General features: G+C 43.1%; 1 protein-coding gene, 1 long non-coding RNA gene and 6 other non-coding genes across 8 annotated transcripts; 7 read left to right on the plus strand and 1 right to left on the minus strand.

Annotated features, from left to right (window-relative positions):
• The first annotated feature begins 3,641 nt into the window (after positions 1 to 3,641).
• On the plus strand, positions 3,642 to 17,222 carry LOC144033605 (uncharacterized). Its single transcript, XM_077541803.1, has 4 exons — positions 3,642 to 3,899; positions 4,637 to 4,765; positions 4,937 to 5,185; positions 16,799 to 17,222. The coding sequence occupies exons 1-4, from the start codon at positions 3,725 to 3,727 to the stop codon at positions 17,113 to 17,115; spliced, it is 870 nt and encodes a 289-aa protein (XP_077397929.1). The 5' UTR covers positions 3,642 to 3,724; the 3' UTR covers positions 17,116 to 17,222.
• Positions 11,144 to 14,462, minus strand: LOC144033478 (uncharacterized). Its single transcript, XR_013287991.1, has 3 exons — positions 13,473 to 14,462; positions 12,720 to 12,921; positions 11,144 to 11,787 (listed from the first exon to the last, which is right to left on the minus strand). It is a non-coding gene; the product is annotated as an uncharacterized LOC144033478 (long non-coding RNA).
• A 20,034-nt stretch (positions 17,223 to 37,256) lies between the features above and the next one.
• Positions 37,257 to 37,328, plus strand: trnae-cuc (transfer RNA glutamic acid (anticodon CUC)). Its single transcript has one exon. It is a non-coding gene; the product is annotated as a tRNA-Glu (tRNA).
• Positions 37,329 to 38,286: 958 nt separating this feature from the next.
• Positions 38,287 to 38,358, plus strand: trnae-cuc (transfer RNA glutamic acid (anticodon CUC)). The gene has a single exon. It is a non-coding gene; the product is annotated as a tRNA-Glu (tRNA).
• Positions 38,359 to 38,547: 189 nt separating this feature from the next.
• trnae-cuc (transfer RNA glutamic acid (anticodon CUC)) lies at positions 38,548 to 38,619 on the plus strand. The gene has a single exon. It is a non-coding gene; the product is annotated as a tRNA-Glu (tRNA).
• A 200-nt stretch (positions 38,620 to 38,819) lies between these two features.
• Positions 38,820 to 38,891, plus strand: trnae-cuc (transfer RNA glutamic acid (anticodon CUC)). The gene has a single exon. It is a non-coding gene; the product is annotated as a tRNA-Glu (tRNA).
• A 612-nt stretch (positions 38,892 to 39,503) lies between these two features.
• On the plus strand, positions 39,504 to 39,575 carry trnae-uuc (transfer RNA glutamic acid (anticodon UUC)). The gene has a single exon. It is a non-coding gene; the product is annotated as a tRNA-Glu (tRNA).
• Positions 39,576 to 41,146: 1,571 nt separating this feature from the next.
• Positions 41,147 to 41,218, plus strand: trnae-uuc (transfer RNA glutamic acid (anticodon UUC)). The gene has a single exon. It is a non-coding gene; the product is annotated as a tRNA-Glu (tRNA).
• The last annotated feature ends 30,871 nt before the right edge of the window (positions 41,219 to 72,089 follow it).

Here is a 72,089-nt window from a genome sequence, read left to right on the forward strand (position 1 = left end):
CACTTGCTGACGTGGGTTGCACGTATAACTCTGTGTAGAAGTCTTTAAATACTTTCTCAATTTTTTCAGGTTGATGAATTATTTCACCTGTAGAAGGATCTTTAATTGCATGTATTGTGTTCTCTGATAACTGTTTTCTTATCCTTCTTGCTAGCAATTTTTGTAGATTTTGATCCCACCTCATAGTATGTTTAAAATATAACTTTTTTTTCGTTTCATCAGCTAGCATGTTATTGATATTGTTTTTAGTCTCTTGAATCTGTAGTTGAGTTTGTTTTGGTAACACTTTATAATAACTACCCGTTATAACTAGTTAATAGACCTTTAGTAAACTGTTAATTAATTAGTTGTTAATGACTTATTAATTAGTTGTTAATGACTTATTAAATGTTTGTTAACTGTTTGTTTAGGTTTTATAATGATGTCTATAAATAGTAAAAATGTCATTATTAAACTGTTAGTTATTGAGCTCTAAATGACTTGTTAACTGTATATTAATCATTCATAACTATATTTAATAAATTAGTCATACATCGTTAACAAGCTATTAGCAAATTACTTACTAATGACTTGTTAAGTATTACTTCATATTTTGTAAAGGTTAATGGGACGTTATTATAAAGTTGCCACTATTCCTCATTTATTACATGTTAGTAAATGTGGAGTAGTTGCAACTTTAGAATAACGTCCCAATAACATAAATAGAGTAATAACTAATATTTAAGTAGTAGATTAACTCACTTCTTTACAGCAGTTGTTAATAGTTTATTAACCATCTACTAATACTATACCAGTGAACCTTTATAGAAGAGCAAATGAGTGGAAAAAGTTCAATGGTATGGAAAATTGATATTTAAAATATCAAATGTTTGTACCTCATTTTTGGTTCACCCACAGGCTTTTTGTGTACTGTATTTGAACAAAGAAACATCACAGATGAAATGTTGAATGTCGTGTTTAATGTATAGTAACACAAGTTCTCGGCGATCACACAGCGTAACAAGAGTGTAAAACAGTAAACCCATGAGGTTTGAACACTTTGTGTACAAAACCAGGTGCCACCAACTCTGGTCCTCAAGGGCACCTGTCCAGCATGTCTTGGATGTTTCCTTCCTCTTAATCCACCTGGTTCAAATGATCAGGATCGTTAACAGGCCTCTGTAGAGCTAGCTGATGAGCTGATCATATGAATCAGCTGTGTTGGAGGAAGGTAACATCCAAAGCATGCTGGATATATTAGCCCTCGAGGACCGGAGTTGGTGACCCCTGTGATAACCCTTGATAATAGAATTTCAGAGGGACATTTAATGTCCATACATCATAGCAATGTCATGGATTATCCGTCCTAACGGCCCTTTGTGATGCTTACGTGCAAGCCACTCATGCCATTCAATAACTCTGAGATGGTCTACCAGTAACTCCTCTGTACGATTCCCCCTGAGTCTCCACACATTTTCCTTAACCGTTCTCCATGCCCTCTCTATGTGCTGAGTATGTGCGCCTGTTTGAGCATTGACATATGATACACTGTGATTAACAGTGAAATGGGTGTAACCTAGCTGAGGTAATGCATTGCGATAAGCACGCCACTCATCACTTATTATTGTAGATCCCACTTTAACATGATGAGCTATCAGTGGCACCAGATCTCTTCTTCTTCTTCTCTCAACTAAGCGAAGAACAGGCTTAGCATGTCTTCTCCCTCTCCGGTTCACACCTAGCATCCCGAACACCCACTTCTTCCTCTTCCAGCCACCAGCCATCCGTCCCCGTCCGTACTGTTGAAAACATAAAATATTAGTGTACTGTATTCTTCTTTAAACAAAATGAGTAATCTGTCATTCAATGGTAGTTTGCACTGCAGTGCTTGCTTACCTTTCTTTTATGTCTGAAATGGCTCTCATCAACGGTGACAAACTGATGCCGACCCCCAATGTACTGGCCACTTGCTTGCTGATGTCTGTCCATCGCAGTAGTGCACACATCTCGCAGCTTTTGAGCCATCTTGGACAGGGTTGTTGAGCTTCTAGAAATGTCGTCGTTGATCATGTCCACTTGACATAGATGTAGGCCTTGTGCAAATCTGATAGAATAGGGCAAATATTATAATGCATTTAAAAAACATATAGAGATTTTGGATTTGATATACTAAGCTCGCATTTACTGCACCGTAAGCTATGAAAATTGTCCACTACTGTTTAGACAAAAACATCTTGTGGAATTTTTTTGTTTTTTTAGAGAGCTCAAGCAACACATTTAGGACTATTATACTTTAGGATATCTGTAAAATTCTATTTCTAATAATAATTGACAGATCCTCTAACTTGAGAGAGCCAATTGCCATTGAGCTTCACAAGGTAGGGTCAGACCCTCATGTTTTTCCACCAGATCTAATGGTGACCAACTCAGCATTAAACATTCAAGAATGCAAGCTGTAAATTACACCTTCTAGCAATATATATCACAAAAGTGAAGTAACTCCAAGCACCTGTTATCATCATGAGTCGACAGATGTGCCATAACATAATCATCACAAGCTTTACAGGATAGGCTCTAATTGCTATTATAACAGCCCAGTTATACAGTGTTTCTATTGAAATGAGCACTTTTCACCACAGACTAAAATCATATACTTATGCCATAGCATACCTGTACACAAAGCGCATCCAGTTGAAGAGTGAGACCTTTGAATTTCTGAATATAGATCTGTGTCTAATTGACCTCTTCAGTTTCCTCCCTCTGTGTTTCTGGCTTTTGCAAACCCTGAAAATACATACAAATAAAGATATGAACGTGACATACGTGGGGAGCATCTAGAGCAGTGATTTTCAAAAACTTTCGTGCCAAGGACCTCGAAATAATGTGTCCCATCTGAAAATATTTCTTGCCAGGAACTGACATAAAATGTGCTAACGTGTTTAATATGTTCCTTAGTGTTGATTTTTTTTTCAGTATACTGTATATTTTTTTCTGAAAATAGCAGATCTATAAACTCTACACAAAATGAAGTGTTCTTGTGATTATATTCTTGTAGATTACTGTAGTAATAGTCGTAACAGTTGTAGTAGTACTAGGAGTGCAATTGTGTATTTGTAGACTAGCGCTAAGGTAAATCAATATATATTGCTCACTCTTATTAGCTCACAATTAATTTTCACTAGAATAATGAACCAAAATATCCATGTATGTTGTCATTTCATGCAATACAAATGTACATACCATGCATAGTTGTCCACACAAACCGATTCCTTGAATTTCATCCTGAGTTTGCATTTTTGGCATTTCATCTGTCTTCTTAGAAGCCTTTTCTTCTGCATCCATTTGATTAATTCTCTGTGTCTTCTTTTAGATTTAGTTCTGCCTTCAATAAGCTCTCTTAGCTCAGTGGCTAAACCTGGCATGGCTACCTGCAATATGACTTTAGCGCCTACGTATGTTCAAATCCTCTGTTCTTTCCGCATACAAGTGTCCAAAATCCGCGTTACCATAGCTCCCGCCAGATCGTTCTTTTCCCTCCAACGAAATACAATCGTGCTATTGGTCGAAACAAGCCAATCATAATTGTAACAGGCTCCTACTTCATGTTGGTTGGTTGTCAATCACCTCGCACCACTGGTGAGTGACAGTCGAGGTAGACACGCCCATCCTTCGTGGCTTCTGGCTTCACTCAACGCAGCAAGTTCATTTTGGCGGCTGCAGCTAGCATTAGCATCGATTTCCAACAATGAACACACGGTCCGGTAAAATGTTTGATAGCTGTGTTCCAAACAATGATACACAAAATACTGAGATACATCCAGGTACTGCCGGGAGAAAGAGAAAGAAGTCAACAGCTGGCACTTCCAGTAAAAAGACAACTTCAGCCGTGGGATACGTACACATGGACAACAGCAATGACGGTAAACATACTATCTGCGAGTTATATTTTCGTTAAAGATGTTTGATCAGATAGCATAAATTTGTGCTATATAATACAACCAGATTAGTGAACTGTCCAATGTTTAATTTGTTGTTTATGTTTGAGTGCGCACGAACGAATTGTGTGTCTAAAAAGAAGGTACAATTAGTCTCCCTATGAGTTGTAAAACTTGCTGTAGGCGTACAGTTTGTCGAATGGTTTATTTTTGAAAAGTAACACAGGCTGCATACAACCTATAGACCATTCCAGACCCTTCCTTTGTCATGTTTTTTTGTTTTGTTTATTTTTTGTTTGTTTTTTTACCCAAACTGGTCTAGCTGAAAAATGCCCAGAATAACTGAATTGGCTGTAAAACAGTCAAACAAGAACTATCATACTGCTGTGATTGTATGCATCAAAAGTTTGATTCAAGTGTTAGGCAAAACTTAACATAAAAATATCAAGATATTCCAAAAGGCCATATTGCCGAGCTCTATGTATATATACACAGCATGTATATATAATAATAGTCTATAATAATAACAATAGTCTTCTTCTTAATATTAATAGTTTATTCAAATACACTGTACATACATATCTATTCATGTATTGGTGATGGGTGATGATGATGTTCAGTTATTCAAAGATCGAGTGCAGATATCTATTGCCAGATTGTGTTTTACATTCACCTGGCTTTTATGATTAGAGATGTTTTCATTTAATATCCTATCATTCCAGATTCGGAGGCAACGACTCCAACATTATTTTTAGTTAAGGAGAACCAGCGGAAGCTCTGTGAGGCCAAGAAGCAGCACACAGTCACAGAAAAAATCTGTGAAGACTCCCTCCGCCAAAATGCTGGTCAAAGTAAGTAGTCCTAACACTTTCTTGGGAAAACATGTTTGTTCATCTGAAAATGATACTTGGAAACTAAAAACCTAATATATAATGTTGATAAGAATATACACAATACGTAGGTTGAATTGTGTCATTATACGAAGTAGTGCATTTAGTATTGTATTTTCTATTATGTTGTAGATGCAGATGATGGTGGGACAATTGACACATCTTCCTCAGCCAGCTCTTCTCCTGCTTCCTTCTCTATGTCCTCCACTCCATCCAACTCCTCTTTATCCAGCTCCTCATCTTCATCATCTGATTCTTCCGATTCAGACAACAAATTGAAGAAAAGACGTAAGAAGAAAAAGAAGCACCACCACCAGAGACGTAAGAAAAAGGACAAGAGGAAGAAAAAAAAGAAGAAAAAAAGACATGGCAAGCAGAGAGGTAGGCCTAAATGTAAAGAGAGGAAAGCAAAACGCCTGCTACCCTCATGTGTGTCAGGCAGGCCTGTACAAAAGTCAAAATTGAATTGAGAATGACGCCTAGTTTTGAATTCAGTCCTTGAATTTAAATTGAGGTGGCAAACAGAAAACAGAATTGTGATTCAAATTCAAATTGCAGGAAGTAGAACTGAAATTCCATGAAATTCAAAGAAAGTCATGGTATTTAGCAATGACGCTTTATATAGTATATAAGACAAATATTATTGTAAGGACTTTATCTACACAAGACTTAATTATAGTGAATAATAAAGTGTAGTAACTGTTTTCATTAACATTAAATGTGGACTCGGATAAAACGGATCATCAAAATTGTAAAAACCTTGACATAGTTTATGATGGTAGTACATCACTTCATTTCCCAAAATACCTTACTTTATCTAAGCCTTTAAAGCAGGGGTGTCAAACTCATGTTAGCTCAGGGGGCATATGGAGGCAAATATATTATCAAGTGGGCCGCATCGAGAAAATAACTTAAAACAATTGCCGTCATTTATACGCAGATTTTCGTGGACCAGCCCTAAATTACGGAGCTCAACTGTAATCATATTGTTCCGAAAAATAACATGAATGCAAATGGAACGCGAACACTTACTAACACAATACGTTCCAGACGTGTGAAATAGACCTGTTTTGCATGTATATTGTTCCCAGAATGCATTGCATGGCGTAGTTAATGATGTTATAAGAATGTTAATCGTTGTCATATATATTTGTGTTCCCAGTAATTGAATTTGTGTCGTATTTAACACATTTATCTTGGTGTATGATTACAAAAATAATAATAACTAGAGCTGCGAGCAGCTATAAAGGGCCCTCGCAACCCGGGCCACGTTGGGGTACTTGCACGTCGGGGTACTGGCACGTTGGGGTACTGTCAAATAGGACAAGACCATCTAAAATGTTTTTGACAAGCCTTGTGTGTGCAAAGTTTAATCAAAACGCAAAATATGGTGTGCAATTCCCAAAATAAATTCAAAATGGTGGACTTCCTTTTAGGTTTAGCATACGGCTACAGAATACCTTTTGTAGGTCTTAAGCTAATAGGTATGCCTCCCAGTTTTCATAAATCTTGGTCAAGTCATCTTTAGTTGCGTATCGCTTGAATCATACAATTGGAAATGCTCCATAAAAATGCATAGAGGGCGCTATTGAGCACAACGTTGGGTTACTTGCACGTCAGGGTACTGGCACGTTGGGGTACTGTTACATGGAACAAGGACCATTTAAAATGTTAGTTTTTTCCATGGCTTGTCTGTGCAAAGTTTAATGAGAAAGGCCAAAAATGATGTATAATTCCCAAAATAAAATCAAAATAGCGGACTTCCTCTTTGGTTTGGCAAATGGCTACATAATACTTTTTTGTAGGTCTAGCATAATCATACAATCGGAAATGCTTCATAAAAATGTCTAGAGGGCGCTATTTATTGCAAATTGCACAATAAATCTCTAAAAATTCATGTTCATGACAAGTCTGATGTGTTTGCAAAGTTTCATGAGTTTTCATGTGTATAAAAAAAAAAAAAAAAGCAGCACTTGACAACTGTTACATGGAACAAGGACCATTTAAAATGTTAGTTTTTTCCATGCCTTGTCTGTGCAAAGTTTAATGAAAAAGGCCAAAAATGATGTATAATTCCCAAAATAAAATCAAAATAGCGGACTTCCTCTTTGGTTTGGCAAATGGCTACATAATACTTTTTTGTAGGTCTAGCATAATAATACAATCGGAAAGGCTTCATAAAAATGTCTAGAGGGCGCTATTTATTGCAAATTGCACAATAAATCTCTGAAAATTCATGTTCATGACGAGTCTGATGTGTTTGCAAAGTTTCATGAGTTTTCATGTGTATAAAAAAAAAAAAGCAGCACTTGACAAACAATGCATTGCTATGGCAACAGCGTGTTACAAAATAAAAAACTTTCGATTACTTTGCATCTTAAACATCTTAAGATGAAACACACCAAGTTTGAACAGTCGGATAAATTTTGTAGGAGGGGTTCGTTAAAATATGACCCCTGAAAAAGGCCACAAAAAATGGCAACAAATCCCATCATAAATCAAAATGGCGGACTTCCTGTTTGGTTTAGCACATGGTTCCAAGAGACTTTTTTGTACATCGTGGGCTCTTATGTATGCCTGGAAATTATCATAGCGCTAGGTGAAACGTACAACCGGGAATGCTTCGTAAAAGAGGAGTTTTTTAGCTCAAAATGTGATGCCCGGCCCCTGGGGGACTTCCTGTTAGGTTAAGCACATGGCACCAAGAGACTTTTTTGTACATCCTGGACTGTTACATATGTCTACAATTTTTCGTCGCTCTAGCTGCTTCGTACAACTGGGAATGCTTCATTAATAAGATTTTTTTTCCTTTGCAAAAAGTGCATGCCACGACAACAGCGTGTGACGAAATAAAAAACTTTCAATCACTTTTCATTTTCAACATCTTAAGATGAATCACACCAAGTTTGAAGATGATCGGATAAACTCTGTAGGAGGAGTTTGTTAAAATATGACCCCTATGAAATGGCCAAAAAAAATGGCAACACATTCCAAAGTAAATCAAAATGGCGGACGTCCTGTTAGGTTTAGCATATGGTTCAAAAAGAGTTTTTTGTACCTCGAGGGCTGTTATATACCTCTACAAATTTTGGTAACTCTAGGTGAAACGTACAGCCGGGTATGCTTTGTTAAAGAGGAGTTTTTTAGCTCAAAATGTGATGCCCGGCCCCTGGGGGACTTCCTGTTGGGTTTAGCACAGGGCACCAATAGACTTTTTTGTACATCTTGGGCTGTTACATATGTCTACAAATTTTCGTAGCTCTAGCTGCTTCGTACAAATGGGAATGCTTCTTTAAGGATATTTTTTTTTCCTTTAAAAACAGTGCATGCCATGACAACAGTGTGCGACGAAATACAAAGCTTTCAATAACTTTTCATCTTCAACATCTTAAGATGAATCACACCAAGTTTGAAGATGATCGGATAAACACTGTAGGAGGAGTTCGTTAAAATAAGGCCCCAATGAAATGGCCAAAAAAATGGCAACACGTTCCAAAATAAATCAAAATGGTGGACTTCCTGTTAGGTTTAGCATATGGTTCAAAAAGAGTTTTTTGTAGGTCATAGCCTGTTACATATGTGTACCAATTTTCGTAGCTCTAGATTAAACGTACAACCGGCAATGCTTCGTGAAGTAAGAATTTTTAAACTCTAAATTTGATGCGCCGCCACCGTCATATAGTATATCAAAAACTTTTCATTTTTCACAATGATGTTGTCCCAGGTGTTGAGATGGTACATCCCAAGTTTGAAGTCAATCGGGTTAACCGTGTAGGAGAAGCGGGCAAAAGTATGACCCCTGTAAATGTGCAAAAATTGGCAAAAATTGGACATTTAAATACTCATACCTCACTTTCTGTCTATTTTAGGGTACACACTTCAAAGAGGTTTTTGTTCATTGGGATGTGCTACAGGTGCCACACAATTTTCATAGCCGTCGGACAATCGTAGCGGGACAGGGATCCGTTTAACCTATGTAGGGGGCGCTAAGGAGCCATTTTTCTGTTATCATGTATGGCGACTTTAAAATATCAAATTTTTCGCCAGGCCTGATGTGCGTGTAAAGTTTGGTGAGTTTTCGGTCACGTTTAGTGTCTCAAAAATGCGATTGTTTGCGGAGAAGAAAAAGAAGAATAACTAGAGCTGCGAGCAGCTATAAAGGGCCCTCGCAACCCGGGCCACGTTGGGGTATTTGCACGTCGGGGTACTGGCATGCTGGGGTACTGTCAAATAGGAAACCATCTAAATTTTAAACGTTTTTGCCATGCTTTGTGTTTGTAAAGTTTCATGGAAAGGCCAAAAATGATGCACAATTAACAAAATAAAATCAAAATGGATTGGCACATGGCTATATAGAATACTTTTTGAATATATTAGGCATGCCTGCCAATATTCACACATCTAGCTGAATCATATAATCGGAAAGACTTCATAAAAATGTCTAGAGGGCGCTATTGAAGCATTTATTGCAAATTTAATAAGAAATCTCTAAAATATTCATGCTTATGACAAGCCTGATGTGTGTGTAAAGTTTCATGAGTTTTTGCACATGTTTAGACCCAAAAAAAAAGCAGCATTTTACTTGGCAAACAATGCATCGCCATGAAACGGTGTGGGACAAAATAAATAACTTTCGATAACTTTGTATCTTAAACATCTTAAGATGAAGCACACCAAGTTTGAAGACAGTCGGATAAATTTTGTAGGAGGAATTCGTTAAAATATGACCCCTAAAAAAGGCCACAAAAAATGGCTACAAATCCCAACGTAAATCAAAATGGCGGACTTCCTGTTTGTTTTGGAAGATGGTTCCAAGAGACTATTTTGTACATCGTGGGCTCTTATGTATGCCTCTAAATTATCATAGCGCTAGGTGAAACGTACAACCGGGAATGCTTCGTTAAAGAGGAGTTTTTTACCTCAAAATGTGATGACCGGCCCTTACGGGACTTCCTGTTGGGTTTAGCACATGGCACCAAGAGACTTTTTTGTACATTGTGGGCTGTTAAATTTGTCTCCAAATTTTCGTAGCTCGAGCTGCTTCGTACAACTGTGAATGCTTCATTAAGAGGGAATTTTTTCCTTTGCAAACTGTGCATGCCACGGCAATAGCGTGCGACGAAATAAAAAGCTTTCAATAACTTTTCATCTTCAACATTTTAAGATGAATCACACCAAGTTTGGAGATGATCGGATAAACTCTGTAGGAGGAGTTCGTTAAAATAAGACCCCTATGAAATGGCCCAAAAAATGGCAACACGTTCCAAAGTAAATCAAAATGGCGGACTTCCTGTTCGGTTTAGCATATGGTTCAAAAAGAGTTTTTTGTACCTTGAGGGCTGTTACATATGTCTTCAAATGTTGGTAACTCTAGGTGAAATGTACAGCCGGGAATGCTTCATTAAATAAGAATTTTGAAACACAAAATTTGATGCCTCGCCTCTGGCGGACTTCCTGTTAGGTTTAGCATATGGTTCAAAAAGAGTTTTTTGTAGATCATAGTCTGTTACATATGTGTACCAATTTTCGTGGCTCTCAATTAAACGTACCACGGCAATGCTTTGTTAAGTAAGAATTTTGAAACTGTAAATTTGATGCCCCGCCACCGTCATATAGTATGTCAAAAACTTTAGATTTTTTACCATGATGTTGTCCCAGGTGTTGAGATGGTACAGCCCAAGTTTGAAGTCAATCGGGTTAACCGTGTAGGAGAAGCGGGCAAAAGTATGACCCCTGTAAATGTGCAAAAATGGGCCAAAATTGGACATTCAAATACTCATACCTCACTTCCTGTCTATTTTAGGGTACACATATCAAAGAGGTTTTTGTTCATCTGGATGTGCTACAGGTGCCACACAATTTTCGTAGCCATAGGACAATCGTAGCGGGACAGGGATCCGTTAAACCTATGTAGGTGGCGCTACAGAGCCATTTTTCATGTATCATGTATGGCGACTTTAAAATATCAAATTTTTCGCCAGGCCCGATCTCCGTGTAAAGTTTGGTGAGTTTTCGTTCATGTTTAGTGCCTCAAAAATGTGGTTGTTTGCGGAAAAGAATAATAACAAAGAAAAAGAAGAAGAAGAATAATAACTAGAGCTGCGAGCAGCTATAAAGGGCCCTCGCAACCCGGGCCACGTTGGGGTATATGCAAGTCGGGGGACTTGCACGTTGGGGTACTGTTAAATAGACAAGGACCATGGAAAATAGAAATGCATTTGCCGTGCCTTGTGTGTAAAAAGGTGCAGTAAAAGGCCAAAAATGATGCACAATTCCCAAAATAAATTCAAAAGTGTGGACTTTCTGATGTGTGTGCAAAGTTTCATGAAAAGTCGCTCGTTTGATATTCAAAACCAGCATCTGTTTATTTGAAAACATTACATGGCACAGAGATGGTGTGTGATCAAATAAAAAGCTTTTTGATGACTCTTAATGTGGTGTCGCTGTGCAACACATATGTATTCATGACATAGTGAAGTATTGTGACAGTTTTGTAGGGTCCAGCAAACAGTAAATGTGTGACAGTTATTCAAGAAAAAATGTAGCTTTGAAGCAGGCTAACCAATGACATCATCTAAAGGGGAAAAAAGCACATGAGCAAGCATAGGTATAAGTAGAGGAGAAAAAGAGATGAAAGAAGTGCAAGAGATGGAACAGGAGAGGAATGCAGCTGTTTATGTATAGCTGTTGTAACAGGACAGATTAAATAACACTTTAACCTGGGGTTAACAGCGCCCTAGGACAGATAAACTCTTTAGTGTAAAAGTTTTCTGGGACAGATGAATCCCTTGGGGTCAAAGAGTTTGGGTTAGCACATAGTCTGTCTTAGGATAATGTAACCTCCATGGATGAATTAGTCCTAGGACGCTTTGACCTGCGGGCTAAAACTTCAGGGGGGTTAACCTGTCCTGTTATATTGTGATCATCGTCTTCGTGCATGTCCTCAGTGGCTTCTTCTGTCTGTGTGGCAGCATTTGATACATCTGTAGAACAAAAAAGAATGAAGAATCATGTTAGATCTGTGAAGTTTGGTTGTCTTAGGTGTAGTTTACAGAACAGTCGTGTGCATATTTTTAGCATGGTAGTGTCTTAATACAAATGCATATTATGTAATGCACTGTATATGGATATTACAGACGTAATATTTGACGGTGATCTTATATTCATAGTTTTTGCCCGTTAATAAATAATATAGCTAGTAAGTAATAAGACACGCAAAAATGGTATAGTTGAATCCTCTGGGTCAAAAAGCAATGTTTTAGGATTGTGTGATGAAATGATGAATAAAAGTAAGGATACGACAGGTACATAAATGGTTATGTAAGTGTAAAATTTGTCATGGTGTGTCCAGATACATGCAGGATAAGTATAAAATATTATGGTGTGTGATTGATTTTTTCTTAGTAAAAATTAATATTGTAAAGGTCAAGTCACAGTATGTCCAAAAATATTTTTAAAAAAAATCTATGGTATAGAAACATCATAATCAGGGGCAAAGACATAAACATAATAATAGTAATTAATAATGATAGAATTTAAATACAATCTTTTCCATGAATATGTCAGTTATTTTGAGAAGATACAGAAAAAAAAGAACTTTGAAGTGTCTATCAGTGGATGAAAGAGGGCAAGATCACAGCATAGCTACATGATATCAGTCACATTTGAAAGTAATCAAGTGTAGTATGTATTCACATTATATACATTGAGAAATTGCGGCTCAATAATCAGTCAGTGTTTTAGTTAACAGTCCAATGTTACCTTCAAGATATTCCTAACAGAAAAAAAGGAACGTGCATTAACAAAAAAATGTAAAAATGTCCATTGTCAAACATGTCATTCATTATACACAATGTGTAGGATGGGGATGCTTGCTGTGTTAGTGTTTGTGTGTCTTCCATGTCATATAGCTTACCATCACGGACAAATGCATCACATGCATCCTTTATATCCAATGCAGTCTGGAGTTCTTTCACAAGCTTGGTTTTGAAGTCTATCTGTTTTTCAAGTGCTCGATTGACTCGAGTCACATGGACTAGTTGGTTCATTTGGGAATGAAGATCAAGGCTGCGCTGGTATAAGTCGTTGCGACTGAAAGCATGATCAATGCATGCATACTGTAATGACAAAGCATTCAATGAAAATCAGTCATGTTAGATTCCATGATTCTAAATAGCAGATCTAACGTGTTGGTGCAAAACGTTGTGGTCGTGTTGCATGTTACTCAATGGCTGTGTGTGTCAAAACGAGTTTATTTGAAAGAATATACAAATATATACACACGGACATATATATTTATACAGTATAACAGTACCGCATGTATTGGTTTTAAGGAAAGAGTTGAAAAGCAGTGTTCAGAAAAAAGCATAAGACGCACAAAGTACCATTTCACTACATGTAATAAGTTGTCAAGTAGACATGTGAATTAAGTGGTTAAGATAGTGGCTACTGTGCAAGTAAGCTTCAATTGTCTCTAAAAGGTTAGCATATGTGTTCTACATGATATCAATGGCTAGACGTGCTCGTGGAGAAACATTACAAACAGAAAAACACACTAAAGGTGCCTTTAACAAACCTGTTAATAAATGAGAACTTAATACATATATGTATGGCATACTGTATATGATTGAGAAAGTTGTCCTGTTTAGTTTATGTATTGTATACTTACGGAAAAAAGTTGGCAATCTTTGCGTATGGAGATGATTAGAGGGTCTTTATCAAAAGAGAATTTGCTTGGTGATTTGTTCATGTTCTGTAGAAAAGCAAAGGAGTAGAAATAAATACAGTATCATACTTCATAAACATACAAGACATTTGTAGCTGTATTAACCATTGTTGGTATTTGAAGTGATAATTTAGGAATAGAAGTGTAGTGATTGCAGAATTTATAGAGTGCTTACCTTGTATGACTTTGTAGATGGAAATGTCTTTTGTTGAAAGAGCTCTTTGTTGTCTACTATATATGCAAGGACAAGCATAAGTAGGTGTGGTTATGAAGTACTTGACCATTGAAATAAAGCAGTGGTATCAAATGTATGGACCGTGGTTTGGCTCAGGCCTGCAAAGGGGTTTAATGTGGCACAAGAGATAATCTTGTAAGGTACAAAAAATAATAATAATATAATAGGTATGCCTCTGAGTTTTCACAAATCTAGGTCAAGTCAAGTCAAGTCATCTTTAGTTATTTCGCGCTTGAATCATCCAATCGGAAATGCTCCATAAAAAATGTATAGAGGGTGCGATTTATTGCAAATTGCACAAGAAATCTCTAAAAATTCATGTTAATGACAAGTCTGATGTGTGTGCAAAGTTTCACGAGTTTTCACACATGTATAGATAAAAAAAAAAAAAGCAGCACTTTACTTGGCAACCAATGCATCGCTATAGCAGCAGCGTGCGACAAAATAAAAAACTTTTGATAAATTTGCATCTTCCTGTTGGGTTTAGCACATGGCACCAAGAGACTTTTTTGTACATCGTGGGCTGTTACATTTGTCTCCAAATTTTCGTAGCTCTAGCTGCTTCGTACAACTGGGAATGCTTCATTAAGAAGTAATTTTTTCCTTTGCAAACTGTGCATGCCACGGCAACAGCGTGCGACAAAATAAAAAGCTTTCAATAACTTTTCATCTTCAACATCTTAAGATGAATCACACCAAGTTTGGAGATGATCGGATAAACTCTGTAGGAGGAGTTCGTTAAAATAAGACCCCTATGAAATGGCCCAAAAAATGGCAACACGTTCCAAAGTAAATCAAAATGGCGGACTTCCTGTTCGGTTTAGCATATGGTTCAAAAAGAGTTTTTTGTACCTTGAGGGCTGTTACATATGTCTTCAAATATTGGTAACTCTAGGTGAAATGTACAGCCGGGAATGCTTCATTAAGTTAGAATTTTGAAACACAAAATTTGATGCCTTGCCTCTGGCGGACTTCCTGTTAGGTTTAGCATATGGCACCAACAGGCTTTTTTGTAGATCATAGTCTGTTACATATGTGTACCAATTTTCGTAGCTCTAGATTAAACGTACCACCGGCAATGCTTCGTTAAGTAAGAATTTTGAAACTGTAAATTTGATGCCCCGCCACCGTCATATAGTATGTCAAAAACTTTAGATTTTTTACCATGATGTTGTCCCAGGTGTTGAGATGGTACAGCCCAAGTTTGAAGTCAATCGGGTTAACCGTGTAGGAGAAGCGGGCAAAAGTATGACCCCTGTAAATGTGCAAAAATGGGCCAAAATTGGACATTCAAATACTCATACCTCACTTCCTGTCTATTTTAGGGTACACATATCAAAGAGGTTTTTGTTCATCTGGATGTGCTACAGGTGCCACACAATTTTCGTAGCCATAGGACAATCGTAGCGGGACAGGGATCCGTTAAACCCATGTAGGTGGCGCTACAGAGCCATTTTTCTGTTATCATGTATGGCGACTTTAAAATATCAAATTTTTCGCCAGACCCGATCTGCGTGTAAAGTTTGGTGAGTTTTCGTTCATGTTTAGTGCCTCAAAAATGTGGTTGTTTGCGGAAAAGAATAATAACAAAGAAAAAGAAGAAGAAGAAGAATAATAATAAGAATTCCTTCAGGAACAATAGGGACCTCGCAGCGGTCGCTGCTCGGGCCCTAATAAGAATTCCTTCAGGAACAATAGGGACCTCGCAGCGGTCGCTGCTCGGGCCCTAATAAGAAGAATTCCTACAAAAACAATAGGGCCTCGCAGCGGCACCGCCGCCGCCGCTGCTCGGGCCCTAATAAGAAGAATTCCTACAAAAACAATAGGGCCTCGCAGCGGCACCGCCGCCGCCGCTGCTCGGGCCCTAATTAAACAAACTGTAGTTTAAGTTGTGTGTAAAATAATTACATCAAGGACGATTCCCATAACAAGTTGCATTGCTCATCTGAGGACTGCTTGTGAAATTACAAATCTATATGTTTTGATTGTGGCCGGCTGATAAATTAACCCGACATTACAATTATTTTTTTTTTCTTCTAACTTTACAAAATTATCTTGCGGGCCAGATTAAACCCATTTGCGGGCCTGATCCGGATCGCGGGCCGTATGTTTGACACCAGTGCTTTAAAGGGATACTTTACACATTTTCCAATTTTCATCAGTAAAAAGTTATTTTGTTTATAATAGATTTGATAACTTAATTACATGAAAAAATCATGTACAATTTACAGCTTTAAAAGGGCATTTTGGCACCTGCTGTCAACTGAAAATGACATCGCATGTGTTGAGGGACTTACCTAATGTTTACCAGTTGAGCAGTGATTGGTTGTTACCTGGGCCCTCAGCACGTGTGATGTCATTTTCAGCCGACAGCAGGTGGCAAAATGCCCTTTTAAAGGTGTTAATTGAACATGGAAAAATAATTAAGTTTTTACTTTTTACCTGATGAAAATTGGAAAATGTGTAAAGTATCCCTTTCAATGACGGCTCAAACATTTTGGACATTTTGTTTGGAACACACTAGTGGAATATACTCATTCTCACTGATATGTGATGAGAATTGGTTTCTCTGAATTGCATTAAATGAAGTTACACTTCCTGTAATTCAAATTCAGTCGAACATCATCTGGGGTGGATTTAAATTCACATTGTAATTCATTTATTGAATGTAACTGAAATCTGCCAGGCATGTAGACATCACCTAGTCTATCTGTATTCCAAGTGCTTTGTTGGCGTAAGCATTAAAATACAGTGTTGACTAAGCAAATAACAGCAATACAGACGATAAATAAAAACAAACCAAAAAATAACATCACATTATCTCTCTGTCTGTCTGTATCTGTCTGTCTCTGTGTGTAAACTTTATTTTCCAAAATGTATTTTCTGATGGGTTCACTCTCTTGGACCCTGCAATTACTCGGTGCTCATGTAATCTTCATTACTTTTTCAACCACTTTGCTTCTGTATGTGATTCCCTGTGTTTATTCACTACTTGTATGTTTTTTATACTTAACTAAATTTCTGTTATTTTCAGCACGTCATCCTGAAGAGGTCGTCAGGAGATACAAGAAAGTCCTTAAGGCTTACAAGAAAGATAGAAAGCTGAGTGTGGCATATCGAAAGGTCGGTGTTGACCGAAACACCATCGTCGCCAATGCACCCATCTGTGAGCTGGCTGTTGTGGCCCGGAAGAAATACAAGGAGTTGCTGATTGCTCATACACCACAGCAACGACTACAGGACTTTGCAAAAAAATGCCTCAAAGTGTTGAATGATGACCCAAACCTTTTGAGGGATGTTGAATACCAAAAGAAAAAGGGGAAACTGATTCCTCTGTCTAAGAAAGCTTAGGTGATGTTTAGCTGTGGGATGGTGCCTTAGAGCAGTTTGGTTGTAGCTGTGTCGCTAAATAAAGTATAGAGCATCCAAGTTGTGCTACAATATGTTCACGTCAAAAATGCCAAAGGCTTGATTTTGATTTTTGTTTTCATGTCCTGCACAAAAAGAGTCCAAACCGGAATGGGTTTGCATGGGATGCCTGGGTTTATTACTGTTTTATACTCAAGTTATGCTATGTGATGGCTCAGTGTGTATTTTATGACACATTAAAAACCCAATGTTCAACATTTCTGTGGTGTGTCATTGGTCAAATGTACACAGAAAAGCGTATCTGTAGAACAAGGCATTGTAATTTTATATTTTAAATTTCACCTCCAAATTCTGTACTTTGTTCCACCTGTTGTTTGACAAGGTTTCACAGGTATTAGTAGATGCTTAACATCTTATATGTAAAGAATTAGCTAATATATAAGTTAAGTATTAGTAAGTAGGTAATTTATACTATTGGGATGTTATTGTAAAGTTGCAACTGTTCCTCATTTACTAACAGTTAATAAATGAGGAATAGCTACCACTTTATAATAGCGTCCTAATAACATATATAAACTATTAACTGATACTTAACAAGTCATTAGTAAGTAATTTACTAATAGTTTGTTAACTTAGTCTTACTAATTTCTAATATATAGTTACAAATGATTAATATACAGTTAACAAGTCATTTATAACTCAATAACTAACAGTTTAATAATGACATATTAACTGTTTATAGTGATTAGTATAAATTCTTAACAAACAGTTAACAAACATTTAATAAGTCATTAACAACTCATTAATTAACAATCAACTAATGGTCTATGAACTACTTATAACGGATAGTTATTATAAAGTGTTACCTTTGTTTTAAACTTGTTCTCTCCAATTGTTTAAGTTTGTCACACTCCTCTTGATATGCTTTCACCCTTGTTTTCTTAAGCCATGATGTTTTAGCTATCAGTCTTACTCGAACAACCGCCTTGAGCGCGTCCCATTCTACAGTTGGGTCCACCTCGCCATTATTATTTACTTCTATATATTGTATAATATCTTTTTTTTTTATCATGTCAACCACACCTTGGTTATTAAGAATTCCCTCATTTAATCTCCATGTCGTCACGCTCCTTCTACTTTTAATCTTGATCGTACTGTATACACCATTATGATCCGAAACATCTGCACATCCAATTTTACAGTTTTCCATCTTATGCACATTGGATTTATTCAAAAATAGTCTGTCCTCGAGTATATCTTGTAATTTGCTGAATAATGTGTGTATTCTCTCTTAGATGAGTTGAATCTTCTCCAAATGTCTATCAAACCTAATTCCTCCAGTGATATTTTAATAAATCTAGTCAGGTGTGTATCAGTTTTCCTTAATTAATTTTTTATTTTTCACCATATATGTGGGTTTTCAGTACTATTCGAGGACCAGGCCAGCCCCTAACCCCCTCGAATGTTTTTTGTTTGATCTTTGTCATGTTTACTATTGTTCGTTATCATCCGTGTTTCGTGCTGTTGTCCTTGTGTGGCTCCCTTTATCTCGTCAAGCTTTATTATGTCCACCTGTGCTTGTCATCCCACACCATCCATCCATCCATCCATCCATCTTCTTCCGCTTATCCGAGGTCGGTCGCGGGGGCAGCAGCTTTAGGAGGGAAACCCAGACTTCCCTCTCCCCAGTCACTTCAACCAGCTCCTCCGGCAGGATCCCAAGGCGTTCCCAGGCCAGCCGAGAGACATAGTCTCTCCAGCGTGTCCTGGGTCGTCCCCGGGGCCTCCCGCCAGTGGGACATGCCCGGAACACCTCGCCAGGGAGACGTCCAGGAGGCATCCGAACCAGATGCCCGAGCCACCTCAGCTGGCTCCTCTCAACGCGGAGGAGCAGCGGCTCTACTCTGAGTCCCTCCCGGATGACCGAGCTTCGGTCACGACCCACAGTTCATGACCATAGGACACCCTTGGGTCAGCCAATCAGTTACCTCAGACACGTGTGTCTTGTCCAGGTGTCTCTCAGTGTCTAATTAGTGAGTGTGTATCTAATTTTCAGTTTTCGTTCAGTCTGTGTTGGTCCATTGTCATTGTCAAGTTCATGTTCTTGCCATGCCGTGTGGTTTGTTAGTAATTACATTGACTTACATTCTGTGACTTTGTTGATTTTGTTTTTGGTTACTAGTACCTTGTTACCCCCTCGTTTTTGTTGGAATAAATCGCTGTTTTTGAGCACCTGTGACTCCTCGCCCTGCTTCCCTGCCAGTGTTGTCACAGATTACTTGAAAAAGTAATGTGATTACTGATTACTCCTCAAAAAAGTAATCAAGTTACTTTATTGTCAAAGTAACCAAGTTACTCAAAAAGTAACTTATCGTTTACTTTTTAGTACCAATTTCCGCCCTTTGCTGCCTTAACATAAAAATGACAACCGGTTACTTGTGAAAATGCATGAACTTGAAACATGAACATGTTTCTTTGTTTCTTTAATACTGGTTTTACAGTACATAAATTGTTGTAGTATAACACATTACACCTGCAGGCTGGTTACAAACTGTAACTATAACATTTACGTGTAGGCTGGTTGCAACTGTAACATTTTCTATTTTCTCAAGTACCAGAGCTGAACTACAGTCATGCAGATTGGCTTTTTTATTATTATTTATTTGTATTTGTTTAACGTAACCGGCAAAACCTCCTCTGTTATTTTGCCGAGAATGGTCAATCAGAAGAGCGAGAAAATGCTGTGATTGCTTGTAGACTTTAGTCGCGGGTATGAATAACCCAAATGTGCATGTTTACTCCGCTGCGCGAGAGCGACGCGCATGCCGTCTCGTTCGCAGCCAGTTAGCATCACAAGCTCAAGTCAACTAGATTGTGAGTTACCGGTCACGGTAAAACAGTCTGTTTCAATGTCCTCGCGTATATCACTGCATCCTCTCAACTTTAACGGCAACAGTTTTCCTGCACAATTTGCAAACGACTTCTAATCAAACAACCTCCACACGACGAAGGTAACTTTCCGACACTTTGCCGACATAACTGGCTGCGGCTCACATGTTGTTTTTGTGAAGGAAATGTAGAACTGCTAGCTGTCTCCCTACCTGTCGTGTCGCCTTTGCTTGGAATTGTATCGCGTTGTGCTGTGATGTTTCCTTAAATTGGATGTGGACGTTTTAACCAGCGCAAAGTTTCCAACGCACTGAGAGGGTTTTGTAATCTTTACTGGACACAAATGCGAAGTAATGGCTTTATTTCCAATGAGCAAATGCGGTTTGTGGCGGTCCAGATGCTTCTTCCATTGTTTATGTCGTGACGAGGTAGGAATTGTCTATTGTTTTGGCCAGACTGCAAGCCTGCGGCTCACACTTGCTGACCCGGGGTTGTGTCTTTCCTTGAGAAAACGTGACATGCCATGTGACGTCACTCCCAAATGCAAGAGAAACATTTCCTCCTCGAAATTATCTTCGAAATGGACAACACAATTTTGCATACTACATACATTATGAGGTAATAAAAAAAAATAGCAACGTACAGCCACTTAGGAAAGTAACTTTAATCAGATTACTGTTTTGGAAAAATGAACACGTTAGACTGCTCATTATTGAAAGAAAGTAATCAGATTACAATAACGCGTTACTTAGTAACGTTAGTGACAACACTGTTCCCTGCACATGGGTCCACCTTCTCTCAATCCCACTGAACCTGACACTCGGTTATCGTGATTGGTCCAAAAAAAATTAGAATTGTATAATTTTAATTTTAAAAGTTATTTATTTAGTTATTGGAAATAAAGCGCCATATCTTGTCCTGCCCGTTTGTCTTCCTGTCACATTGTTGTCACCTGTTTTGGGGAAATGAGGCGAGTATGGAGAGTTGGAGCATCTACTTATACTGACGTCACGTCATTGCCGTGCATCATAAATGAAGCGCCTCCAGGGCTGAATATACATTGCCACAAATGTCAACTTAATAGTAAGTAAACTTTATTTGTACAGAGCTTTTCACAGACACAAAGTTAAAAACCGCACACACATTCAAACATCTGTGGTCAGCTGCTGCTACACAGCTGTCAGGTCCACTGGAAGCAAATCGGGGTAGTGTCTTGCTCAAGGACACTTCGACATGGTCCCCAAGGGTGAGTATTAAACTCACAACCTCACAGATGGGAGATGACCACTTTACCACTGAGCCACTTGCTCCTAACACCTATACCTAATACTCCATGTTTCAATTTAGTTATCAGTTATACTTAATCCATCACTATTATTTGTTAGACCAATGATTAAGTTGACTTTAATACATAAAAAAATACATTGTGTTACTGTTAAGGTAAAGAGGAACATGGCATTTGGAAATATAAACTCATCTTTCCCTTGTGTATAAATTTATTTGAATATTTTGGTAATTTCATTTATGGTGTATTTATTTACTGGACCAAATATCAGTTAAAATATCTGAAAAATGCATTTTGATTACAAATATGAATCAAAGGCAGTGATCTCCCACCATAATAGAGTGAAAATATTTCACATTATGTCCCATGCTATATAAAGTTCCTCATTTCAAGTTAACTTTACCAGCTATGGTTGCAAATTTTGCAATTTTTTTTTAAGATGTCAAAATCATGATTAATGAATTAAGTTACTTTAAAAAAAAAGAAAGAAGTAACTTAAACTTGAGTAATTAATTACTTTACACAGACGGTAATATTGTAAAGAAACTTATTACTTTCAAATGCAAGTAACTAGTAATATAAAATATATTACATTTTGGAAGTAACTTGCCCAACACTGATATTCGTAAAATACATTTCAGTTAGGCAACCATCACAATGACTATGACGTGACGTGTGTTAGAATCACAGTGATTCTAAATGATTGGCTCAAAGGGAAACCATTTTGCGGCGTTGCCCTACATCTGTTGATGCCTGTGGACACTTTCTCCCTCTTATGTTCTATGAAAGATGAGATGAGTGCAGGACACGGAGACGAGAGGACGGAATACCAGTGCGCCCGGGGGAAGCAACAACTGACGTCGTCTGGTGGTTTGAACTTGGCTTGGAGAGTAATGCATATTCAACATGTCTTTTACCATTAACTACGAAGAAAATACATATATATTACATGTCAAGGATTCAAATTCTAACACATCAATACGTCATCTTTCACACTGTAAGATGGTCCTATCACTTCCTTAAATCGATACACACAAGAAATACAGCGTGTGACTATCTTTCATGGGCTTTCAACGTCCGTACACAACAATGTAATAAAGAAGCTGTTTCAGAGTAAAGTTTTTTTGCTAAAATAAAACATATGATAGCAAATGCGAAAGTGACTTCTATTGAACGTGAACTTTTTTGGTCGTGAGGCCACGTGAATGCACATCTCGAGACTTTAGAGATCTTTTCCAAACCTCAATTAAATCAGTTTTGTAAACTCATTTGTATTTTCATTGCCGTCAGCATTGAATTTGTCCAAAAAAAAAAAAGCTGAAGAGGTGAAGTGATTCCATCCCTCTCATTGTTGGTTCACTGTCAGGTATCTCAACTTTATCAGCAAAAGGGTGAAAGAAAACAACAAGGGACTCATGGTTTGGGCTGGGTTTTGGTTTGTTTTTTGATTTTGTCTGGGTTCTAGTTTTGAGTTTGTCATCATGTTCCTTTACGGATCTGTTATGTTCTGCTTTCCTTGTATCTCCCTTAGAATTGTCAAGCCTTGTCTTGTCCACCTGTGTTTGCCTGCCCTTTCTCATATGTCAACCAATCAGCACCCTCTGCCACTTTGTCCAGGTGTCCATTGTTGTGTAATTAGTTTGTGTATTTAGTCACCTGTTTTCCACTCAGTTCCTTTCGGTTCATTATTTTCACCACATCATGTTGCCGTTTGCTGCGTTTCCACAAATGCCTTTTTTTGCTTACCTTATGGATTTTGCTTTGGTTTGATTAAATTCCCTTCACCTCTGCCTCCACCCCCGGTTTCCCTGCACCTGTGTCCGCCACTACACCTTAATTCGTAACTGTCTTATGCCTAATGTATGTGTGAAGGCAAGAAAATCGTGACAGTGAAAAACCTAAATGAAAACCAATCAAACACAACTTGATTTTCTTTCTTTGTGTGTTTTTCCTAGTCAATCGCAAAGTCTCCCAACCTCCTGCCCTCATTTTGTTATAAGGTCCAGCGCAACCTTCCAAATGTACAATTGCTTTCCTTTGTGAGCGTTCCTGTTTCCCAGTATACTACTTTCTTGTGTTCATCAGGGGGACACTAGGATAAAAGTGCTGTGCTTGAAGAATGATGTAGTTTTTATGTTGTTGCTATAGTAACATGATTTCTCTTATTTGCATGTGGAAATAGAAACCTAAAATATATACAAAAGGAAAAGAAAATGGTGAGAGCAAAAAATAAAATAATGAAAATAATTCTTGTTCATATTGCCCAATCCCTGCCCCTCATGCTTTGTAAACCTGCCATTCTGCACCATTCACTTGAAATGCATCCCACAAAGCAGTGATTGCGCTATTCAAGTTACTTGCAGAGGCGATAGAGCTGCACCCTAACATCCATCCATCTTCTTAACCGCTTACTCCTCACAAGGGTCGTGGGGTGCTGGAGCCTATTCCAGCCAGCTTCAGGCAGTAGGCGGGGTACACCGCTGAACTGGTTACCAGCCAATCGCAGGGCACACAGAGACGAACGTCCATCCACACACACAAGCACACCTAGGGACAATTCAGAGCGGCCAATTAACCTGCCATGCATGTCTTTGGAATGTGGGAGGAGACCCACGCAGGCACAGGGGGAACATGCAAACTCCACCCAGGAAGGCCGGAGCCTGGACCCCATCTTGCGTCCCCAGCACTGGGAGGCAGACGTGCTATTGTGCCGCCCGCAGCCTAACATGTTTCACACTAATCAGACACGTAGCCCCATTTAAGTTGTTAATTAACTTTGAGTCCCCTTGTGGTACATGCTCCTGGCGGGATGGATTTAAAAAAGGGTCAGATAAAACTTGTGCCAAACAAATCATGCGAGTGACTTACTGTCGTGACCCCTGACAGGACAAACCAAAAGTCACATGCCATTACTGTCATGTTTTGGTTTTGTGGGGGTGGGATTTTGTTTTCTTTTGGTGTTTTTGGTTATTTGTCATGTATTCCTTGTCTCTTCCCTTGTCCCGTTATGTCTAACCACGTCCACCTGAGTGTGTTTTCCCTTCCCAGTGTGTTGACCAATCATCTCCCCAAGCCTCTTGTAGCTTGCCCAGGTGTTTGTTAATTTTGTTGTTTTCACAGAGTACCTCGTTTGCCTTTTTGTGAATTAAACCCCTTTTTTACTTGCATCCCTGCCTTGCCCTGTTTTTGTTGCCCCCTGCATTTGGGTCCTGCCTCCAACCCCTCCCCATCGTGACAGAATGACTTAACCACACATGGACCCAGCGGGAGCAAGGTCCGAAATGGAGCCCTGGCGGAAAGAGGTGCTTGAAGCCGGCGCCCGAGCCATTGCCTTGCTCAAGGAAGCCCTGTCTTTGGTCGGTGGCGCCAGGAGTGCCGGGTCGGACAGGCCTCAAATCCCTGAACCTCGCCTGCTGCGGTCTCTCGCCCCTGAACCTCGCCTGCTGCGGCCTCTCGCCCCTGAACCTCGCCTGCTGCGGCCTCTTGCCCCGACCTCGCCAGGCGCCGCCCCAAGTCCCTGAACCTCACCAGGCACCGCCCCAAGTCCCTGAACCTCGCCAGGCGCCGCCCAAAGTCCCTGAACCTCGCCAGGCGCCGCCCAAAGTCCCTGAACCTCGCCAGGCACCACCCAAAGTCCCTGAACCTCGCCAGGCACCACCCAAAGTCCCTGAACCTCGCCAGGCGCCGCCCAAAGTACCGGCGGCGCAAGCCCTGCGGCCGCCTTCACCTCTTGTCGGGCGTCATGGACGCCCTCGTGTGGGCCGTGTTCCCACCTCCGTGCCCCCTTCCGCCGCCTTTTGTTTTTGGACTTTTTGTGTTGGTGGGACGTCTGGGAGCCGTCCTTTGAGGGGAGGGTTCTGTCATATTTTGGTTTTGTGGGGGTGGGATTTTGTTTTCTTTTGGTGTTTTTGTTTGTCATGTATTCCTTGTCTCTTCCCTTGTCCCGTTATGTCTACCCATGTCCACCTGAGTGTGTCTTCCCTTCCCAGTGTGTTGACCAATCAGCTCCCCAAGCCTCTTGTATCTTGCCCAGGTGTCTGTTGTTTTCTCGTTACCATGTGTATTTAGTTACCCTGCTTTCTTTCAGTTCTGGTTGAGTCATTGTTGCTGTTGCTGTCCCTGTCATCCCATGTTGCATTCCATGCCATGTCTTGTTTCCCTCCTGTTTTTGTTGCTTTAGTCTTTTTTTTTGGGGGGGGGCTCTTGTTAATTTTATTTTCACAGAGTACCTCGTTTGCCTTTTTGTTAATTAAACCCCTTTTTTACTTGCATCCCTGCCTTGCCCTGTTTTTGTTGCTCCGTGCATTTGGGTCCTGCCTCCAACACCTCCCCATCGTGACAATTACCTTGACTCCCCTATACTCATCTTCATCTATTGCATCATTTATCAGGTTCCAGGCTTGGGCAGCTGCGAAAGGATGTCATTTATTCAGCTCAGTCTGTTTGTCCCTGAAATGTTTGAAGGGGTACTCAACGCCAAATCATCTTTTTTCCTTTTATTTTTTTATTTTTTATTTTATTTTATTTTTTTAAAGAAATTGTATAAATGTGTGTCTGGTAATGCTGCCTACATGTCATGTCTGACTGGGGTCTAGTTCACAAAGGTTTATTGACAACCCTGGTTCAAGAAACCCTGAAATGTGGGGAAACTTTGCGTCTTCAGTTTCAGAAAGGGAGGTAACAGAAATAAAGCATGGTCGAAATGAGGTAAACCTGTGAGATCATGTGGAGGTCTTACCTGTTTGAACAATGTTTTTATATTTCATCTTCAGTTGCTGCCAGGAGCACTTATCCTTATATAAGTGAAATGAATTAATGGGCTACCATTCAAGCCAACCTGAAATGTTATTGTGATTGCAAAGGACTACATTTAAACTTGCGCATTGACCCGTGCAGAAATTTCCTCCCATACAGCCTGTCTCTCTTTTGCAGCTGCTGCAGTGTTGCATTTTCTCCCAAAAACGTGTTCGTAAGCATTACACGACTGCATTAGGGTGAAGTACGCCGCCTTCTGCTTCCCCGTTGCCATGGTGGATCATCAAATCGGTGCTCCATTGTTGTTGTTTTTGTATACGCGCACTTCCGTTTTTTTCAGTTGATTGGCTACATTCCATTTGACGTCATAGTTGGTTGGCGCAGGCGCACCTCTGTGTGCCCGCCGACGTTAAGATTTTTGTCGTAAATATTGAACGCGTTCATAATTTAAGATTGTCGGCCCCAACTGGTTTTGGACCCAATTATCGGGACAAATCCACTCTTAACACATCTCACATAATGTATAAAGATAATCTTATAAGATAATCTTATAAAGACAAACGATTGTCGGGTGTTTGACATCCTTGGTCGGGAAGGGGCAATATCAGGACAAAAACAGCCCGATTCTCTTTATGTGTGAACCAGGCTTTAGGTAGGTGAGAAATGTTGACCAAGGTTCTGCATTTTTATTTGACGATCTCATTGTAAGGCCAGTAAGTACCATCCATCCATCCATCCATCCATCCATTTTCTTAAAAGACATCGTAAAACACATCTGTATTCTTTGGCTTTTGGCGCACCATGAGGCTTGTTCTTGGTGTTTTATGGTGTGTATGAGTTTGATGTTTAGTCTACTTATTTATGTATTTATTTATCTCTTTATTCACTACTTCTTATATATTCACTGGTATAAAATGTATTTACTTGTTAAAAACAACAACAACCTGTATTCGCACTTCAAAATGTTTGCTTTGTTCTTGTTTACTGTAAAACTGATGTACAGCACTTTGTATACAGCAACGCCTGTTCTTAAAGCGCTTTATAAATAAAGTTGTTGAGTTATGCGATTTAATTTAATGTTAATACTAAACTAGATGTCATGCAGTTCAGAGTTTCAACAGAATTCTCTGTAAAATGACACCTTTACAACTATTTTTGTCTCTCAGAAACTTAAGGTAAGACAAAAGAATGTAGGCCATGAAAATTCAGCATCACGATTCATTTCTTCCCTTGTTGAGTTTTGATTTTTAGTCTTGACTTTTTTTAAACTAATTTTAATTGACTGTTTTTAAATTACTGTGTGCTTTTATTGTTGCCTGTACATGTACTGTGCACTTTACTGTGCACATTGAAAATAGATGAGGAATAGTTGATCTTTAACGTTAAATTGTGCGAGTGTAAGTAATGTGGAATCAGACAATATATACCCCGGAAGGCGTGTATTTTCTCAGCAAATTGAAATTTGAATGGTGAAAATCTGAAGTATTATGTGGGAGTTGTTTGACATAAAAAAAAGATTGAACCCAGTAAGGTTTGAACCCCCGCATTGGCTGGACTGGGAAATGCAAGGCGGATGTTTTACCAGTTAGCTAAGCAACATATTCACGTTCATGGCTAATGGCATATTTGTATTTAAAAGTGTCATCTGCTGCTGAAAGGTTTTGCTGAATGGAGACATGTGCTTTTAATCATTTCAGTAAAAATATTAATAAAAATTGAAAAAAGTTCATGTCAAATACCATTTAATGAAATGGATGTTAACTTGTATGACTATCCTGAATTTGGAGGAGAAAAAAAAAAAAAGTGCTCCAAGCTGGATTTGAACCCACACATTGGTAGACCTGGGTAATGCAAGGTGGATGCTTTACCAGTAGGCTAAGTAACTTGACCCCCAACATGGCTAATGGCGTATTTGTATTTGTGTCAGCTGATGCTGAAACCTGGAGACGCGTTTAATCATTTCAATAAAATTAGATATATTCGGTTGGGATACATGTAGATCGCTTAGCATAATGGCCCTGGATATATTTGCAATGTGCAATCAGAGGTCAGATTCAAACGTGTGACCTCCTGGTTACTGAACAATGCACTATATACCAAGTGACCCACTGAGCAGTATCAGATAGCTGGTAATGATCATTTGTATGTATGGAAGTGGGCGTGGAATATGGACAAGTTCAACATCAGTCCCATTGAAAGTAAATGGGGAAAGTTGATATTTAATTTTAAATTGTGCTAGTAATGCAAGTAATGTGGAATCAGACTATATTTCCCAGAAAGGAGTCTTTTTTTTTCTTTTTTCTTTTTTTGTTGTTGTTCTTCTTCTTTTTCTTTTTTTGAGGAAGTGATGTGAATGTTGTAAATCGGAAGTATGTGGGTGTTTTTGCAAAAAAAAAAAAAAAAAAACTCTTACAAAAATGCTATAGGACAATATTTTTCCAGGTTGGTGTTAACTTGTTGAAGAAACGTGAAGCCGTAAAAAAAAAAAAAAATAAATTAAAATAATAATAATAATAATAATAATAAAATAATGAGTACAACACAAGTTCAAGGCAAGAAAGTTTTTTTGTTTTTTTTTATTGCAACCATGAACCCATTTTTTTTGGCTAAGTTCAGCCAAAAGCCCCTCACTTGGAATGGTGGGATCTTCAGGGAAACCCTCCTACCAGATCCTAATAGGGATGTGGACTGGTTCCCAGCCATTTCAAAGATTTTTTTTTGTTTGTCCCCTCCTCATCAAGCCCCAAGATGAGGACTTCTTCTGTTGTACATCATCCCTGTTGAATAGACAAACAAAAAAATAAATAAATAAACCAGTTTGACAAAATATGTTGTGTTAAACCAAACTATTAGCTTTAACTCACTTTCATTTCGGTATGGCTTGACGTGTTAAGGGCAAACGCAGAACTGTTTTTATTGCCCTTTAAGTGTGTCAGTCTGTATATACAGCCCACATTTACATTTTCTGCGGCTGATTCTCTCCACAGAGACACTTTAACCATTTCTAATCTTGATTCTGTGAAAATTCAATTAAAATGAAATAATAATAAAAAAAGCCTTGTTTGTTCATGGCATTACAAAGACTGGCAATAGGATGAACTGAGAAATCATACTTGTTTGATAAAGATGTTTCTGATAGGGACATGGACTCCCTGAGCTGTGACCATTTGAACAGGCTCTGCCTAATATAATCCCAAAAAGACATTGAAATTAGTTAACTATGTGAGAATGTGCACATGTGCAACTTACCTCAATGAGGCGTCCCTCAATTGTGATATAACCCTTTGGGCAATATTTTGCCAATTGTGGCAAGGGTAGGAAGCTTGAAGGTGGAAAAAGCAATTCTTTGGGATTTCCCACCAGTTGTTCTGGCACGTGAACTTCAATTACGATTTCGATTATTACCCTCTACGATTACAAAATAGGCATAATCGACAAAAACGATTAATAATAGTAGAGCTGAAACAACATTTCTGCCTCGGATAGCCGCTGAGATAGTCGTAATCAAGCTAACGGCAGTACAGTACACGGGGCTGTGAGAAACCAAATTTCAAAATAAAACTTCCTTTAGTAGTATATGTATGATGAAGCATCTCATCAGGGCTTACAGCAAGCTAACCGCAGTGCTAGCCGTCATGTGTAACCTTAAACCGGACGCTAGTTTGTTCGCCTTTTCATCTGCATTGAGTTGATTAATGATGAACGAATCAAGTCATTTGAATGGCTCTTCAATGTGAACGATGGGAACCAAGTCTTTATTGACACGTACAACGACAAGCCGTACAGTGTTCCCTCGTTTTCCACTTGGTTAGGTTACAAAAAATACCCAAAATTCGTGAAGCCGTTAGCTTTATGTTTTAAATTTATTATATGTGTTTTAAGGCTCTAAAACCCCACACCAAACAGTTTATACACTTTTCTCGAGGCATTTACATTTTCTCAAATTCTCTCTTGTTTAAACATTTTCAATGTTCAAACTTTCATAAATGTTATAAAATGGGTATATTACTGTGTTAAAAAAAAAAAAAAAATTCTTCTAAACAGAAAATACATGAAAAGTGAACCACGTTATAGCGAGGGAGCACTTCATTTAAAAAAAAAAAAAAACATGTCCTCTTTGATGCTGACAGCTTGACTAATTTGCCGTTCCTACTGATCACTTAACAAACCAGTGTTACTCAAATGTGATATTTATTTAGCTGACAAAAATTGCTATTGTGGGTCTGATGTCACTTTAGTTCCATTGAATAAAATCTATGGGAAGAGATTTGTCTAAAATCTCACTGTTTCAGAGGAAAATAGTTTGCTGACAAGCTTGTTGATCAGCTATCAAAAAATGAAAAGCAGTTGGTTGTTAATTACATGCAAAAGTGTTTTTTTGTCTTCTGTATTTATACTTGTTTAACCAAAAAGTAGGCTATATACTGTAGAGGTAGGTTTTTATTTCTATCCAAATACCTGATTATTCGCTAGAATTTTCAGCAGGATTTTCGAATACCAAAATATTTGATAGCTGCAACCCTAATAATATTAATTTTGAGTTGTTTTGAGGCAAGTTATTTCACCAACCACCCCTGTCAAAACTAGATTACACCCCACAAGTCATATTGCACATGCTGCACCCCAACTTCAAATTTTTGCCAACATAAATAATCATTTATTGTTATAAAGTCTGTTTGGTCCAAACTGAGCTTACATATTTTTTTTATTTATCTTAATATTTTCAAATGTTTAAACATTTTCTTGCTTTGAACAAAAACATAATCGTTTTGAATCATCGTGATTTCAATTATTACCACAATAATTGTGATTATTGTTTTTTCCATAATCGGGCAGCCCTATATATATATATATATATATATATATATATATATATATATATATATATATATATTTATATATAAAAAATGTACCTCTACTACACACATATATATATATATATATATATATATATATATATATATATATATGTAGTAGTACATTTTATTTTTTTTTTATAGATTGACAAAGAAAAAGATGATTCAAACATGAACTGTAAAATTAACCAAATGTATAATGATAATTGTGGGATTTGTTGCGAATAATTCAGTAGCAGGCTGTGCATTCCACCCCTGGGCCTCCAATGGGTTTTAAATGATTTCATCCACCTCTTATTTAATACTGCCACTATCACATTGCAAAATGATATACAAAAACACATTTTGTCCATGTGTGGTCTTACAGCGAGAGACATTTCTTATATGCTGTACAATACAACAAACAACTCCAAACCTGCACACTACAATAAAGCAGTTCACAATCAATATCTAACAAAGATGGCAAAAACATAAATACTTGAAGTAGTGTAAAATACATCATACTCACCCGAGATGCTTATTATCTTTAGACAAAATCCATCCCTATTTGCTGCTCAGAGTTAGATGTTTTTTTTTTGTTTTGTTTTTTTAATTAATAATGTTCCATGTTCATCAGAGCCAGCAGCTACACATATTTATCAATCCCATTGTGTTTACACGCACCACTGCAATATGGTAGGCTGCAAAACTAGTTAGCATAGATCAAATGTCGATGTCACATTGAGCCTACATGGAGGACGAGAATGGTAAATCAGAATCTGGCAATGAAGGACATTGGATGTACATGGGATGTTTGTTTACATACATGCTATATAGAAGCTGGAATCTGATTGGAAAAAACAAACAAACACAAAACAAAAATGAACATGAAATGACTGGAAGCCCGGCAGCCGAGACACACACTATAAAATGAAGATAATAGACTGTTGGAAATAGGTAACCCTCCCAACCCTTCTTATAGAGCATAATGTGAACCTGTATACATAGATACTTGATTATACACTGATGCTGTCTTTAAGTCTGCTTGTGTTTTCTCTCAAAATGAATCAAATTGTATGTATGTATGAATAGGCCTGATATATCGTTTGAACATCGCCATCGCGATGTGCGCATGTGCGATAGCCACATCGCAAGTCGTGCAATGTTTTTTTGTTTTGTTTTTTTTTTTAGAAAAAACATTTGTTTTACTTCATGTCTCACGCTCACCCCCTCCCTTCCTTCTGCCACTCAGTCACCCTCTTCACAGGCTGGTCCTCCTGCTAACATTAACAGCAGACATGCACAAAAAGCGACAGTCAGTTTAGTCACCAAAAGAAAGTCAAAATCCATAATATGGAACTATTTAGGCTATAAAAAGAAGAAGTTACAGAACAAAAAAAAAATCCTCTGTCGACAGTCGCCGTTGTTGCCGCAACACGAGGTAATACAACAAACAGTACACGACCATTTGAACCGCCATCACAAGCTCCTGTATGACCAGTTCAAACTCGAAGTGGGACACGAGGTGAAACTTCATCTACTCAAAAAACAATTGGAGACGCATTGACCATAGCCAGCATAACGCCTTATGATAAGCAGAGGTTTTTTAAAAGAAAAAAAAAAAAAAAAAGCAGAGGTGGTTACGTTATGTAACAAGTTACATTTACTCCGTTACAATTGAGTAATTTATTTATTTTTTTTAAATGTACTTCTCAGAGTAGTTTTACCACACAATACGTTTTACTTTTACTTGAGTAGATGTGTGAAGAAGTATCGCTACTCTTACTCCGCTGTATTTGGCCACACTAAAGTCGTTACTCCTTTTTTCATTCATTATCTTTACCAGAGACGCCAACAGTGGTTCTGCCACATGACTGCGTTTCACCAGTCAGACGTAGCAACAATAATCACATGACGACTCCTTCCCTTAACATTCTACCAATCAGACGTAACAATGCAGTCACATGACACTGACGGCGGCAGAGGCAACTGTTTCCGAAATTGGCTCAGAAGAGAACACCCATGGCCTCATATAATATGCATGTTTACCTTACACACCGTCCGGAGTAACAGCTTTATAATGCGGTGTCTTATGTGGCTGCCGAAACAAACATTTCGACATATAAAAATTCCACATCGAACCTGAGTTCACGTGTCGCAGTAAGTTTGGCCCAAATTCCCTTTTGCTGTATTTAGGCAGGTATTTGTCTTAACTGTTGACAAGGACCTTTTCACATAGACTCTTTTGCAAACATTTTGTTAACTGCTGCCATCAACGAAACAGATCACGATACATGTTATATGGAGGCATGAACTGGCGGTAGCCACTAAGTGTCACAAATTATTAACAGTAGAGATAGTTTTGGTAACAGATAAACACTTGACTCCATGTAATGCCAGAACCTGGTAAGAAAACATATCCACGTTAAGCCATTCTTATTCAATGTAGCAATGATAGCATATGTAAACCAAAAAGATTTAGGTTAAAAGGTACAAGTTTCTAATTGTCCTGCTGGATGGGTATTTACAGAAATTTAGTGACCACAATATTTGCAATCCGATTTAATACATTAATCATCAGAAATCCTACTCTAGTATAGTTAACTTAATTTAACTTTGCAAATTGAACTGAATGTGTGATTTCAATGGCTTACTCGCTTGTAAACTCATAGCCTGTTTTTTTGTGTCAACAGAGGGTTCACCCCAACAAAAAGAATGTTTTTGTCTGATTACATTGTTTTTAAAAAGATAAATCAGACAATGTTAAAGCAGTTACTCAGTACTTGAGTATTCTTTTCAGTGAATACTTTTTTACTTCTACTTGAGTACTTTTTTTATGACTACTTTTTACTTTTACTTGAGTAATATTATTTTGAAGTAACGCTACTCTAACTTGAGTAAAATTTTTGGCTACTCTACCCACCTCTGATGATAAGACAAATCATGAATGCAATAACTTTTCACCTGGCGAAATAGCCTACATGCTGCCATTCAACACCGTAACTAAAAGGGGGTTTAAAAAAAAAATTAATACATAAAAAAGGTTCCACAAACATGGTGAAGGCAGCTGCCTTACCCCGGGATTACACCGGTTGCGTGTGTGTTGCGTCTCCGCTCCATTGCGTCTTGACTGCATGCTCCGGACGCATTAATTTTAGGCCAACTCACACCGGCTGCGCACAGCTGCGGTCCGGCAGCTCCGTCGCCGACCACTTCCCGCCGTATCTCGTGTGACCGCGCGGGATAATGTGGCATTAAAAACAACGACAAACACACAGAAAATCTGTGCTCAACAGAGAAGCAGAAAGAGAGGTGGACTTTCTTTGATTGAACTCAGCGTCAACTCCCATAGCTTCTGCTATGACGTCCCGCTGCATTCCTTTTGAATTTGTCCTTAATAAAAACGATGTGCCGTGTCATGTATAATTTTGTTGCTTTCCACCTTGATTATAAATCTCTCCTCGTCCATGTTCGCCGGTGTTTAAACAGTGGATTAAGCGTTAAGCATTGTGACCTTTTGTTGATATGATTGCGAAATAGGAGCTGGCGAGTGTTTTATTCTGAAGATAACCGGAAATTTATTTTGAAACTTCGTCAGTCTTCCTGTCCCGCTCAGTGCTTTGTGCGAGCTTGCCATTTGCCGGAGGCCGACGGATGCGGCATCCCATCCGCAGAGAGCCCCTCGCCCGCCGCCCGAACTGGGGCCGGGGGTGGCGGCCGCCCGAGGAGGGGCCAGGGCCGGTGGCCTCAGAGAGCCCATCGCCCGAACTGGGGCCGGGGCAGCGGCCACAGGGGGCGAGGCGCCCGACAAGGCGATGGCCGCAGAGAGCCCGCCGCCGGAACTGGGGCCAGGGGCGGCGGCCGCCCGACGAGGGGCCGGTGGCCGCAGAGAGCCCGCCGCCGGAACTGGGGCTGGGGGCGGCGGCCGCAGAGAGCCCACCGCCCGAACAGGGGGAGGCGGCCGCAGAGAGCCCGCCGCCCCCGGCCCCTCGTCGGCTGCTGAAAGCCCACCGCCCGAACAGGCCGGGGGCGGTGGCCGCAGGGGGCGAGGCGCCCGACGAGGGGCCAGGGGCGGCGGCCGCAGAGAGCCCGCCGCCCGAACTGGGGCCGGGGTGGCGGCCGCCCGATGAGGGGCCGGGGGCGGCGGCCGCAGAGAGCCGGAGGAGGGGCCGGGGGCGGCGGCCGCAGAGAGCCCACCGCCCGCCGCCGGAACTGGGGCCGGGGATGGCGGCCGCCCGACGAGGGGCCGGGGCCAGTGGCCTCAGAGAGCCTGCCGCCGGAACTGGGGCTGGGGGCGGCGGCCGCAGAGAGCCCACCGCCCGAACAGTTCTTAGAGTTGTTTCACTAGCCTTTCTTTAATGCTTGAAGATCCTGTCATGAGAAACCTGTATGTTTTATGTTAAGCTAATACACGGCTGCCAAATGGATAGTGACAGGGCTGTGGTGTCTGGTCCTGCTGTTCATATGCTGTGCAATTTTAGCCATGACCAGTAGTCAGCACTTTTCTTCTGTGGTGGTCTAGTGGTTAGGATTCGGCACTTTCACTGCCACGGGCTGGGTTCGATTCCCGGTCAGAGAATTCAGAGGTTCTTAGGGTTGTTTAACTACTCTGTCTTGAATGCTTGAATATCCTTAGAAACCTGCATGTTTTAATTTGAGCTATTTCACGGCTGCCAAATGGATTCTGACAGGGTTGTGGTGTCTGGTCCTCCACCGACGCTTGCTTTTTCATATACTGTGCCATTTTAGCCGCACCCAGCAGTCAATGTTTGTCTTCCCTGAAATGCGATGTTACCAACATTTCCACCGTCAGATTCACAGTCCAACATACTCTGCAGCATTGCTAAAGCTTTCTCAACGGTTATCCTTTTTGCGTATGCCATTGTGACGTCTGATTGAAGTCCGAGATTGTGTGCTGTGCTCACACTCAAAATATACTACCATGTGTAGTGGGGAGGGTAGGTGTTGCTTGTTCATATACTGTTATTTTAGCTGTGCCAAGAAGTCACTGTTTGTCTTCCCTGGTGGTCTAGTGGCTAGGATTCGGCACTTTCACTGCCACGTCCTGGGGTTGTTTCCCGGTCAGGGAATTCAGAGGTTCTTAAGGTTGTTTCACTAGTATGTCTTTAATGCTTGAATATCCTGTCATTAGAAACCTGCATGTTTTAATTTGAGGTATTTCACGGCTGCCAAAGGGATTCTGACAGAGTTGTGGTGTCTGGTCCTTCTTTGATGATTGTTTGTTCATATACTGTGCTATTTTAGCCGTGCCCAGCAGTTAATGTTTGTCTTCCCTCGTGGTCTAGTGGTTAGGATTTAGCACTCTCGCTGCGGCCCGGGTTCGATTCCTGGTCAGGGAATTCACTGGTAAAAAGGGTTATTTCATCTGACTGTCTAATGGCTTACAGATATTGTCATTAGTAACCTGTAAGATGAAAGGTGAGCTACTTCACGGCTGCCAAAAGCATCACGCGACGGCTGTGGTATCTTGTTGTACATAGGTCCTTGCGTGTTAATCGATTGTGCTATTTTAGCCGTGCCCAGCAGTCAATGTTTGTCTTCCCTGGTGGCCTAGTGGTTAAGATTCGGCACTCTCACTGCCGTGGCCCGGGTTTGATTCCCTGTCAGGGAATTCAGAGGTGCTTTGGGTTGTTTCACCAGTCGGTCTTTAATGCTTGAAGATACTGTCATGAGAAACCTGTGTTTTAAGTTGAGCTATTTCACGGCTGCCAAATGGATAGTGACAGGACTCTGGTGTCTGGTCCTCCTTTGCTTGCTTGTTCATGTACTGTGCTATTTGAGCCGTGCCCAGCAATCACTGGTTGTCTTCCTTGGTGGTCTAGTGGTTATCCTTCGGCACTCTCACTACTGCGGCCTGGGTTTGGTTCCTGGTCAGGGTCAGAGGTTCTTAGGGTTGTTTCACTAGTCTTTCTTTAATGCTTGAATATCCTGTCATTAGAAACCTGCATGTTTTAATTTGAGCTATTTCACGGCTGTCAAAGGGATTCTGACAGGGTTGTGGTGTCTGATCCTTCTTTGATGCATGCTTGTTCATATACTGTGCTATTTTAGCCGTATGTTTCTCTTCCCTGGTGGTCTACTGGTTTAGTATTTCTCACTCTCACTGCCGCGGCCCGGGATGGATTCCCGGTCAGGAAATTCAGAGGTAACAAGGGTTATTTCACATGACTGTCTCATGGCTTGCAGATATTGTCATTCGTAACCTGTATGTTGGAAGTTGAGCTACTTCACGGCTGCTGAAAGCATCCTGCGACGGCTGTGGTATCTTGTTGTTCATGGCTCCTCGCTTGTTCCTCGACTGTGCTATTTTAGCCGTGCCCAGCAGTCTAAGTTTGTTTTCCCTGGTGGTCTAGTGGTTAGGATGTGGCACTCTCACTGCCGTGACCTGGGTTCGATTCCTGGTCAGGGAATTCAGAGGTTCTTAAGGTTGTTTCATCAGTCGTTGTTTAATGCTTGAACATACTGTCATGCGAAACCTGGATGCTTTAAGTTTAGCTAATTCACGGCTGCCAAATGAATTCTGACAGGGTTGTGGTGTCTGGTCCTCCACCGATGCTTGCTTTTTCATATACTGTGCAGTCAATGTTTGTCTTCGCTGAAATGCGATGTTCCCAACATTTCCACCATCAGATTCACAGTCCGACATACTCTGCAGCATTGCTAAAACTTGCTCAACGGTTATCTTTTTTGCGTATGCCATTGTGCCGTCTGAATGAAGTCTGAGATTGTGTGCTGTGCTCTCAATCAAAATATACTACCATGTGTAAGGGAGAGGGTAGGTGGTGCTTGTTCATATACTGTGTTATTTTAGCTGTGCCAAGGAATCACTGTTTGTCTTCCCTGGTGGTCGAGTGGCTAAGATTTGGGACTCTCACTGCCGCAACCTGGGTTCGATTCCCGGTCAGGGAGTTTAGAGTTTCTGAAGTTCATTTCACTGTCTTAAATTGTTGAAGACATTGTCGTGAGAAACATTGAATGCTTGAAGTTGAGTTATTACATGCATTCCAAATGGATAGTGACAGGGCTGTGGTGTGTGGTCCTCTGTTACTACTTGCTTATTCATATACTGCGCTATTTTAGCCGTCCCCAGCAGTCAATATTCGTCTTCCCTGGTGGTCGAGTGGTGAGGATTCGGCACTCTCTCTGCTGCAACCCGGGTTTGATTCCCGGTCAGGGAATTCAGAGGTCAATAGTGTTATTTCACCTGTCTGTCTAATTGCTTGCAGGTATTGTCATTAGAAATATGTATGCTGTAAGTTGAGTTATTTCACGACTGCCAAATAGATTCCGAGAGCGCCATGGTGTCTCGTTGCACATGGCTCGCTTGACCGCGCTTTCTTACCTGTGTCCAGCAGTCAATGTTAGTCATCCCTGGTGGTCTAGTGGTTAGGATTCGGTACTCTCACTGCCGTGGCCCAGGTTCGATTCCTGGTCAGGGAATTCTCAGGTTCTTAGGGTCGTTTCACCAGTTGTTGCTTGAAGATACTGCCATGAGAAACCTGTATGTTTTAAGTTTTGCTAATTCAGGGCTGCCAAATGGATCGTGACAGGGCTGTGGTGTCTGTTCCTGTTGCTTGCTTGTTCATATACTGTTCTATATTAGCCGTGCCCAGCAGTCATTGTTTGTCTTCCCTGGTGGTCTAGTGGTTAGGATTCGGCACTCTCACTGCCGTGGCGCGGGTTCAATTCCCGGTCAGGGAATTCATAGGTTATAGGGGTTATTTCACCTGACTGTCTGATGGCTTGCAGATATTGTCATTAGTAACCTATATGTTGAAAGTTGAGCTACTTCACAGCTGCCAAAAGGATCCTGAGACAGCTGTGGTATCTTGTTGTACATGGCTCTTTGCTTGTTCCTAGACTGTGCTATTTTAGCCGTGCCCAGCAGTCAATGTATGACTTCCCTGGTGGTCTAGTGGTTAGGATTCGGCACTCTCACTGCCGTGGCACGGGTTCGATTCCTGGTCAGGGAATTCAGAGGTGCTAATGGTTCTTTCACTAGTCTGTCTTTAATGCTCGAAAATCCTGTCATGAGAAACCACCATGATATAATTTGAGCTATTTCACGGCTGCCAAATAGATGCTGACAGGGTTGTGTTATCTGGTCCTTCAGATGCTTGCTTGTTCCTAGACTGTGCTATTTTAGCCGTGCCCAGCAGTCAAAGTTTATCTTAATTCAGAGGTTCTTAGGGTTGTTTCACCTGTCTGTCTAATTGCTTGCAGATATTGTCGTTATTTAATGCTTGAAGATACTGTAATGAGAAACCTGTATGTTTTAAGTTGAGCTACTTCACGGCTGTCAAATGGACAATGACAGGCCTTTGGTGGTCGAGTGGCTAGGATTCGGCACTTTCACTGCCGCGGCCCGGGTTCGATTCCCTGTCAGGGAATTCAGAGTTCAATAGGGCTATTTCACCTGTCTGTCTTAATTGCTTGCAGATATTGTCATTAGAAACCTGTATGTTTTGAGCTATTTCACGGCTGCCAAAAATTTATTCTGACAGCGTAGTGGTGTCTGGTCCTCAACTGCTTGCTTGTTCATTTTCTGTGCAATTTGAGCCGTGCCCAGCAGTCAATGTTTGTCTTCCCTGGTGGTCTAGTGGTTAGGATTCAGCACTTTCATTGCCGCGGCCTGGGTTTGATTCCCGGTCAGGGAGTTCAGAGGTTCTTAGCGTTGTTTCACTAGTCTGTCTTTAATGCTTGAAGATCCTGTCATTAGAAACCTGCGTGTGTTATTTTGAGCTATTTCACGGCTGCCAAATGGATTCTGACAGGGTTGTGGTGTCTCGTCCTCCACCGACGCTTGCTTTTTCATATACTGTGCCATTTTAGCCGCGCCCAGCAGTCAATGTTTGTCTTCCCTGAAATGCGATGTTCCCAACATTTCCACCATCAGATTCACAGTCCGACATACTCTGCAGCATTGCTAAAGCTTGCTCAACGGTTATCCTTTTTGCGTATACCATTGTGACGTCTGAATGAAGTCGAGATTGTGTGCTGTGCTCTCAAGCAAAATATACTACCATGTGTAAGGGGGAGGGTAGGTGTTGCTTGTTCATATACTGTGTTATTTTAGCTGTGCCAAGAAGTCACTGTTTGTCTTGGCTAGGATTCGGCACTTTCACTGCCGCGGCCTGGGTTCGATTCACGGTCAGGGAGTTCAGAGTTTCTGAGGTTCATTTCACCAGTCTGTCTTAAATTGTTGAAGACACTGTCATGAGAAACATTGAATGCTTGAAGTTGAGTTATTACATGCATTCCAAATGGAGAGTGACAGGGCTCTGGTGTCTGGTCCTCTGTTAATACTTGCTTGTTCATATGCTGCGCTATTTTAGCCGTGCCCAGCAGTCAATGTTTGTCTTCCCTGGTGGTCTCGTGGTGAGGATTCGGCACTCTCACCGCTGCAACCCGGGTTTGATTCCCTGTCAGAGAATTGAGAGGTTCTTAGGGTTGTTTCACCTGTCTGTCTAATTGCTTGCAGATATTGTCGTTATTTAATGCTTGAAGATACTGTAATGAGAAACCTGTATGTTTTAAGTTGAGCTACTTCACGGCTGTCAAATGGACAATGACAGGCCTTTGGTGTCTGGTCCTCCGTTAATGCTTGCTTGTGGTGTCTGGTCCTCTGTTAATACTTGCTTGTTCATATTACTATGCTATTTTAGCCATTCCCAGCAGTCAGCGCTTATCTTCCCTGGTGGTCTAGTGGCTAGTATTCGGCACTCTCACTGCCGCGGCCCAGGTTAGATTCCCGGTCAGGGAATTCAGAGGTCAATAGGGTTAGTTCACCTGTCTGTCTAATTGCTTGCAGATATTGTCATTAGAAACATGTATGCTGTAAGTTGAGGTATTTCACGACTGCCAAATAGATCCCGAGAGCGCCATGGTGTCTCGTGGTACATGGCTTGCTTGTTCCTAGACTGTGCTTTCTTAGCTGTGTCCAGCAGTCAATGTTTGTCATCCCTGGTGGTCTAGTGGTTAGGATTCAGCAATCTCACTGCCACGGCCCAGGTTCTGTTCCCGGTCAGGCAATTCAGAGGTTCTTAGGGTTATTTCACCAGTTGGTATTTAATGCTTGAAGATACTGCCATGAGAAACCTGTATGTTTTAAGTTTTGCTAATTCAGGGCTGCCAAATGGATAGTGACCGGGCTGTGGTGTCTGTTCCTGGTGCTTGCTTGTTCATATGCTGTGCTATTTTAGCCATGCCCAGTCGTCGGCCCCTGTCTTCCCTGGTGGTCTATTGGTTAGGATTCGGCACTTTCACTGCCGCGGCCTGGGCTCGATTCCCAGTCAGGGAATTTCGAGGTTATTAGGGTTGTTTCACTAGTCTGTCTATAATGCTTGAAGATCCTGTCATTAGAAACTTGTGTGATTTAATTTGAGCTATTTCACAGCTGCCAGGGATTCTGACAGAGTTTTGGTGTCTGGTCCTCCGATTGCTTGTTCATATACTGTGCTATTTTAGCCGTGCCCAGCAGTCATTGTTTGTCTTCCCTGGTGGTCTCGTGGTTAGGATTCGGCGCTCTCATTGCCGCGGCCCGTGTTCGATTCCCGGTCAGGGAATTCAGAGGTAAAAAGGGTCATTTCACCTGACTGTCTAATGGCTTGCAGATATTGTCATTAGTAACCTGTATGTTGAAAGTTGAGCTATTTCACGGCTGCCAAAAGGACCCTGAGATGGCTGTGGCTTGCTTGTTCCAGACTGTGCTATTTTAGCCGTGCCCAGCAGTCAATGTATGTCTTCCCTCGTGGTCGAGTGGTTAGGATTCGGCACTCCCACTGCCGCGACCCGGTTTTGATTCCTGGTCAGGGAATTCAGATGTTCTTATGGTTGTTTCACTAGTCTCTCTTTAATGCTTGAAGATCCTGTCATGAGAAACCTACATGATTTAAGTTGAGCTATTTCACAGCTGCCAAATGGATTCTGACAGGGTTGTGGTGTCTGGTCGTTCATGGCTGCTTGCTTGTTAATATACTGTGCTATTTTAGCTGCGCCAAGCAGTCACTGTTTGTATTCCCTGGTGGGCTATTGGCTAGTATTTGGCACTTTCACTGCTGCGGCCAGGGTTCGATTCCCGGTCAGGGAATTCAGAAGTAAATAGGGTTATTTCACCTGTCTGTCTAAATGCTGGCAAATATAGTCGTTCGAGACATCTAAAGCCTGCTTCACACGGCAGAAGAATTGGCCTGATTTTTGCCCCGAATTTCCCCTCACGACAATCGTAAGGACGCGCCGAGACCCAAGCAATAATCTTAACAGATAATACTGGCGTGTGTGTTGTCACCACACACGGCGCCTCCCGATATCGGCGCTCGGAAGGACCTCCGACTTGAAATCGGGCATATCCAACATGTTGGATTTTTTTTGGCCTGACTTCGCTCCGTGTGCGGTGTCCCCCGTGGACGAACTATGCGCGCAGCTGGTTGACGGTGACGTGCAGCCAATCAGAAAGCGAGCCAGCGAGGAAGCCGGCGGGAAATCCAAAATCACAACAGTCATGAAGCAGCAGAAAGTCAGTGCTCGCGCTATTACACTCTTTTTATTTATTTACTTTTCTAAATTAATTATTATTAGTATTTTTTTTTAGACACGCACACACATTCTCCACAAATAAACGTGGTCTCTGGGTGGGACGCCAACCCGCACCGCCAGCACCGAGCCGAGAGCAAGCGATGTCTCGCCCATTTACACTCCTTTAAACAACACCGTTTCTTTTTATACCGCTTTTTCGGCTGAAAACCAGGATTGACTCATGTTGACTTAGAAGTCATGTTTAATCCCGAGAGGTTTTGCAAGACTTTCAGTCACCTTCTTGAACGAACTCGGCTCGTGTGTGGTGTGTGATTGTGTGATGTGGCTGCACACCACCCACGGTAGGTTCAAAACTGTAACTCCCGTGATTTTTTTCCTCTTCACATGTGGTGTCTGTCAAAGATTGGAAATCGGCCAACAATTTTAAAATCTTGCCGTGTGAACCAGGCCTTAGTTGAGCTATTTCACAGCTGCCAAATAAATCCCGAGAGGGCCGTGGTGTCGTCCTACATGGCTCCTTGCTTGTTCCGAGACTGTGCTTTTTTAGCTGTGTCCAGCAGTCAAGATTTGTCTTCACTGGTGATCTAGTGGCTAGGACTCGGCACTTTCACTGCCGCGGCCTGGGTTCGATTCCTGGTCACGGAATTCAGAGGTTCTTAGGGTTGTTTCACCAGTCTGTCTTTAATGCTTGCAGATAGTGTCATGAAAACTCAGACACCTCTATGTTGCAAGTTGACCTGTTTCACGGCTGTGGTTTGATTCCCGGTCAGGGAATTCAGAGGTGCAGAGGTTTGTTTCGCCAATACAGTTGTTTTTAAGGCTTGTTGATACACTTTTGTCCATAACAGCAATGCATATAAACCACCTACAATCTCTAATAACAATATTGAGGCGCTTACTTGTTAATGCACGCACACATTGAATTCCTCCACATATTGACTCTGTTAACAAGCATATTACGTTCCCCTTCATCTGACAATTAGCAAAGATTTTAAACATAGAAGGCCAAAACATCCCTAATGAAAATTTAATTGCGCTAATAAACTACTCACCACAAGGTGCTAGAACTGCACAAATGGGAATCAACCTGACTTTTTTAACAGATGTGTTCCTTTTACATATTGTGAACATGACGACGACAATATTGTGGCAGTTTTGATATCACGATATTGCCCTTATCGTTACAACATTAATCATCAAGTACAATTTATTTGGAAGCAGTTTTTGTATCTTTCACCTCTCCCTTGTCTATGCCTGCATCTGCACACGGCCGCAATTTGACACCCCGCCCGCTCCCTCCTCCGCTCTGCCTCTTCCAGTTTTAGTCTCCTCAGCAATTTGATGGACTCAACTCAACTCAACTCAGCTTTATTTATAAAGCGCTTTAAGAACAGGCATTGCTGTATACAAAGTGCTGTACATAAACATAAATATCGCAGTAAAACAAAGCAAACATTTTGAAGTGTATACAAGTTTTTTTTTAGTAAATACATTTCACTTCAGTAAATTAATAAGAAGTAGGCGAGTGAATAAAGAAAAATAAATAAATAAATGCATCAATAAGTAGACTAAACATCAAACTCATACACACCACAAAACACCAAGTCTCATGTTGCGCCGAAAGCAAAAGAATACAGATGTGTCTTAAGACGTGTTTTAAAAGAGGATAGAGGGGGATTGCGTCATATTTAGTGGTAGGTCGGTCCAAAAGGAGGGACCGGCAACAACAAAGGCTCGATCTCCTCTAAGCCTCCGCTTAGCCCTCGGTACCTCCAATTGAGTCTGGTCTGCTGACCTGAGGCACGGGGCAGGTGCGTAGGGGTGCAAGATCTCAGTGAGATAAGGTGGGGCAAGACCATTGAGAGATTTGAAAACAAATAAAAGAATCTTAAAGTGGACTCTTTTTGTGATTGATCTATAAGCAAATATCCATCCATCCATCATCCATCCATCCATCCATCCATCCATCCATCCATTCATCCATCCATTTTCTTAACAGGGGGTCGCGGGGGTGCTGGAGCCTATCCCAGCTGGCTTCGGGCAGTAGGCGGTTGCCAGCCAATCGCAGGTAAGCAAATAAAGTTCTTTAAAAAATGAAACGTGCGGTAGTCTAGCGTGCAAACCCGAGTTTTGTTTAGAGTTTTTTTGTTTGTTTGTTTGTTTTTTCTTTTTTGAGCGCGCCTTGTGCGCCCTTAGATCAATTGCGCCCTGGGCGATCGCCGACATTGCCCATAGCAAAAACTGGGTCTGTATAGAGCATCCATCTATTTTCTTGAGCGCTTATTCCTCACAAGGGTCGCAGGGGGTGCTGGAGCCTATCTCAGCTGGCTTTGGGCAGTAGGCAGGGTACACCCTGGACTGGTTGCCAGCCAATCGCAGCGCACACAGAGACAAACAACCCTCCACACTCACAAGCACACCTAGTGACAATTTGGAGTGCCCAATTACCTGCCATGCATGTCTTTGGAATGTGGGTGGAGATCGGAGTACCCGGAAAAGACCCATGCAGGCACGGGGAGAACATGCAAACTCCACCCAGGAAGGCCGGAGCCTGGACTCAAACCCGAATCTTCAGTACTGGGAGGCGGACGTGCTAACCACTCAACACAGCCCTGTATAGAGTATATATATTTTATTTATTTTACATTATTATATTACATTATTTATATACATATTATGCCGCATATATATTTTATATAATAATTTCTTTTTTGTGACTTCTAGTCCAAATAAATATGAGATCCTGACCTGGCCCCCTGAATCTGTCCCGCTGTTGCTGTTTACAGCAAAAAAGTAGGGGGAGGGGTCGCACATCATCTCAGAGTGTTAGTGCTATTGATAGATGGATGGCTCGCTTGTGTTGTTGTCTATTAGGGCCGGATATTGCCGCCAACCTCACAATACGATACGTATCACGATACAGGGGTCACGATACGATACGATACGTATCGCGATACATATGTATCCCACTACTTGATCTTCAAGGTGATACGGATCCCGCTATTTCACATTAACTCTTTTAATTGCCAAAAACGTTTAATAGCGATTAGTAAAATCACAATGTATGCTGCCATAAACGTGAAATGACATCATCTTTTTTTCTTTTTTTTTTCTTAAATGGACGGAGCAACGTCTAAGTGCAGCGCTGCCTGGTCAATGGGTTGTGGAATCAAAAACACCACCTAATTATGGCCAGCAGATGGCAGCATTGTGTCTCTTTTCAATGGGCTGCTGTTGCATGGAATTACAATGAAATGTGACGGAATCTGATGGAATCTGATGAATGCTCGTAATTGGCGAAACGGCACTGTGGAGTTTTTTTTTTTTTTTTTTTTTCATAACGTGTGGCAGTAAAAGAGTTAATTTACTTGCATTTTATAATCACAGTCATATATACCTAAAGGATATGTTTATTATGCTGGATGACAAAAATGTTTTTGTTAGTAGCTCTTCTGGTTTACCACCAAGCGGCATGCCTGTTCTAAATATGTACGCACTGCAGAGTAAGGAGCCGTTTTCGCAGACACATTGGGAAAATTTACTAATAGCCATGAGCCGATATGAGTAAAAATATCAAAGTATGAAAATTACAGCTCTAAAATGTGCTTATTTGAAATATTTGGGGAAATAAAAACAGCATTTGTTTTTTTCATGTAACACATTCTATTTCGTTTCTTAAACAAAATATAGGAAAACTGGTATATTAAGACACACGTGCCACGTTAAGTTTACAAGTAAATAAATGTTGATATTATTCCTCTGCTTTAATTTTTCTGAGCAGGACACAGTGTCCAATCACTGGTGAGCTATTTTTACATTAATTGAAGGCAATTAACTTCAAAGACGCTGCTGGTTTTTATTGTTTAGGTACAATGCAAGCTGCAAAGGCAAACGTTAACTACCTATTCAAAGTTATCGAGCAATATCGATTCTGTCGCCTGCGTATCGATACGTGTATTGTAATGAGGCCCGCAACGATATATTGCCATATCGATTTTTTGAGCACACCCCTATTGTCTATACATCAAAAACCTTTACAATGAAAAGGTCCAAGCCCTCAGGTGCTGCATTAAAGTGTATGGGACACGGAAAAAAGTCACCCTCGAAGTATTTTAAAAAAAAAAAAAATGACAAGGGCTTGTAAAAATTTGATATTTTCTTGAATTTCCAAAACATGGCAGGTCACTGGTGACGCCCCCTTTTTCCGAGCCTGGACACTCGTGACGTCAGCGGGAGTATGGAAGTTGGCGAAAATAATACGAGGATATGGAGAACTACACGGATAGTAAGGGGCTTTCTGACTCGCTATCAAGTGTAGAGTTGGAATTTGACGTTCCTGACTACAAGCAGTCTTCAGACGAAGACATTTCAGCCCAGGAATGTATACAGCTGTATCGGTTTGAGCCTTTTCTTGATGAAGGTGCAGGTGCACCTGTGTCCGGTCGTCTGCATACAATGAAGATGGCTGTGACCAGTTTCAAACTGCCGAGGTAGAGGATGACATCGGCAGGCTCCAGAACACAGAATGGTAAATCTTACTCTTTATCTTAAAATGGAAATTATGGACTAACAATGCTGTCTATATTTTTGTATGGGCGAAATAACAAACGTTTTGTGGCCAAAATGTAGCTTGGTTTAGTCCAATACACTCAAATTATTATGCTTGTTATAGTAAAAAGCTCATTTATATTGGTAGTAGCAACAGGGCCGGCGCTAGCTATTTTGGTGCCCTAAGCATAAATGTTTTGTGGTGCCCCCCCACCCCCCAACACTCCGTCCGCACACCCCATCACCCCTCCCCTGGTAGAAATGAACTGATCTGAGTATTTGTCAGTTTTGCTTTATTAAACAAAATAACTTGTAAGGAGGGCTGGGTTTGAAATATCGATATATCGCTATCATATCGATACACCTTTTCATATCCCAATATCCATCCATCCATTTTCTTGACCGCTTATTCCTCACAATGGTCGCGGGGGGTGCTGGCGCCTATCTCAGCTGGCTCTGGGCAGTAGGCGGGGGACACCCTGGACTGGTTGCCAACCAATGGCAGGGCACACAGAGACGAACAACCATCCACACTCACAAGCACACCTAGGGACAATTCAGAGCATCCAATTAACCTGCCATGCATGTCTTTGGAATGTGGGAGGAGACCGGAGTACCCGGAGAAGACCCACGCGGGCACGGGGAGAACATGCAAACTCCACCCAGGAAGGCCGGAGCCTGGACTCGAACCGGAGTCCTCAGAACTGGGAGGCGGACGTGCTAACCACTCGACCACCATATCCCAATATCGATACATAAAACCATGTATCAATATATCGACCCCCCCATTTTTGTCAATTTATTTACACAGCCTGTGCTGTGGTTGTAATTTATTTAAATTATTATTTATTGTTTTTTTCAGGCCATGTTAAATGAAACAGATTAATGTAACTGCAATGGATTCAATTCCTAATGTAAATATTCATATTCTTACTAATGCATTAAATTAGAGCAAGAAGTTTCTACTCTTTGCAGCATTGGTACTTTTGACTGTCTAAAATATGTGCTGCATGGATTCCTCAACTGAATCGAAAATCGCTGTGAATCATGAATTGAATCGGGCCCTTGTGAATCGAATTAAATCAATTCTGGAAATCTGAATCGATACCCAGCCCTACTTCTAACTGTCAATAGTGAAGTTTTAAAAATGTTCACAAAAATAAGTGATAAATAGTAAGTCTTTATAAAACTAACAATGACACCAAATACTCAAATAAATAAAGCTAAATGAATTAAAATAAAACTCAATGCCACTACTAATTCCAAATAAACATCTGGAAATAAACAAAGTGCAAGCAAGTTAGTAGAGGCCCTACAGAGGCACATGTCTACATTTCTGGGCTGCAAAATCGGCTATCAGGTCATCATATGACAGCTTTTGTGCAATTTCCGCATTTATGAAATGCTCCTTGAACATATTGAAGCATTGATCCTGTATTCAGAAATACAAGACAATATTCAGGGATTCTACAATAAAATATGGTTTTGAACCAACCATGGTACAAACATTTTCTAAATTGATTAGGATTATGGTATTGTGCAGGCCTATATTTAAAACACAGGTACATGAAAATTTTAATAATCTACCTTTTTAGAGAAGGACTGATAGGGCACTATGTAAAAATTCTGGACATAATGTTAAAACTATGAATATGAAATGAGGAAATCTACTTAGCCTTAAGATGATTATTATTATTATTTTAAAATTACACTTTCACCAGTACATGCCGCTCTTGGCCGTTCCATATGAAACAATATTGTCTCGTCACCTTCCATTTAATACCGTATAATGAACGTGCTGGTCACAACCATTCCACTGCGGCGGTTTGGAGTGTTTTTTTGTTTTTGTTTTTTTGCTAACTGTGGTCATGTAAACGTAGCTGCTACAAAATAAACAAACAAATTGTCATTGTCATACCTGCAAGTGACGCGCGAGCATCATCTCGTTTTTTCTTTTCCTCTTTTCCGCCCCCAATTCTTGATGCCTTTTTGATGACATGTCCAGATATCCAAGAATAAACTTCTGCCAAATTTGCGATTGAAGCATAAAGTGCACCCCACGCCCCTCCCCCTTTCCCTAGTAGTTTGCTTCGTTGGAGCAAAAGTGCACCCCACCCCCCTCCCCCTTTCCCTAGTAGGAACAAACTACTAGGGGAGGGGGGGCACCAACGTAGACCAGCGATACCGCTCGTCGAGTAAATAATGCTACGTTATTTTTTGTATTTATTAACATGCTTTACAAGCTTTTATTTTAAATATTAGACACTGATATTATAATTACTAATATGATTATTTTTACGGGCTTGATTTATTTTTTGGTGCCCCCTTAGGCAGTTGGTGCCCTACGCGCGTGCGTGATCAGCGTATGCGGAGCGCCGTGTCTGAGTAGCAAAATAGAACTTATTATCCATCTTAAAATGCAAACCATAAACTAAATGCTGCTTACTCGCTGTCATAAGAAGTGAAGTCACCACTGCCACCTGCCAACCTCTGTGAGACTCAATTCACAATGGAAAAAGGGTGCAACATGCAATTTGGAAATTAAATTGACCTCATAGCAGTCAGATGCATGACACTTTTTTCTTCTGAAGTGCTTGAAATAGATAATCGAAGTATTTCTCAAATAATGAACACATTTTTTTGTAAATGTTATAGGCTAAATGGCTAAAAAAAAAAAAACACACAAAAAAAAAACTTGCTTGTGCTTTGCAGGTGTTCCTGTGGTGACTGTGTAGCAATGGCAACAGTGAAGGAGAGTGTTGGCTGTCACAGTCCGGAGCGCAGCAGAACCAGTGCATCACCCATCACTGCAGACCACTTACCAATTCCTTCTTGTGTAGTGTCAGTAAAAAGGAGAACATTTCCATCGAATGACTACAAAGGATACCACGAAATGATATAAATAAATACAATTATACAAAAGGAATACATGCCTTTTTCTTTTCATCCAAAGTATAAATGTGTTGCGGGTGTGAGAGAGAGAGACGCGAGGGGGGGGGGGGGGGGGGGGGGGGGAGTGCGCATGCGAGAGAGAGAGCGGAAGAGTTAGAGTGGACGGGCGAGATAGAAGCGTGGTTAGAGGGAGAGATGACAAAAAGTGTGTGAAAACGGAGAATAAAAAGACAACTACAGTGCGACCCTCTGTCTCCCGGTGCCTCCTTACGCGACGTGTGACGGGAGTTACCCCCGGAGGCGACTCCGGCCCAGGAGAAAAATCCTTCCCCTGTGTCTCCTGACCACGGTCGGGAGACTGAGCAGGAAAAGGTGTAACATTGGCGACCACGAAGGGACTCTCTTTCACGTTGTCAAGAGGAGGGTGAGCACCGAGAAATACGAACATAAAAGTAGTGGATCAACAACGTCCATTAGCCGTAGCTAAGCTAACTCACGATGGCTGCCGCTCGCCAACCCCGTGAAAAGTTTGGACTGGGAGCTAACTACCCGTGTGTACTACCGGATGATGTCCCCAAAAGTGCTGAGTGGATTAAAGGAGCTAACCAAGACAAGCCTGTGGCAAGATGTGAACATTATAACCCATTTTTGTGTGATGCAAGTTGTGCAAGCACGTGTGTTAATGGGGAGGAATTGCTCACCTCGCCACAGCTTTCCCGGACAAATCCCTTTATTGATGACGACTGTTGCCGCCTCCACAGCACGAACAGTATGCATGATTATTCAGCCCCCACCCCACAAGCAAAAACAATATACTCTAACCCATTCGTCTCTGCTCACTTGGGAAGTTTTGTACATAGCACACCAGCCCCCAACAAGTTTATGGAATGCGAGCAGATTAATGCAGTGGACCGTCAGGAAAACCTAGCATGCCCTCAGTGTCATTCTGGGCAAGGTCGGACCCATAAGTCGTTTCGTCAGCCCAGATCAGATAGTGACGACGATGATGATCCCAGAGAAAGGATCCCCACTTTACGTCCTGGCCAGTATGACGGCAGCACCCCATGGAGAGAATTTCTGCACAGGTTCGAGAGCTGTGCCGAGGCAAATTATTGGTCGGAAAAGACAATGACAACACAGTTGAAATTCTGTTTGGTTGGAGCAGCAGGCGCCATCGTCCACCGTAACCCGCGCTCAGGGAAGTGGGATTATCGCCGCCTGGTGGATGAGCTCGAAACAGCATACGGCCCCTCTTCTGATCATGCAGCTGCAGTCGCTGTAGAACTCCGGCAGCGGGTGCGTAAACAGGGGGAGGCCCTGCATGTGTTCAGGGATGACATTTATGGAAGGATAGCTGTAGCTTATGGTGACAAGGCAGAAACTGAGCAAGATTCCATTGCTGTTGAAGTGTTCACAAATGGTTTAGGTGATGCTGAAATGGTCCAGAAGCTGTTGGAGAAAAGGCCGGTAACACTAGCTCATGCATATGAAATAGCTCGCCAACATGAGACCACCAAAAGGGCTGCGTCGTATGTCACCAACGCCATGCAGTTGGGAGCACGTTACGCTGCTAGATGTCGACCCCGGGCTGCTGTCGTCCGGGAGAAGGAGGAGCCCCTCACTGAAGCTCTATCTAACACCAGCCTCTCACCCAGTAAATTCATCCAAAACATGCCCTCGATGCCGGACCAACGCAAAGACTTGAAAAAGAGTGGTGTTCGCTGCCACAACTGTCAAGGCTGGGGCCATATTCAAAAACAGTGTCCCTCTCCTCGGAAAACCACCAAGACTTCAACTTTGGGCAGCAACTCGGGTGACAGCCCTGCCTCGACCATGGCCAACAAGGAAATGTGCATCGCCGTACACCTCTACGAATTAAAAGTAGGCGCCGTTTTGGACAGTGGGGCCCGAAGAAGCGTGCTGCCGCTGCACTATTATAACGCCATCCACCCGGACGTGAGGCCACCCTTGCAACCATCGGCTGTCGAGACTCTGGTGGGGGTGGGGCCAGGAGAAGTGCCCGTGTTGGGTGAGGCCCAGGTACCCATTGAGATCAGCAACCGTCAGGTGACCGTTGACTTCGTAGTGGCTGACATATCTGGCAACGAAGTGCTGCTAGGGCATCCATTTCTCGCTGGAGCCGAAGCTCGCCTCGATTTCGGCCGACGCCGCATTGTCCTGTTCGGCGAGGAAGTACCCTACTACCAAGCTGAAGGCCGCCCAAAGTCACGGGCGGTGAGAGTATCCAGAACTGTTGTTGTTGAACCGGGGCAGGAGTTTATGGTGAAGGGTGATGTAAATTTAGGGGTGGTGACCTTAGACAACATGATGCTCAGTCCTACAAAAGGCTTTGTTGAGAAACACAAAGTCCTCGTTGCCAGAGTCCTGATCCATGCACAGCCTTCCAAGACCGTCCCCATTCGACTATTCAATCCGGGCAACAAATCTGTAACTATTAAAGAAGGATCCATTGCCGGGCTCCTACAACCAGCTGAGGTCGTGCAACCTCCCAGTGGACACCCAGCCAGGGACACACCCACTAGCCCACTTGTGGTCCCTCACCATCTGCAAGAGCTCTATGCCCAGAGTGCCACGGACCTCGATGACTGTGATCAGCTGCAACTTAAGCGTCTGCTGTGCACTTATGGACATGTGTTTTCCACAGGGCCCACCGACCTAGGCCGAACTAGTCTTGTCCAACACGACATCGTGACTCGTCCTGGAGCTCCAGTCAAACAGCCGCCCAGGAGGATGGCTGGAGAAAAACAGCAACATGCAGACCAGCAGATCCGCGACAGCCTGCAATGCGGTGTTGCTCAACAGAGCCACAGCAGCTGGGCATCGCCCATTGTTATGGTGCGTAAAAAGGATGGCACGTACCGTCTTTGCATAGACTACAGAGCCCTTAACGACCGTACCATAACTGACGCGTACCCGCTGCCCCGTATCCAGGATACGCTGGATACACTCTCCAATGCCAAATGGTTCAGCACGTTAGACCTTGCTTCGGGCTACTGGCAAGTAGAGTTGACCCCAAGAGCACGCAAAGCCGCCGCCTTTTGTACAAGGACAGGCCTCTTTGAATGGAATGTCATGCCATTCGGCCTCTGCAACGCTCCAGCGACCTTCCAGAGGCTGATGGACCGGGTGCTGGCTGGCATGCAGTGGGAGACCTGCTTGGTCTATTTAGATGACATAATTGTACTGGCCAGGGACGTGGGCGAGATGCTTCAGCGTTTGAGCAAGGTGTTCGACAGACTCCAGCGTGCTAACCTGAAACTGAAACCAGTGTTGCCTCTTCCGACGACAAGTTGCGTACCTTGGCCACATAGTATCGGAGCACGGTGTGGCCACCGACCCCAGCAAAGTCCAGAAAGTTCAGACATGGCCCACCCCGACCTCGATCCAGGAGGTCAGACGATTCATTGGTCTGGCCTCGTATTACCGTCGTTTTGTAAAAGATTTTGCTTCGATTGCTGAGCCCCTGCACAACTTGACTAAGAAGAACGCTCGCTTCCAGTGGCACACCGAACACCAAGCAGCTTTCGACGAACTTAAGTGTCGCCTCACCTCAGCACCTGTCCTTGGCTATCCTCTCGACTGTGGCGATATTATTCTGGACACTGATGCAAGTGACGCTGGTCTCGGGGCTGTACTGTCGCAAGTGCAGCAGGGCGTCGAGCGTGTGCTGGCTTATGGCAGTCGTAAGCTGGCGAAAACTGAACAAAATTACTGCACCACGAGACGTGAGCTACTGGCCATTGTGGATTTCACGTCCCATTTCCGCCAATATCTCCTGGGACGACACTTCAAGGTGCGCACGGACCACAGCAGCTTACGGTGGCTAACGAGAATGAGAGAGCCAGAGGGGCAGTTAGCTCGATGGCTCGAGAAGCTTGCTGAATACGACTTTGAAATCGTCCACCGTCCGGGTCGTGTGCACTCCAATGCAGATGGTCTCTCCAGAAGGCCCTGTCGACAATCCTGTGCGTGTAAAATACAAGAGCCCTCCTCGCACTCAAAGGACATCACTCATCGGGCAGTCCAGTGTGACTTGGACTCTGACTGCCGTTCCCCTTCGCCGAGTCCAGTTGGGGTAGAGGGACGACCCACGTCCACAGTGTTGGGTCTAGTGGGGGTAAGTCAGAGCACCCCTACACCCAACACTGAGACTTTAGATCAAAACATGAACACTAACGTGCATGTAGTTAAACTGACCGAGAGAATATACGTGACTGATACCCCTGATACTGCGTCTTTGTTTCCTGGCTGGACCATGGGAGAGCTGAGCCAAGCCCAGGACGCGGATGCCGACATTGCACCTATACGCGCCTGGATGAGGGCCAGCACCGAGCGCCCCCCTTGGACTGCAGTGGCGCCATGCAGCCCAGCCGTTAAGACGTATTGGTCGCAATGGAAACGACTCTACTTCAGAGATGGGGTCCTGGCTCGTCGCTTCTACTGCCTAGACGACACCCAATTCTACCCACAAATTCTGCTGCCACGCAGGCTACAACCTGAAGTGATGAAGCAGATGCACGACGGAGCCGTGGGTGGGCATTTTGGTGTAGAGCGGACCGTGGCCAGACTGCAAACACGATACTACTGGTACCACATGCGAGAGGATGTCGCCCTCTGGTGTCAGACTTGTACCAGCTGTGCGTCGAGGGCCCGCCCACTCAAAAGGCCGCAAGCTCCAATGGGAACTGTAAGGGTGGGGGCCCCAATGGAGCGCATTGCCCTGGACATTATGGGACCACTCAATGAGACTGAGCGCGGAAACCGGTACGTGCTCGTGATACAAGACTATTTCACGAAATGGACAGAGGCGTTTCCACTCCCGGATGAACGAGCTGTGACTGTCGCCGAAGTCGTCGCATCTGAGTGGGTGTGCCGCTACGGGATACCTCACGCACTGCACAGTGACCAAGGACGCAACTTTGAATCTGAAGTATTCCAAGGAATGTGCAGCTTGTTCGGTATCGAAAAGACTCACACGACACCGTTTAGACCACAGTCAGATGGCCAGGTGGAACGTTTTAATGCCACCCTTCAAAAGATCCTGGCCACCTCCGCAGACCGTTGCCATTGGGACTGGGATCTCATGGTCCCTTACGCCGTCATGGCCTACAGGGCGACCAAGCACAGTGCCACCGGGTTCACGCCCAATTTCATGATGTTTGGCCGAGAAGTGAGTGAACCAGTGGACCTTGTTGCAGGGCTGCCTCCCGACCCAGAGAACCAACCATCGGGTCCAGAGTACATCCAACAGATGCGCGAAAGGCTGGAGCTGGCCCATACGATCTCCCGAGAAGCTCTGGGTGAGTCGGTCACACGCGCAAAGAGACAATATGACAAGAACTGCTGCCACACCCAGTACAAGATTGGAGATCCCGTGTGGTATTTTGTGAAAGGTACCCGTCAAGTTAAGAACAGGGTGAGGAAGTTTCTCCCATCATACGAGGGGCCGTTCTTTGTCCTGGGACAATTGGACGATTTAGTGTATCGCATCCAGAAGAACCCAAGATCCAAAGTGAAAGTGGTTCATCATGATCAGCTAAAGCACTACCGCTGTCGCGAGCCCTTGGACAACGCCTGGGCTCTGGACCAAGCCTCAAGATGGACACCTACAGAGGTCTCACCCCCAGCTGTATCCGATGGTCCATCGGACAGTGATTCAGGGTTGCGCGACTTGTTCTCGACCACGCTTGATGATGGTCCAAGCATCGTCACCTCGTCTGCGTCCGGCCCCGCTTCAGGTGTGCTCATTCCACCCACTCCTTCCCATGTTAGGCATGAGGATGGTGGGGGGGCGGTGGGTGAGTCACACCTGAGGGGTCCACAGGTTCAGCGACCGACACGCCCAAGTAGGCCACCCAACCGTTATGGCACCTGGGTCACCTAGGCAATGAAGGAGGGCACTTGATAGTTCCATGCAGTCCTTGGTTGAAATTGGTTGAAGTCATTTTTCTAGTGTTTTGTTATTACAGCACATGCTATATGGTTATGACTTTATGGTTTTGTTATTTTGTTAAAAAAAAAATATATATGAAAAAATGTACTGTCAGTGTTGTCTACACGTTTGATAATATACGCTGTAATTTGCGATATGTGCCGTATCCCAGGATTTGCTGGCGTTAATGCCGGTCACCTTTTGTTGATCGCCAGCGTGTGTTTTAATTTCTTTCCCCCATGGCACTCTAGTCATTGTGAATGAGTATGCGTCTTGTAGTTTAGCCTCATATTGTCACTACCTCACTGTGCCTAATGTAATGTTATCACCACTGCCCCTGTGAGTGCAATTCCTACTAGTGGGTGATTTGGTTATTGATAATGTTACTGTGCTGGAGTGGTATTATGCTACTACCATCCAGAGTGGGGGTAGTGTTGCGGGTGAGAGAGAGAGAGACGCGAGGGGGGGGGGGGAGTGCGCATGCGAGAGAGAGAGCGGAAGAGTGAGAGTGGATGGGCGAGATAGAAGCGTGGTTAGAGGGAGAGATGACAAAAAGTGTGTGAAAACGGAGAATAAAAAGACAACTACAGTGCGACCCTCTGTCTCCCGGTGCCTCCTTACGCGACGTGTGACGGGAGTTACCCCCGGAGGCGACTCCGGCCCAGGAGGAAAATCCTCCCCTGTGTCTCCTGACCACGGTCGGGAGACTGAGCAGGAAAAGGTGTAACAAATGAACAAATAGAGAACAATCAGCTACGCCTATATATTTACAATTTTATTTTACAAATGCACACATTGCATCTTGCGAGTAATCAGTCAAACTATTCAGTGATTCATCTCCCACAAAAAATAAATAAATAAATAAATAATAATAAAAATTAAAATCAAAAGGCAGTAGCTCAGTGTGCTTCCTACAATTGGTCACAAAATCCAATATCCGAGTCTGAAATTGTCATGTCTAAAAGTCAGCTACTACTCCACTGAAAAAGTGTGGGATCTGATTTTTGGTGCTGTCTCTTGAACTATTAACCTATTCTAGGCCAAATGTTCAAGTGAAATCCTTTTCATGCTAAACAACTTTATGATTGCTACTTGTGTTTAAATAGCTTAAGGAAATTAAACGCCAGTGTGTATCCTGACTTGTCACAAAGGGAATCATGTATTTGTTACCAATTAATCATTTATTTTACTTAACTTTGTAACTCTAAGGTGCCAGCTGAAAATACCAGAAATCACATGTTCACTGTGGTCAACTGTTGAAAAACTGCTCCTTCACGCTTAAGGGCTAACGAACAAGTGATATCCTGAAAAGTTTACAACCATGACGGGAAAAAGGTCAGAGCAAGAATCTTAATTACTTTATGACTGTCAGTTGACAGTCATAGAAGAAGCTCAGAACAAGGATCTCATTATTTTACAAACTGTCAGCTGACAGCCTGATGCTCAGGACAAGGGTCTCATTACTTTGGTGTCTGCAAAAGGTTAGTTTTAGCAAAATTATTAGATTATACAATGTAAATGATAGGTCGCCTTATTTTTTATGTACGAATAAGTTCTTTTGATACCAGTAAAAACCTGTTACTACTTCTGGTCTCAAGAATGGGGGGGAGACGTATAATCTGCGGGCCACTTTATAACAATTGGATACCAGTAGAAGTCACAAAACTAAGCTCGCACTACCCCCTAGTGGTCAAAAGCAGATACTATTAGCATTCAGTAAACTGCATCTCATAATAAGTGGGTTTGGCCGAGGCTTTCCCTTGCCAATAAGATCTAAGCGTGAAGTGGGCAGGCAGGTTTGATAGCCAATCAGGAAAAGAGGTTGTACCATGGGTGAAGCTTTATGAACTGTTGCATTTCCTGAAATCATCAGATTTCTTCCATTTGCGCAAATTGAATGGTCTCAGTGTGCTTTTGCCAATAAAGCCGCTTTTTGTTCAGCTTGACTTTGGATTCCCGCCTATTCTTTGTTCTGACTCGCATTTTCTTCCAACTCACAACGCAAAAGGGGACCTGGTGCATCAGCCTGCCAACAGGTGTTGGAACAGGTGACGCTGCGGCCAGCCTTCCGGCTCCGGCCTGACGGAGAGCCGACATTTTGTTGCCGTGACAACCGGATTTGGACAAAGTTCTGGGGAAAAACGGACAGCGTGTCACGCCAAATCGGTGCGTTACTTCCAGACAAGGCCTTCAAAAATTAAGGTAAGCAGACCTTTTATTCTGCTCAATTATTGAAGTCTGGAAACTAACTGCCTGATCACGGCGTGTCTAGCTGTCTGACATATGCCCAGGTCTATTTTGAATTTAGTCAAAAGTAAATTGTAAATTGTAGGAGTCCAAGTCAACCTGACCACATGCATGTTGTATGTTTGTCTTGTTGTGTGAAAAACGGCCAAAGTATTAAGTAGAAAGTGTTCTTTGCTCAAGGTGAGCTGCAGCTGTGTGTGCCCCAGGAAGGGGAGATCCAGGAAGGATCATTTTTTGTTGTAAAAGCCTAAAGGTTAGGCTTCTGCTCTAGGTGAGCCACAGTATTATTGTTTTAAAACCCAAGACGGGTCTCGTCCAGGTGGACGTTGTTGTAAGTCCGAGATGGACTCATTGTGATGTGAATTTGACTGGTAACTGAGCACCTGCTTGGGTTAAGGTGACCCTATTTTTCGGCCTCAGGGCAGGCCGAGAAGCATTGTGCTAAGTGTGTGAAATCCGGGTGGGTTTCTAGGTCAAGGAAGACCTTATTTTTTGTGTGTGTGTGCCCAAGAGCCTCGGAGTAGGCTAAAGAAATTGTATTGAGCCAAGTGATTGCAGTGTCCCCAGCCAGGAAGGCTTTAGGTCATTAAGATCACTGTGTTTCTGTCTATAAGCTTAGTTCAAGAAGAACTGTTGTTGTAATATCTTTAGGTCTGTGACAGGCAAACTGTGTGGCAGGCGGCGGGCTTGTGGATAAAAGTGGATTGCTAGCAGGAAAAAGCATAACTGAAAGTTGTTGTTTAAGAGTCCGGAAGGGATAATCAAGAAAAAGTTGTTAATTGGAAGAAGGTTGCGTAGTATTGTCTAGTGGCGTTTGAGCAAAATTGGATGAAAGTGTGCAGAAGAGTGAGAAGGTCAGTGGTTGACGCCTGTGTGCTAGCCAGGTTGGCGAAAGACAAAGGAAGGTTTTCTGAGAAGCTGATGTTAAATAGGTAATTAGGGAAGGATTGTGAGATAGTGGAAAATAGTGTTGGAAAGATTTGTGAATCGCATTGTAAATTATTCTGTGGATTGCATTGTAAACTGTATGGAAAAATAAGAAATAAAATTGTGAAAGCCTGCAGTGGGAGGGATAGAAAGGAAGGAGAGTGAGTTTAAAAAATAAATAAATAAATAAATAGATAAAGTGCCTTTTTGTTGTCGGCAATAATAATAATAATAATAATAACGATAGCAATAATAATAAAACAATTAGGTGAATAAATAAAGAAAGGAAATAGGAAAAGTAGGATAAATAAAAGTAAGGTGAGTGATATGAACTAATAGTGGATGGAGAATATAATCGTACAGGAAAGTGTGCCGAAATTAAACATTCCTGATATTGACGAGCCCGAAGTGCAGGGAATAAGAACCCATTTCTGGCTTGAGCGTACCTTTCGTGACAAAAACGGAAAAGAACAGTGGCAAAGTGAGCTATTGATAAATCATAAACTGTGGAAAATAACAGATTTCTGTAATCTTGATTGTATTAAGAAAGATTTTCCTGGTATTGACTGGGATTTGCAACTTAGGGGAATTTGGACAGCAACCAAGCTAGCTCCACTGTTGGACTATCTCTGCAGAAATTTTCAAGATCAAGCAGTTGTCCCTCTAAAACCTTTCTTGGGAATCCCCAACCACTTGCCTCTTGTGGGAGAAAACAAAATTTCAGAAGATCCAAAGCTCTGTATCTCAGTGGTTCCCCGAAAAGTGCATTGGGAGGTGGGTAAATTTGGGCAATTAACTAAGGAAATTGACTGTGACGGCGAGGAGCAGCTAAGGTTAACTTTTCACCCCCAAACAAAATTAAAAACTGCTATTACCGCGGGCAAGATAATTGTCTTGATAAAAGTAAGCGCGGACAACGAACCGGCAAGTCTGAATTCACAATCAGGTGAGGTTACGCAGGGCGTCATGGGTGTTCGACACTCAAAGGGAGTTGGGACATCTAGCCCAATGGCATTTGTAATCATGCAAAAACCTGATTTTGAGCAACAAATTCGACAATGTATGGCAAAGTGGCACAAAAGAACCTCTGGCCAATTAAGATGGCCAAAAGAAGGGACCTTTATGGCTGCCTGTTGCCATGAAATTGAGCAAAATATCAAACATTATAAAGCAAAAGACTTTAGCGCAAGCAGGCAAGGAAAGCGGGCTAGAGAACGGGAAGTGCTTCGATTTTTTAGGGAGGAGGGCAGAAAGCGGGCATTTGGAGCATCGCAGCTCCCGCTAAGGGAAGAAAGGCCGTCTCAGCCTCAAATTCAAAAAAGTAAAGCTGAGGGGCCACTGTGCCTGCCCACTGCTCCAGCATTGCAGGATAATCCACCACCATACACGTGTGAAAAAAGGGGGGGTCAGTACGTGGTAAGAAGCCACCAGAATAAAAGTCTAAGCGGGGAAGTTACAGGCACTTTTGAGGTGTCATTTAGAACACAGCCTAAAGAAGGCAGAGCATGTGGGGGGGTGGTCTTTGATGCAAGTGCAGGGGCGGACGATTCTTTGAGCCCGCCAACATCCACTTGTAGTCCTAGTTCACTAGGAGACATGTTAGGTACAGACATGCATGCATGCGCACACACAGTTGGTCCAAGCGAGCTCACACACGCGCGCGCGCACTCCATTGACCCTTTGACCTTTGCACACGGACGCGCTGCTGAAGCACACACACTCACACGCATTAGAGCCAGAGAGAATAGTATAGACACATTAGCCCACAACCCCACAGCTCGATCAAGTTCATTCACACATAGACCTGGTCCGAATACGCGCACACGCACACCCATGATTGATGAGGAGGAACTGGAAGAAAAACTAAGTACCCTCCGAGAAGTAATTAGAAAAGTAGGAGTTGATGCCTTGCCCTTGTGGTCAAAAAAGAAGAAGTTCACGGATGACTCATTGGACTTCATGGAAATGACAACTCAAGAAATGAGAGACAACAGAAAGCAATACAGAGACATAATGCTAGCAGAGTGCCTTAGAGATCAAGGGCACATTACACATGCAAATGAGGGAGGCCCCAGCAAAGGGCTCCTTTCACTGGCTGAGATGGAGAAGCGGTACGAAGGGGGTGAAAGCAGGTGCCCAAAATCATCCCTGATCCAGCTGTCAGAATGCGCTGCCGACCCGACACCCCCAATTCTAAGCCCCCAGACTCCCTTGACGGCAAGGCGGGAGTTGAACCTGCACCCTGTGCCCACTCCAGAAGGAGGCCAGCATCCACGCCAGAACCCACCGCCCGCTTCCTACACCGCTCCCACGCCCAACCAGGAGGCTCTGGTGGACATCCCTGAGACATTTAATCCTCCCCACTACACCAGCCAGTGGAGCACTGAAAGGCCGCTGCAAGGGGCGGACTATGAAAACACTCCAAGATCATCATTTCCTGGCAGGAATGCAGCCGGGCCACATGGGCCTGGCGGAACACTGCGCAGCGGAAGAGCATACCACCCAAGCAGCGAGCAGGGAGGCCCTCACGGTGCCAGCGTCTCCCAGTGCCCACTGGTCACCAGAAGCTATGGAAAGCGGCACTATGTGCCTTGGTCCTTCTGCGACATGATAGGTCTAGCTGACAGGCTGCCTGATTTAACGAACGGGGCTAACAAGTGGATCACTGCCCTGGAAGAAAGCACAGCCGGAGTCACGCTGGCCTTGGGAGACATCAAAGCGCTGTTGATGCACCTGGTCGGAAAACATGCAGCAGAAGAGATCCTGGAGAGCGCTGGACTGGATGTGCTGCTGATGGGGAACCAGGCTGATCATGTTGGCTTCAATGGACACCGTGGTGATGTGTGGAAGCAGCTGCGACAATATTATCCAGAAAAAATGGACCCAGCCAAACTGGAGGGCGAGACATTGAAAGAAGATGAATGCCCCATAAAGTTCCTTCACTCTTTCCAGCGGAAGTGGAGAGAGGAGACAGGCAGCGCCTGGAATTCCAACAGCACCACTGAGAGCCTGTTCAAAGTCATGGTGAAAAAATCAATGCCTGATGAGGTTCAAGACCGGCTGGACAATGTGGTGGGACTCATGAAAATGGACTGGCCTCTATTCCAAGAGCACCTGGTGCACCATGTGGAGGCCCTGCGGAAGGAAAAACAAAAAGAAGAAGAGGCACATCGTCAGATGAACGCCAAGCTCACCCACTTGCAGCTGACTGAGCTGAGACAAAAGAAGGACAAGGTCAAGACTCAAGCTCCTCTAGTAACGGTGGGAGTTCCCCCGACCCCTGAGCCTCCGGCTCCAACTGTGGCCCCAAATGTGGCCTCCTGCCCCCAGGTGCCCCAAGTAACGGCCTCCATGCCCCAGGCGACTGCCTTCACAACACAAGCACCTGCACCTGTGCCAGCTGCTGTCCTGCCAATCCTCCCACTAGGAGGACCCCTGCTGACTCAGCCTAATGTGCCGCAGACCCTGAACCTTCCCATGCATCCTTCAGTGCCAACTGAAATCCACGTGCACTATAATGAGTCAAGGGATGGAAGAAGCCTGCCCACAAGGGAGACTCACAGCCATGGAAGCCGGCGGACACCTGGTCGTGGAAATGCGGGCCCGCAGAGTGTTCCAGCAGGCCACCATGGGGGACCACCGACCTCATTTGCTGACCCCAGGCGCAATGCGGCTCATCGAGGACCAGCACCCCGGGGCACTTCATCCCAGAACCGCCCCCAGGGAAACGAATGCTGGGGCTGCGGCGAGCCAGGCCACCTCAAACGCGACTGTCCCACCAATCCCTGGATAGATCTCAGAGGGCCACAATAGGGAGGCCCAGAGAAGCCTGGGGGAGAAATCATCATGGCGCCAGCAGTAACAACGCAACCACAAGATGGGCCCACTGTCCCTGTTGTCATTGAAGGATCAGAGCATGACTTCATGGTGGATACAGGGGCTACTTATTCCTGCGTGGGGAGCTCTGGATTAAAACTCCCCCTGTCTGGCTCATCGATAAAGACAATAGGTTTCTCTGGGAAAACCCAGCTCATCCCCTCACTCAACCAATTCCAATGTTGGTATCAGGAAGAAAGGTAGTGGCACCGCTCCTCATCTCTGACCAAACGCCTATCAACCTACTTGGACGAGACATTCTCTGTGCACTAAATGCCAACATCATGTGCACACCAGATGGCATCTGGGTCGAGCTGCCGCCAAAAGACTCGCTACAAGCCACCACCCTGATGCCACTTCAGGCCCCACGAGAAAAGCAGCATTATGCCACTGTATACTCTCTGTTGCTCGTGAAGACTGCACCACTCCTGTCGGATTGGAAATTATGGACTGAATGGATACAAAAAATACTGCCCCATGCAAGAAAGCCATCAATGCCTGAACACTGTACACTCTTCTTTGACGAATTGCAAAACCACAAAGACTATGAGATTTGCTGGAAGGAAATTATGGACAATAATTGCTTCTATGTGCACATAGTCAACATTTATGTAGGCCCCCAAGGGGCAGCCGCAGCAATTACACTTCCATTAAGAGCAGCCATATGGTTTCAAGTGCTAAATTCAACACCACACATGACACTGTTTGTCGAAAAGGGACACAAATCATGGGAGCTTGGCCCAATGGTAAAAGCAGCATTACAAATTATTGCATGGAAAGACACCAATAATCCGCGCGTCCATATTTCACCCGATAAACAATTTATCAAAATTTCATTTTTTGCTGTCAGTGAAGGCCGCGCTGTGACCACATTGGTGCACAGGCCAGCTTTGGTGCAAGCCTCACTGTCAGCAGAACATGAAAGCCTGCTTGGCCAGATACGCTCGCGACTGTGGTCACAACATAAGACAGATATAGGCTTTGTTAAGTCAGCACAGCCAGTTGTAATCAAATTAAAACCAAACGTGACACTGCCCAATAAAAGCCAGTATCCCCTGAAGCCACAAGCAGCCATAGGGATAAAACCCACTATTGAAGGATTGATAGCAGCAGGGGTCCTGGTCAAAACACAGAGCCCATGTAACACACCAATTTTCCCGGTTCCTAAGCCACGCTCACCTGATTACAGACTTGTGCATGATTTACGACCTATTAATGCCATAGTGGATGCTGAGACTCCCGTGGTGCCGGACCCCCACACTTTGCTTTCTAACATCCCACCTGAATCACTCTGGTATACAGTGATTGATTTGTGTTCAGCATTTTTCAGCGTTCCAGTACACCCAGTATCACAATATTTGTTTGCATTCACGTATGAAGGGCAGCAGTATACCTATACACGCCTACCACAGGGCTATGTTGACAGCCCCACAATCTTTAACAGGGTCCTGTCAGAGGATTTAGGTCACCTGGACGTGAGCAGCACTGTCATCCAGTATATGGATGACATTTTGGTTGCCAGTCCGACAAAAGAATATTGCGAGCGTGATTCATTGACTGTCCTCTTAGCACTTGAAAAGGGAGGGCACAAAGTTAGCAGAGATAAGTTGCAGTTCTGTCAAAAGGAGGTAGACTACTTGGGGAGGAGGCTATGTGGCAACTTGCGAAAAATATCTCCTACTCACCTAGAGTCAATTGCTAAAGCCTCACAGCCAAAAACAGTGAGTCAAATGCTAACTTTTTTGGGAATGACAGGATATAGCAGAGCCTGGATCTGTGACTATGCCATAAAAGCGGCCCCTCTGCGTGAAATGATCCGCGCGGCCGGACAGAACAATGGCTCAGCTAACTTGGAGTGGAATGAAAAAGCCCTTCAAGGATTCTCAATGCTAAAACGTGACCTCCAAGAAGCACCTGCTTTGGGAAACCCTGATTACTCAAAGCCATTCCTCTTGTATGTTGCAGAAAAATCTGGGCATGCATGTGCTGTCTTGATGCAGGATACTCCAACTGGGAAGCAGCCGATTGCTTACTATAGTTCTAAATTGGACAATGTTGAGTTAGGGTTGCCTCCATGCTACCAAGGATTAGCATCGGCCGTCTTTGCGTTTCAAAAGGCAGCAGCCATAACTATGGGCCACCCTGTGTCCCTTTTTACCTCACATCAATTGCATGCGTTGTTTACAAGTCCGCGTTTTGTGCTGACTCAAGCCCGGCGTACCGGATACGAAGTAATTTTGTCAGCACCTGAGTTAACGATACAAAGATGTAATACAGTTAATCCAGCTACTCGTATGATGGTCCCAGAATCAGATGTAACGCATGAGTGTATTCAATCAACAGAGGAATTTTTGAAACCTCGTGATGACCTTCATAATCAACCTATCGAGGCGGATCTCACATATTTTGTTGATGGGTCATGCTTTAAAGATGTAACAGGTAACCATGCGGGTTATGCAGTTGTCCAATTGCACTTGGATGGTTCATTATCTAAAGTGCAGGCGAAAAAGGTTCCGCAGCCTTGTTCAGCCCAGCTTGCTGAGCTGATGGCGTTGACAGCTGCATGTCAATTGGCACGAGACAAGCATCTTAATGCATACACAGATTCTGCATATGCTTATGGTGTGTGTCATATTAATGGAAAAATTTGGCAGCAACGAGGCTTTAAGCGAGCTGATGGTACTCCAGTTGTTCATGCAGAAGCGCTGGCCTCCCTTTTGGTAGCCATGATGCTGCCATCGGCTTTGGCTATCATCAAATGTGCTAGCCACCAAAAGAATGACTCTTTGGTTGCCAAGGGGAATAACTATGCAGATGAGGTGGCCAGGGAGGTTGCATCGGCGGGGGCTATGGCCCCCCTGCTGGTTGCCGGTGACTGTGAGCCTTTGACTACATTAGTCTCCCTGATTGAGACCCAGGATGCGGCGTCGGTGTATGAAAAGAGTGTTTGGAAGAAGAGAGGCGCTTCCAAGTGTTTGACAGATGGCCATCAGAGAAACTTGTGGCGCAGCCCGGAGGGACATTTTGTGTTGCCCCTGTCATTGGTGAAAACAGCAATTTTGGCTGCCCATGGCCAAGATCATTGTCATCGGGGTGAAGTGTTGCGCAAGCGAAAAGCGGTTTGGTGGACCCCTTTCCTGGCGGCCATGGTGGATCGGACTTTACACGAGTGCATTGTGTGTGCACAGCACAATGTGAGGAAATCCTTTTCAGCACCACTGGGCCACATACCTATACCAGAAGGACCGTTTCGGCATCTCATAATGGACCACATCGACATGATTGAACGGGTGAGGGGCTACAGATATGTTCTGGTGGTAATTGACAGGTTTAGTAGGTGGATTGAGGCTGCCCCCACGAAGGGTCCTGATGCCAGTTCTGCTGCTAAATTCTTGTGCAGGGAGGTGTTCCCCAGATTTGGCATCCCTGACCTGATCAGCTCGGATAATGGTCCAGCATTTGTTGCCAACATTGTGAAAATTAGCATGAAAATGCTTGGAATAAAACAAAAATTTGGATGTGTCTACCACCCCCAGTCTCAAGGTGTGGTCGAACGTGCTAATGGTACCTTGAAAGCCAAATTAGCCAAAATTAGAGCAAGCAGTAATGGTAAGTTGAATTGGATGGACGCCTTGCCGCTAGCTCTCATGTCAATGAGATCACAGTCTAACCGCACGACCCATTTAACCCCGCATGAAATGCTAACTGGCCGTCGCATGCCTGTGCCCTTTTTGAGGGGCCCGTATGAAGGGCCTCCATTAGAACAGTGTGAAATGGAATTGACCTCCTACCTGCACCATTTAACCCAAATACACAAGGCTATCTCTCGACAGGTACTCGAGACCGCAGAGGACCGACAGGCTGAAATCCAGCCTGACCTGCAGCGTGTGGTGCCCGGTGATTGGGTGTACGTGAAGACGTTCAAGCGCAGGTGGAACGAGGCTCGACGTGAAGGTCCTTTCAAGGTCATCTTGTCAACTCCGACTTCTGTCAAAGTCCAAGGTAAATCAGTCTGGTTCCACCTAAACCACTGCTGTCCTGCACCGCGGCCTGAAGGGCCTGCTGAAACGCAACCAGGCCTGGCCAGGGGTGACCACGCCACCCCGCAGGGAGAAGCCAGGTCTCGGACGCCCGCGGCAGCTAGAGAACCCTCTGTGCAGCGCGCCCCTAGACGATCCCAAAGGCTAGCACAAGGGGGCGACTCTTCATCACCTAGTAGTGGCTCGCTACCTCCGCCTCTGAGGACAATGAGCAGCCTAGTCCGGGTGCTGTCACAGGTGGTGTTTCCCCCGAGGGGGGGGGAAGTGCAGCTCTCCCACCCCCCACCACAGGAATGGGTGGAGATGCATCAGTTGGAGGAGACATTGGGGCCGGATCAGTTGACGATGGAGGAGCCGGCCCGTCCTCCGCCCAGACCGGTCAGGCGGATCCAGACCAGGCTGAGCCGAGTCGGAGTGACTGTGTCCCTTTCTCGACCATTGACCTTGACCTCCTCCGTGAACTGCAGGAATATCAGCCTGACCTTGCTGATCTGGCTGCTAGCCCTGCCGCCCCTGACGTATTTCACCTTTAGCTTAGTGCAGAGTATTGAGGATAGGGAAGTGCGTCTTCACCAATGTGCCCTGGCTGCTGGACTCGTAGTTGCGGCACAGGGGGCCTGGGACAATGACTCTGACTCTGACTCAAAGCACTCAAAGCATTTGGCTCAATTTTTTGACCAATCACAACCGTTAAAGTATCAAAAATATGCATCCAATATTAGTTTAATGACGGACAAAGCCAAAATTTATGAATTAAGTTCGTAAGAGACTGTTGGCATCTATCACAGGCTGGGTTTATGTTGTCATAAATCTTAGCTAAACGGGCCTTAGTGTAATATATACGGTGTACAATTTTACATTGAATAAGACTGTGTCTTGCACAGATAGAGGATTGATATACCCGTTTTAAAATCTCTGACCACACATCCTCGGTAATTGTCAGACCCAGGTCCTCCTCCCATTGTGACTTAATTAGGTCCAGCGACTCTAAACGCAAGCAAAAAATCATATTATAGATACGTGAAATAGAGCCTTGAAAAGTAGGAATCCAAAGCAGTCTCAGGAGGTAAATGGAGAAAACTAAGTATTGCGAACAAAGCTGCGGACTTGTGTCTTAAAAAAAAAAAAGATGTTTTGGGAGCGAAAATTTGTCTGAGAGTTGCTGAAAAGAAGCAAAAATATTATTAATGAACAAATCTCTGAAAGTACTAATACCAAAGCGTGTCCACTCTAGGAAAGTTTTATCTAAAAGGGAGGGAGGAAAAACATGGTTAGCTGCCACTGGAGCATGGATAGATGTAGTCTGTAAGCCGCAGTAGCGCTTAAACTGAACCCAAACTCTAAATGTAGCCTTGACAACCACATTCTTAGTATAGAGCGCTGTAGAGGAATGGATAGGAGAGTGCACTAAAGCTTTCAAGGTCACTGGGTGTGTGAATCTCATCTCCATTTCCAACCATGCTGGAAGAAAATCAACCTCATATTGAAGCCAATGCTCAAGAACCCTAATGTTGGAGGTCCAGTAATAGAACCTAAAATTTGGTAAAGCCAGCCCCCTGAGAGGTTTTGGCCTTTGCTTTTGCTTCCTGCTTGCCTAGTGTGTAGACGCAATCTGCTCTGCTCCTGCTTTGCATTCTTTCAGCTGATAACTGCTTTTTTCTTTTTTTTTTTCTGTGATTTTTCCTGGACATTTGCCTCAATGTGGCTGTACTACCTTTTTGTTTGGTAGATACAACCAGCTGGGCGCATTTTCCAACATCTTTTTGGAAACTCCTCACGATAACGTGAGCACGGCCTGCGAATCAGCACGCGACTGCTACTAGCAGCACGGCTGGACGAATGATGCCTTCCATCTCGACCGATGAATACCACAAACTTCTTCAGTAGATGGCAGTGCTGGAGACAAGAATGCACCGCCTTGAAATGTTTGTGGAGGTGAATGGAAAATCGTGGAATGACACCACACTGCCAATGTCTCCAAACGGTGGTCATGAGCATGCTAACAAACAGCTAGCTCCATCCACCGACCCTCTGTGGAATGTGCTGGGAGCAAAGCCAAAACTGAGGAGTCGTCGCCCAACAGCTGGACCTGACCGCCAACTAATGCCTGAGGAAACACGTCGGCCTATGCAAAAGGCTACCTCAACCCCAAGAAATCAGTCTTGGGCGTTGGTACCAGCAAGAAAAAGGAAACCGTCTCTTGGCCGACGAAGACAAAATACTGATATCGAACTGAGAAACAGATTTGCCGTGCTGTCGCCGAGCCAGCAAGCCTCGGGAGATCACAGCACCAGTCAAAGGTATGAAACCGGACCTTTTCAGCAAATGCATTCAGCTACTGAGACACAAACACTGATAATAGGCGACAAAGCCTTGTTTGGTGTTAAACGTCTGTGCATCAGAAAAAACACAAAGGTTCTGTGTTTTAATAATGACATGGTGCTGGACATTTCTGAAAAAGTCGACAAGATTGCTACTGACTACTCGACTGTGAGATCGATTGTGATTCACACAGGAGCATTCGATGTGTTGAAAAAACAGTCAGAGATACTGAAGCAACACTTTATTACCCTTCTACACAAGATGATATGCCTAAACGCAGAGGTTTTTCTGAGTGGTCCTCTGCCTACTGTCCGACCAGGAGATGAGCGTTTCAGTCGGATTACGTCACTCTCGAGATGGCTGAAAAGCATCTGTGCCTCTTACTCAGTGAACTTTATTGACAATTTTTCTACGTTTTGTGAACGTCGCCATCTTTTCCAACGCAATGGGATTTACCTCAATAAGCAGGGAGTCAGATTACTAACAGCCAACATCTTCCATAGCGTGCGTCACTGGACACTATGTTCCCAAAACAAAGGACATGAAACACAACAACCGATAAGAAGAGGGTCTGGTGAGGCTGGCTCACTATCTTCCACTCCCTGCCCTTCAGAACAGATTGATTTGTCCTCATCTGTCCACACTCAAAACACCGACCATCCAGCTCCCCTGCTCCCGAACGATGCCTGCCAAACACCACCACGACTACCACCACCAGTTTCACTACCAGATGCACCCCTGCGCTGTTCATCGCCCCCAAGCGACGCCTGCCAGACAGCGCCACTACCGGATTCACTGCCGGACGCACCCCCGCGCTGTGCACCGGCCCTGAATGACCGAATGACTGACTCGCCATCGAGTCTCACCAATAGGTTGAGCAATCTGGTCAATCTCTCCATACAGCTAAATAAAAGTCTCTCCTAGCAGCTGTCTACTGATGACTGTTCACCCATGCTCCCTCCAAGACGCCACATTCAGCTATCTACTAATTGTCTGACTCCACCAAGCCTCAGCAAACAGCTCTCCACCCGCCGACCTCCATCTTTGGCTATGGAGGATCTCAACTACAGCTCGGTCTGATATGCTTTGGGTCCAGACTACATATACAATATAAAAAATCTGTGTTCCCAGAATAAGTCAGGACCCAAGGAAGCTTGTAGCATTCCTGTGATTACAAGAAATAGAAAGTTGGCAAAAGAAATGAGAAGAAATAAGTCAGAAGCTACAAACCTAGTCAGTACAGCTTGTCAACCTCTGACTAAACCAGCGTCTCCGATTACCACTGTGAAACTAGCGCTACTAAATACAAGATCACAAGTTAACAAATCATTGTTGATTCATGACATTATTATGACATATGATCTTGACTTATTTCTCCTCAGTGAAACATGGCTAACAGAAGGTTCCTGCAACACTGTTCTGAATGAGGCAACACCAACAAATTTTAGTTTCATGAACAAATGTCGTAATGGAAAAAAAGGTGGTGGACTTGCTGCCATTTTTAAATCTCTATTTCAGTGTAAAGAAATTTTATTAGGGAGGCTTTAATTCATTTGAATATCTTAGTCTTTTGGTAAAAGGTGAACCAAACATCGTCATTGTCATAATTTATAGACCTCCAAAACAAAAAGGCAGATTCATGGAGGAATTTGAAGAAATGCTATGACTATCGGGTCTTAACTGGAGACTTTAACATTCATGTTGACAACAACTTGGATAAAAATACCAAAGAATTGTGTAATATACTTGATACTTTTGGTCTCTCACAACATGTAAAAGGTCCAACACACAATCAAGGTCACATTCTTGATCTCGTCATCTCTAAAGGTGTTGACATTTTATCTGTTGAGGTGAAAGATCTGGCTATTTCAGATCATTCCTGTGTGTTTTTTGAATTACAAACAATCCCAGAAGTTCAAACAACTACTGTCTCTATGTGGCGACTTCACAATAATGCGATGGAATGGGCTGACAACGCCACCTTGGGGAGACACCCAAGGAATTGATTTTAAACACAAGGCACACAGGTTCGATATTCACTGAGCATGAGACAGTGTTGATACAAAAAGAATACAAATGAAAATTTATTTAATTCATCCAAAAACAATAAACTTGGTCCAGAGCTCAACAATGGTGTCAAGGCCCTTTGACGGGGGGGAGAACACCTATAAAAAAAAGTTACACACCAATAAATGTGACACACTCACGCCAGTGAAGGAGGGGAAAGTGAACCCACAACCAGGGAGGCACAGCACACAAAAAAACGGTCGCCACCACCTTGGACCACCACCGTTGAGCCTGGATAAAAAGGGGGAAAAAAAAGGGAAAACACAAATAAGTAAATCAATCCAACAAAAACAACTTAAATCAACAAACCCACCCAAATTAACCCCAATCGAACAATAGGGGAATATTAAAATATATATTTTTAAGAAATCTAATTCTCTTAAAATACAGTCCACGCAGGCAGGTCGCTGGCCGAGTCAGCCGAACTGGAACGTCTTAGCGACACCACCGTGTAGTTCGCTGGCTGGCGCCGACGAGAGGCCAAGCAGGCTTGCCCAGGAGGAAGAGAAGGCGGTGCGGCACCACGGGGATCAGCCGCGCTCCCGACGGCGAGGTTTCACACAGTAGTAAAAGATTTTACACAGCACAGCAACAGCAAGCAAAGCAAAGCAGCCGCGGTCTAACGGCGATGTCCGTCTGCTCCCCACAACACGCCCGTCCCTGTCACAAGGTTAGCGATTAATATCAAATTCTATAAATACAATAAAATCTACCTACCAGCAGCACCCGCAGGAGAAGGCAACATTTCACGCAGACAGTCTCAA

This window comes from Festucalex cinctus, chromosome 13, assembly GCF_051991245.1.
Source record: "Festucalex cinctus isolate MCC-2025b chromosome 13, RoL_Fcin_1.0, whole genome shotgun sequence".
Taxonomy (NCBI): domain Eukaryota; kingdom Metazoa; phylum Chordata; class Actinopteri; order Syngnathiformes; family Syngnathidae; genus Festucalex; species Festucalex cinctus.

Coding starts and splice junctions, on each gene's coding strand:
- LOC144033605 (XM_077541803.1), top strand. CDS start 3,725: ATGAACACACGGTCCGGTAAAATGTTTGATAGCTGTGTTCCAAACAAT. Junction 3,900..4,636: donor CATGGACAACAGCAATGACG/GTAAACATACTA, acceptor CTATCATTCCAG/ATTCGGAGGCAACGACTCCA. Junction 4,766..4,936: donor CCGCCAAAATGCTGGTCAAA/GTAAGTAGTCCT, acceptor ATTATGTTGTAG/ATGCAGATGATGGTGGGACA.